General features: G+C 47.1%; 4 long non-coding RNA genes across 7 annotated transcripts; 1 reads left to right on the forward strand and 3 right to left on the reverse strand.

Moving 5' to 3' along the window:
* Nucleotides 1-16,577: 16,577 nt before the first annotated feature.
* LOC143442850 (uncharacterized) lies at nt 16,578-28,470 on the reverse strand. Of its 2 annotated transcripts, XR_013111393.1 has the most exons (4): nt 27,323-28,470; nt 18,587-18,671; nt 16,961-17,058; nt 16,578-16,794 (listed from the first exon to the last, which is right to left on the reverse strand). It is a non-coding gene; the product is annotated as an uncharacterized LOC143442850 (long non-coding RNA). The 2 variants fall into 2 exon arrangements; XR_013111394.1 differs by lacking the exon at nt 18,587-18,671 and having other exon boundaries at nt 27,323-28,462.
* A 5,463-nt stretch (nt 28,471-33,933) lies between these two features.
* On the forward strand, nt 33,934-39,402 carry LOC143442849 (uncharacterized). 3 transcript variants are annotated; one of them, XR_013111390.1, is made up of 4 exons: nt 33,934-34,073; nt 34,839-34,886; nt 36,913-37,107; nt 37,443-39,402. It is a non-coding gene; the product is annotated as an uncharacterized LOC143442849 (long non-coding RNA). The 3 variants fall into 3 exon arrangements; XR_013111391.1 differs by having other exon boundaries at nt 33,937-34,073; nt 34,779-34,886; XR_013111389.1 differs by lacking the exon at nt 33,934-34,073 and having other exon boundaries at nt 34,611-34,886.
* A 4,264-nt stretch (nt 39,403-43,666) lies between these two features.
* LOC143442851 (uncharacterized) lies at nt 43,667-50,318 on the reverse strand. The gene is made up of 3 exons (XR_013111395.1): nt 50,182-50,318; nt 49,176-49,260; nt 43,667-48,757 (listed from the first exon to the last, which is right to left on the reverse strand). It is a non-coding gene; the product is annotated as an uncharacterized LOC143442851 (long non-coding RNA).
* Nucleotides 50,319-56,872: 6,554 nt separating this feature from the next.
* On the reverse strand, nt 56,873-60,614 carry LOC143442852 (uncharacterized). The gene is made up of 3 exons (XR_013111396.1): nt 60,491-60,614; nt 59,009-59,213; nt 56,873-57,067 (listed from the first exon to the last, which is right to left on the reverse strand). It is a non-coding gene; the product is annotated as an uncharacterized LOC143442852 (long non-coding RNA).
* Between the last annotated feature and the right edge of the window lie 334 nt (nt 60,615-60,948).

A 60,948-nucleotide genomic window follows, 5' to 3' on the forward strand; every position in this document is an offset into this window, starting at 1 on the left:
CATAACAAAATCACTATTATGCATAATCACTATGTGCTAATAAAAACATGTCCTAAAAGGTACTTGGCGTCTGTCAGTCTTCAGGAACTGCAGCCTTGGGGTAGAGACAGTGTGTAAGCAGTGTGGTCAGAGGTGCCAGAGGATGTGAGGCTTGGAGAAGGCACATTAGTAAGCTGAGCATTGAGGCTGGGGTGCAGAACCTGGTGTAGGGCTGAAGCCAAGTAATGTCCAGTGTGTCAGGGAGCCGACCTGTGGTTGTAGATCTATGAAGGTCTGCGCGACTCCGACTCCGGTGTGTCTGTTTGAAGGAGACACAGGTTGTGTCCCCAGCATAGCTGAGGATCAAGTTGGAGAAGTGAGCAGGAATCAGGTGACCATGTGTCCTGGTGTCACACTGAGGCATTCGGATCTTATCTTTAGGAAATATAGACACACAGGAGGGTTTTCAGGTATGAGGTGATACAGAGGCTTCAAGCTCTGGAAGGCTCTTCCTAGGCCAAAGTGGAGGATGGGCTGGAGAAAGAGTCACAGGGAGAAAGAGCCAGTTGTAACCTTCAGGCAAACAGAGGAGTGAGCCTGCCTGGGGTGACAGGGTAGAGGGCAGCTAGGAGTCCAGCAGGGTCACAAGAACAGGATGTGGGTGCAGGAGGCTGTCCCAAGAGAAGGTAGACAAGGCAGACTTCATTCTCAGGTTTAATTTGGACTCAGGGGTGTGTGAATTTTGCATTTCTTGGTTTTGCAATCCTCAACCTCACCTGATGGTGGTAGAGAAGAAAAAGCCCCTATTACCGGAGTTCTGATCCCCAGCACCCACAGAAAAAGCCTGGCATAGCAATGCATGCCTGTAATCCCAGCACTGGGGAGTTGGGGATGGGCTGATCCTAGGGGTTCAGGGTCCAACTAGTCCAGCAAGTTGGTGAGCTCTGGGCTTGGTAAGGGATCCTGACCCCCCCCCACACACACACACAGCGGGGAGGTGTGGGTGGAGGTTGCAGCCTAGAGTTTCTGAGCTTTCCAATAGTTGCTATGAAGTGTGAATGGTTAAAACATTCAGTGGACAGTGTTCCCAGTGCACGGGCAGCCTAGTTTAGAGCCCAGTGCTTTTCTTCTGCCCCGCCAACCTCACCCTTAGCTGTAAGCTGTTTGATCCTCTTGCCAGCACATCCGGTCTTGCTTGTAGTCACAAGTCTTCAGGACATAGACAAACGTTTCATCGACATGAACCTTGTGCTTTTCAGGGTTGCCCCCAGTGTATCCCCACTGGCACCTGAGGTGACCTTTAGTTGTCACCTGAGAGAGAAGAGTGGTCTGGCAGTGTTTCAGGAGGATTGAGAAGGAGATGTGACCAAATCCCTCAGGACACATGGTGACCGTGTGTGACCTCCTTCACTTCCTGCCCCTGCGATGTCCCTTCAGCATCCCCTGAAATGGAAAGTAGTCAGGTGTTCCCTGGAATGCTATTGTGAGCCGAAAGCTCTCATCTTTATACAGTGAACACCTGTCCCATCCCATCTTACTCCAGGTAACCTAAGAACAGCCTCCGAGGACAGCAGCTATAGGTGCACAGTTGCTAACGGTAGAATTTCAGGCTCATGCTGCTAGCAGAGTGGGTTTGAGGTGGCAAGGGTAGGAAAATGGATCATCAGGTGACTATTTTTTCCCCTTTTCTTTACCCTGCACATGGGGCGGTTTACAGTTCACACACTGGAAAGTAAGAGAACTGTTCAAGAGAAAAGTCTCTGAAAGCTACCAGGTTCACCTCTGAGTACAGACCGTAAGAAATGGAACCTGCTTGCCTCTCCTCTGCTCCAGAGACCAGATGAGGCCACAAGCAAGCACAGAACCCAGCCCTCTTGTGTCCACGAGTCCCAGTGGCCTGCCCTCACACTGGCTTACCAGGTGGCCACTATATTTAGACTCATTCATTTTCCATTGTGAGGAAGGATTGTGCCCTGCATGCTCTGTGTGCCTCAGGCAGGGGCAGACTCTCAATACCTCCCTGTGAGGCCTGAAGCAGGCAGGAGCAACGATGCCAGCAGAGGCTTCTCCTGGGATCTGCAGAGGGCTTCAGCACCCTGAGCCCGGCCCCCTGTCAGGTACAGCTGGCATGCGAAACAGTTCAATTGGCCCACAGTTTGGTTGAGTTTTAAAACCAGAGATTGTTCTGCAGCAAAGCAAAATAGACCTGACTGACGATGGGTGGGGCTGCATGGTTTATACAACCAGGAAAAAATGGTAGGGCAGCATGACCTCAGATGGAAAGAAGTCAGGATGTACACGCATATACATGTGTGTGAGAACACACATGCATATAGGTAGATATCTACCACATGTATGTCAGCATGTACACCCATATAGATAGATATCTGCCATATGTGTATATAAGCCTATGTATGCACAGTTATCTTCCATATATACGTCAGCATGTATATGTATATATAGATATCTACCATAGGTAGATAGACAGGTAGATGATAGGTAGGTAGGTATGCAGATAGATAGATTACAGAGGACATTTCAATATATAAAATGTATAATCTCTTTCAACATATAACATGTTATACATAATAGCATATAACACATGTGCTATTTATCATATATATAAGTTTTATCAGCTGAGAGGGAGCCAACTGAGGATGGGCTGTGAGATGTAGCCCCAATGAAGTTCCAAGATAAGATGTTACCTGACACTGAAGACCACATGGCTACTCCTTCTGAAGAAGGAATTCTTTCCCATCTGGACAAGGCAGCCATCTTAGAAGTCATTCAGTAAACTATGTCATTTAGGAAAGTATTTACTTGGTGGAGTGTCTTAGTTTACATGGCTGTGACAGACACCAAGAGCAAAAGCAACCTGAGAAAGAAAGGGTTTTTATTTTAGCCTACAACTCTGACCATCACTTAAGGAAGCCAGGGCAGGAATGCAAGGCAGGAGCTAGAGGCAGGAACTGAAGCAGAGACCATGGAGGTGCACTGTTTACCGCTTGCTCCCAGATCCCACTCAGCTACCTTTCTTATATAGCCCAGGCTCACCTGCCGATGGTTCTGCCTACAGTAGGCTTGGCTATCCCACATTGATTGGCAGTACAGTCTGACGAAAGCAATACCTCAATTGAGATTTCCTCTACCTAGGGTATGTCTAGGTTCATGTCAAGTTAACAAAAAACAACCAGCACATGGAATTTTCACGAAGCTCAGGGTGGTCAGGCCTTGAGTGTGGATTCATTAACCAAAGGCCTATGTTTGATTACTTCCAGGAAGCTGGTAAGCTTGAGCAATTTTTGACTCCTTTAAATACTATCTGTCATCTTCAAACATATGTCCTGTTCATGATATGGGAAAGATGAAATGTAGTACTAGATATGTGACGTGGAGTCTGAACTTGGCTGTGGTTAGACCCTCATGTGTTCCTTTTCTCAGTAAAGTTTACGTGAGATTACTTTATTACAAGCCCTATGCTGCACACTGATGATATACTCTGATTCATTCGTTCGGATTTGTTGGCCACCTACTATGCGCTGCTAGACATAGTGTCATGTTCCCACTCAGGCAATGTCCCAGATGGACACTCAAAAACTAAGGAAACGTAGTGTAGACAATCCCTTACCCTCAAGGTTTCTAAGCCATAGGGCTCACCTCGAAAAATTACCAGCTCATTGTAGAGATAAGAACTCAACCCAGAAGCTAAGAACAGTTGAGAGACCTGTGCAGACCCCACAGCTGGCATGCAGCATAGATTCATCTGGAGCACAGGTCAGCTTGACTCCATAGCCTTCATCCTTCCTCACCACACACCTCTGTCAAGGCTGTTCCCGCTACTGGCTGGGCAGGGTTAAAAGAAGACCCTGGGTGCCTAGAGGAAATTATGTCCCTGCCTCCAGAGTCTCCAGTTAGGATACAATTTCCTGTGTACATGGGAAAGATCAGGGGAAGATTCAGTACCCTCTGGTAGTAGGGGGCAGTGGATATGCCTGCTTACTGCTCAGGATGTGTTCCTGTGTGTATGTATCTCCAGGTGTGTCTGCACGTGATGGGGAGGCAGCTTGGTGTCTGTGTATATTTCTATGGATACTTGTGTGTCTCTGTGTCTATAGTCGGTGTGTGTGTGCCAGAGGATTTGCATGTACAGCCACGCATATATAGTCTCCATAGATCTGTATATGTCTGTGTATCTGTGAGTCTGTACCTGTGTTGGGATCATTTGGGTCTGTGTGCATATGTTACCTGTTTTGATTTTCTGTGTGTGTCTTACTGTGCCTGTGTGTCAGCAAATATCCTTGTGTTTACCTCTGTGGGACTGTGTTGTGTCACCTGTTCCCCCTCCCTACACCCAGTTGTTCCTGTGAAGCTGATCTGACGTGTCCTTCAGTGTCAGGGACGTCAGTGGCTTTAGCCTTATCTCTCAGCCTGCCACTTTGTTGGAGAAAATTACATTTTGACTTGGCACAACCCGTTCCTTATGATGTCACCGGCTGTGCCTGGCATGCTCTGCTTACCAAGGTATCTGTGTTTTGATTACTTGATGAATACCTGCCAATTCAGAGATTAAGAGCATAAGTTGATTTTTGAAGGCCCTTATATATAATGTTAGTGCTGTTTGTGTTCTTTGCTGTGGACTTGGGGCCCCTGACAAAAGCGAAAGAGTTTTGATCTTGCAATATAAGACCTTGGCTCAAAGCTCCTTCTGTTCCTTCAAAAGCTGTGTACGATTGGTGAAGACATCAATTGTCAGAGTTTACTCTGTAAGAAAGTGCAAATATAGTAATGGAGATGTTCTCAGAACTCTATGAAGTCTCTTAGTTATATAATGTCATGGCTGGGGGGGGGGAGCAAAAGGAAAAGGCCCTGGGGAGATGCTTAACAGATGAAATTTAGCTCTTTTCTTCCTTCCAGGCATGGTCCTGAGTCAATGCCTGAACCTTCTGAGCTCCAGATTCCCCTAGGATAAGCAACACAGGATCCTCAAGGCATTAAGTGGATCACTGGCCAGCGTGAGGCTCCAGAATGGGAACTGGGAATGTTTATGATATACAACAGAGGTGATGCTGCTCCTGTTAAAACTTCCTATGAGTACAAGCACACTTAAGTTCTGCCTGTGCAGCAGACAGGCAGGTAAGATCAATGGATGGATGGATGGATACATGCATGTATATACATATGTATGTATGTATGTATGTATGTACAGATGGATGGGTGGATGTATGTATGTATGTATGTATGTATGTATGTATGTATGTACAGATGAATGGGTGGGTGGTAGGTGGGTGGATTGATGGATGGAAGGATGGGTGGGTGGATGGATGGATAGGTGAATGAATGGATGGATGTGATGGATGAATGGATGCAATGTGGGCAAGATAGACGGTGCATAGCAAGTCAGGATAGATGGATGAGTGCAGTGTGGGCAAAATGGATAGTGCAGAGTAGGGCCAGACGAATGATGCAGTGCAGGATGGATGGTGCAGAGCAGGATGGATGGTGTAGAGCAGGATGGATAGTGCAGTGCAGGATGGACGGTACAGTGCAGGATGAATGGTGCAATGCAGAATGGATGTTGTGGTGAAGGATGGATGGTGCAATGCAGGATGGATGGTGCAGTGAAGGATAGATGGTGCAGTGCAGGATGGATGGTGCAGTGCAGGATGGATTATGCAATGCAGAGTCCTGCATGGCCTTGGAAGAGATGATATGATATGGTTTCCTGCCCCTGAAACAGAGCCAGCAGGACTTAGGCCTCCAAGAATGGTGATGTTCCTGGACATAGGACCTATTTGTTTAATACTATCTACACACACACACACACACACACACACACACACACACATACATATACATACATAATACACATATGTGTGTGTATATATGTATGCATGAATATATATATTTATGCATATATATATATATATATATATATATATATATATATATTGCTTCTTGTTCCTTTTTCAGGAAATATTCTCCCTGCCAAGGCTAATGACTCTATGATAATTAGAAACAGCAGGAGTCTGGGAGGCAAGGGTGTGTCTATATTTCTTAGTCAAAACACTGTGACCTTCAGGACATTCCTTAAGGCTGTGAGAAAGAACTCTGAAAACATGAATTTAAGAATATATAATTTCTCAACTATGCAAAATATAAGGATACAATATGAACTATATGAGGGCCTTCATGGACCTAAAAGAACAAAGGCAGATGCACTATGAACCAGCTTGTCTGAAAGATATTAAGGAAGGAGATAAAGAAATTTAGGGAGTGGTGTTCACAGGGCAAGATCTCACCCAGCTAAGTTTATTGTTTGCACTTACAAAGGCAGGCAGCTTCCTGAGTTCAAGGTCAGCCTGAGACAGGGCTAGTTTTGGCCTAGGCATGAAAGAAATGGTGATCTCAGCGCTGGATCCCACACAGCTAGCTTATTGTCTGTGCTTACAAAGGCAGGCAGATTTCAAAATTCATTGCCATGTTTAAAAAAATAGACTTGCTATCCTTTTCTAAGAATCAAGGGGCTAAGGTAAAAAGATGTTGATTGGTAGGATAGTCAAAAGGAAACCTGGTGTGGATGATTGAATTGATATGTAAATAAAGCACTGGGCTTTGGTCTGTAAGAGCCTAGCTGTCTCACAAGCAGAACACAAGGCTGTCAGCTTGTACTTCACAACTGACTTCAAATCATTCTTTCTGTTGCTCCCAAACACCCCTTCCTTAGAACCCTTCTCCAAGCCAAGGTTGGTCCTGGGCAATGCCGTGTAGGATGGATGGTGCAGACCAGACAGGATGGATGGTACAGAGAAGGTCAGGATGAATGGCTAACAGGATAAAATAATTGTGCTATCTTTTGGCTTCCCTACTTCAAAATGCAGCATTGGCAGAGTGTTCTTCGCATTACCACATTCTTGGCAAGTACTTTGTCTCACTGAGAACTCAAAGATTGTTCTCCTTGCATAGAAGAGCTAAGAATGGGGTGACCTCCATCTCAGAGTGGCTCAGGCTGCCTGGCTGGTGACAAATTCACCCAGTACCTGACTTAACACTACCAGCTGAATGTTTCTAAGTGACCTTTCCTCCTCCAGTTCCTCATGTCTTTGAAGATACTGGTCCCTCTGTATGAAACACCTTTGGTTACCACTCTGTCCCCTAGATTATCTTAGCTCCCTGAGGCCTGGCCAAGTCAGGTATCCCTGCCTCGTCGTACTCCCAGTGTGCCCCAGACTCCCTTCACCAAGCATGACTCTCATGGTATGACAGTTGATCTTCATGACAACTTGAGATCTAGGATTTCCATGGAAACAAATCTCTTCGTGTCTCTCTGAGGATGTTTCCAGAAAGCTTTAGCTGAGCAGGGCAGATTGACCTCAAAGGTGGGTAGTACCATGGGCTGAGCGCCTGGACTGAATAAAAAGGAGAACACTCTGATTATCAAACCATCTCTTTGGTGTTGGGCCACAGACACAATGTGAGGAACTGTTGGCAGCTGTCTGCTTCTGCCACCATTTCCTTGCTTTCATAGTCTGTACCCACAACCTGCAAGTCAGCACAAACCCTTCCTTACCTTTCTTTTGACTTGTATTATGTCACAACAGCGAGAGACTTAACTGACACACAGGACATTTGGATTTCTGGGCTCTACCCCATGTGACACTCTGCAGAAGGAGAGGGACAAGACTCCCACAAGTCCTTGTTTGACCTGGGCAGAGTAAACACTGGAGAACATTTGTCTCCTCACACTTCTTGTCCGGCCCTCTGTGACCATGTCTTCACAGATATGCCTATTTGCTTTGTGTGACGTGACTCAGACACCTATTTGTGTAACAGAATTTCTGAGAGCCGCAACTCCTTCGGGCTCTTAAGTTTGGTTGAAACTGGATGGGTTTGCCCTCGTGGCACTTGCTTGTTGTCTACTGCAGTGTCATGACCAAGCACAAGTTGCCAGCCCCAGCCTGGGTTTAGGCTAACCTGAGCTTGGTTTGGTGACTATGGCCGTTTTGGATTGTGAACTGTCTGAGTTCCAAACTTCTGAGGCCCGCTAGCCAGGTGACTGTGGGTAAGACAGTGACGAGCTGAGGCTCTTTGGGCAGTGAGGAGACACCATGACGCCTGCTTCCCTCACTGGGTTTTTGTGGAGTTAGGTGAGAACACTTACCTGGTGTTAGGTCTCATGCAGCATTTATAGCCAACAGTAGTGACGGGAAAGGGTGTCCACTCCAGCTGTAGCGGGGCCTGGGCATCTGGATGAGATATTTCTAGTCCATTTTCATGCCTACAGAGAAACACCCAAGAGTAGGTATTTATAGAGTATAGAGGTTCCTTGAGCTTACAATGGTTTGAGAGTATGGACTGGGCTGAGGGAAATGGCTAGGTGGATAAAGTGCTTTGATGCCTGCCTTAGTCAAGGTTTCTATAACTGTAACAAGACACCATGACCAAGAGGCAAGTTGGGGAGGAAAGGGTTAATTTGTCTCATCCAAGAAAGTCAAGATAGGAACTCAAATGGGGCTGGACCAGTAGGCAGGAGCTGATGCAGAGGTCATAGAGGATTGCTGCTTACTAGCTTGTTCCCCTTCTAGCTTGCTCAGCCTGCTTTGTTATAGAACCCAGGACCCCTACGCCAGGGATGGCACCACCCACAATAGGCTGGGCCCTCCCCAATCAATCACTAATTAAGAAAATGCCTCTAAAAGATTGGGCTGCAGACATATCTATAGAGCATGTGTGTATGCGATCCCAGGCACACACACACACACACACACACACACACACACACACACACACACACCATGGTGTAACATCAGCTCAGCTCTAGTGAGTTCCTGGCACCACCATGGCAGGGAAGCTATGTGGCAGTCACAGTTCACAGGACATTGCAGCAGGAAGCCAGAACAAGGATTTTTTTGTAACATGCCTTCTTTCAAGAACTAACTCCTGGTCTCTTGAGATCTACCTTAATTCTTTCTAAGGTATGCCTAATGACCTATGACCTATAACCCCACCTCCTAAAGGTCCCACTACTTCCAAACATCACCACACAGAAGACCAAATTCCCGATACATGATGTCTAGTCTGCCAAGCAGTCCTGGGGCTGGACATGGAACCAGCCTGCATTTCAAATGGAACTTTGCTGACCTGGAGGGGATCCTTCACCAAGAGACGCATGGCCGAACTCTGCCTGGCAAGGTGTGCCTTCTTGGGGATTCTTACCTGGCACACTCAGTTGGTACCTCATAGCTCAGGGATCTGCTGCCCACCCTAGGGCTAAATCTGGCCCACCACCCCATTTTGTTAAAGTTTTATTGAGACATGCTACAATTTAGGCGCTGTCTATGGCTGCATGAGCAAAGAAACCATAGGGCTTGAAAGGCCTAAAATATTTTCTTTCTGTCCCTTTGAAGAGAAGTTTTCTGTTCCCTGGTGTTAGGTGAAAGAGTCGATATCTAATTTAGCTGGGCTAACGGAAACCTGAGCCCCATCTTTCAGTCCTGACACCAGTAGCTTACCCAGACCAGATTACTGTGTCCCATTATATTTCATACCCAAATGCCACTACGATAACCCAATGCCACAGGGGAACCTTGCAAAGCCACTCCCTCTGAGTGGATAAAGCTCCATGGTGCACACTGGTGGGTACCAGGCAAAACAGCCTGACCCTCCTGTTGTACTGTACTGAGATGGAGCTCAGTACAGCTGCTGACTGCAACTATTGATGATGCTGTTTCTTTGTCTCCGATTTCCCTGAATTCAGAAAACCCTCCAATGGAGCTAGAGGGCAACCCTATAGGTCACGCCCCTCACCTGTTCAAACGTCTCTGCATCTCCCTCGCCTGCTCAGCCGCCTCTCTCCTACAACCGGAGGGTCCCTAGAACAAGGCCCTCCATGCTTAGTCATCTTTGGAGGACTGATGTTCTTCCTCAACAAACCAGTCTTCCCTTCCCATTCATCTGTCACACTCCTCCTCACCCTTCAACTCCCTACACGGGCCTCTTCCGAAGTACCTCGTGACTCTTCTTCACAAAGACGTGGCCATTCTCTTTTGCTGTTCACAGAATTGACCTGCAGCCAACGTTGTCTCAGATCTTGGCTACGTCAGGGAAGAGGTAAGGAAACATGGAGTGTCTTGCTCCTTACCAGGTGTGGTGTCGTACAGAATTAAAGGGACAGGCTCTGGAGTCAGGTATGTGGCTTGAAGTCTGGCTCTCTTCCATGTTCAGCAGTATACCACTAATGCTACAGGAGTTATGTTCCCCCTTATCAATGACCTTGGGCAAGTGATCTGGTAGAGATCTGGTAGAGATATGCCTCGGTTTCCTCATCTATAAAACAGTGGCAGTGACTGAACTACTCTCAAAGCTTGTCATAAAGAGCAAATGATGACTACAGTGTACGTATAGCTGATCCAAATTTCTGAACTTGGGAGTGTCCAAAAGTGAAAACCTCCCGTGGAGAATCCCACATCCTGAAACTTGGTTCCATGCACAAAGTTGCTTAATACATTGTGTAAAATAACCTATAGACTACAGGTACATAGTATAAAAGAAATGAATCTGTTGTTAAGACTATGGACCACTCCTAGGTTGTGTGTGTGTGTATTTATGTTTGTTTATTTATCTGTCCATCCCAGTAAACCAAAATCAGAAACACTGTTGTTCCTCAGCATTTCAGAAAAGTATCATTCAAGCTGAACTCAAGCTGATGCATATGCATATAGTTAGTGTCACATGAATGTGCATATACATGTGTGTGGGGGACGTATCTTAGGATGTTGTCTTAAGATGTACCTTAGAACTGGACTCTTTTTTCCCTTTTCTTTTTTTTTCTTTCCTTTCCTTTTCTTTTGAAGGGAGGAGTTAACTTTATTGTACTGTCCGAGTGAATAAAGTCCAAGGACGGTAAGGCATGGCAGCAGGAAGTTGCTGGCCACATCACTTCAGAATTGAGTTTCTTAAACTAGGGGTCGTGATCCCATGTGGAGTCATGTTTTGAATGAGATGCGATGTCACAAAAATATGGCTATAGTAAAGGGTTTCTGGGGAGAAGAATTATTGTGCTGACATAATATGTAATGAAACCAAAGTTTTTGTAGCAGTGCTTGCCACGTGGCATGCCTGGCATGCTCAATTGGCAACTCGGCAGCCCTGGTATTGAAATTAGAGCGCATGCTCTCTGCACTGCGCATGTCTCATGCCGCAAAGAGCTGCTCACTGACCTACACACCTGGGCTCAGACTATCAAATGTAACGAATTACGATGGTTTTTTTTGTACTGTACATACAAAGTTGTCTGCTCGGATAGAAACACAACGGTTTCATTATGGAGAATAAAGACTTTGCTTATTTTTGTACATGTTAGTACCTCTTTGCACTGGATTGTGTCCATGTTTTATTTTATTTTTTAAATTTCTATTTGAGTTAATGGACCTCAAAAAACTTGTTGAATATATTTTAGCTTGGGATGAGGACAGAATTTCCAACATTTTTGGACGTGGCCTTAAACACATTTTTTTGCCATTTTGTGCTTCATATCTATATAAAGAGCCATTCTCGGCACCAATAATCATGAAATAAAAATATTAATGAACTCCCCACCCTTCCACATCTATTCACCCGAGAGCCAATCTTTTATGCACTGATAAACAAGTTCACCTTTCTCATCTGCATGCAAGTTTAATTTTGTTTTTAATAAGCACAAAAATTATATGTATGTAAGAATCACTCTAAATACATTTGACTTGTTATCAGGAAATATTTGGTGTGTGGATCTCCATTGTTTTCCTGTGTGTTCACACTGTGTGAAAGTGTCTTGGGCATGGAAGGGTTGTAAGTGGAGACGTTAAGGAGCTCTGTCTTAGAAGATACTTAGGAGTACCTTAGAAGAGATGTCAGTGTATGTGCGTGTGTGTGTGTGTGTGTGTGTGTGTGTGTGTGTGCACGCGCACATACATTCACACGTGCACATACACATGTGCAACGCTATTGTCATTCATGATGAACACTTTCTGAAAGCCTGTTGCCTGGCTGGAATTCATTCTGACATTTATTAAGTAGTCCTTTGAATATAAGGTGATGTTTTTAATTTCAAGCCTTCGTTTTATCTCCTTTACTAGCCAGGGACCCCCTGGAGGGCAGCAGGAATGCCCATTTATTTCAACAAGCCCAGCACTCAGCAGTGTACTTTGTGGACAGTGCTAAAAGAAATGAGACCCGAGTTCTTAAATCCAGGATCCTCTGCTCTCTTCCTCCTCACATAGATGTAGGTGAGAACGGAGAAACAGCCTTAAAATATCTCGTCTCCACCATGAGATTCTGTGACTTTATCGAGATATTAGAGAGAGAGGGAGGTGGTGTGAAGGACCCTCAAGTGGGAAATGGAGAATCCAAACCGCCTCACCTCTGGAGAATGAGAACTCCAGCTGACCTACAAGAGTTCTGTAATGAGCAAAAACCAATTTAAATGCAAATTGCCTATGGTGTGATTGGGGAAAGGCTTCTTGCTGCAGAGAAAGGCTGGGAAAACACACTGGGGCCACTTCACTATTGGACAGGAGGGTTGCTTTATCCATTTAGGATTAAAGTCCAAACTAGTGACAAAGAGTCACACGCATTATTGGCAGCATTCCGTGGTGTCACATGGTGCTGACTAAGAAGTGGGTGTCCCTAAGGGTTCCAGTCTCCAGCCACTAGTCAGTACCATTTACCGAGGCCCTAGCAGGTGTCAGGTGCCCTGCCAAGAACAAAGGACAAATCCATGTACAGGAGCTGTCCTTAGGGCTTCAAAGCCCAGAGGGTAGGCTGGTGTTAAAGCCTATTCTGGCCACAACACTAATACTTCTTTAACCATTTATTATGTGTCATGGCGAAGATGAGAAGCTATACTCATGTCTGTACGCATACACACAGTATATCTGTGTGTATGCATAGTTAGGAGCCAGACATTGTTATTTCTCAAGTTTTATAGTGAAGGAAAGTTAGGCTCGGTGAGAGTAAGAGATGGCGAGGTTTCTGGCCAGCGCGTTAGACAGTTCCCACTGTACCTCAGTGGCTCACATGCAGGCCAGTACAGGGGAGTGCCTGGAGTTCTGTGCCCAACCCTGAGTTCGTTCTAGATAATGATATCTGTTTACAGGTGTCTTCTGAAGACCAGAGGTGCCTGTAGCCCGGATGTCACAGGACAGGGTTTGTCACTGGCCTTGTCCTGGGTCAGTGAAGAAATAATACTATTCAAAGAATCAAGGTCTCAGATTGTTCCACAGAAGATGCTTGTGCAAACTCAAGCTCACTTGCTCTCTGTCTATATGAAATGGAGAATCCCCCAAGTTACTTATAGCTGTAAAAGACCACTACTGTAGAACTTCAGCTACCTTCAGGAGTAGCCAGTTGAAAAGGCACATCCTTCCTCTCTGGCCAAGCCCTGCCTCTTCCCTCTCATGGCCCATACCTGTTGCAAAAATGGAGCACTTCAGCTTCCTCCTGTTTGTAATTCAAGGACAGTGCCATCTGCCACCATCACTCCGGGCTCTCTGATGGGCTTGGCAAAGTCTTTATTCCATTCATATCAGGGATGGACCAAGAGCTGGCCAAACCCAATGCAGACAGCTTTGGGCTTGCAAACTGCATTCATCCCTAATCTCCGGGTAGTAGTCCAGAGCCCCTTCACTCATCCAGATTGCCTGCCCCAGCAGATCCTGGCAATGACAACACATGGCCTTTGCTAGGCTCCTCAGAGTCTGGCATTTTCTCAAGCCAATGGATTATTTGCTCTGTGCTACAGCCTCTGACAAAAGGACCAGTCTTAGTCTTAACAGCCCCTCTGCAGAGGTGCAGAAACTCAGGCTCAGGAAGCCTATGGTGTTTGCCAACCATCCACAGAGGCTGAGTCTGCTTCATATGAGCATGGCCAGACCAAGGAGGGCAGGGTTTCCTGTGGCTCTATGACCCCTGGCCTCTGAGGAGCTTAACCATTCCCTCATCAACACTAGCTGAGCAGCACCTGTTCACTCTGTTACACACTGTGTGCCAGGGAAGCCTAGCATGAGTAAGGCCCATGTCATAGGTCCCCTCTTCTAGTCCAGGCAGAGGTTCCAAGCAGCTACCAAACAAATGTTGTCATTTGGGGTGACAAGAAAAGGCAGTCAGGGATGTGAGGGAGATATCTGAGTGGATAATTGAGGAAGGCCTCATGGGGAACATGAGGGGTCTAAACGGAGATCGAGGGTTCTCAGTTCAGTACTATGGACATTTAGGGTCTGATCAGGGGCTGTCCTGTGCATGACTGATGTTTAGCAGGGTTCCCCCTGAGAATGGTTGCACTCCCTGCTCTACTGTGACAACCACACATAGCCATCTCCTCACACACTCAGGCTTCTCCTGGAGGGAAAGCTTCTCACATGGAGAGCAGGCCGCACACATGGAGGAGACAGCCGGGTGGCTACGAGACAGCTCAAGAGCACAAGAGCAGGAAGGACTTGGGTCTGGAGGGATCCAACACATGCCCAGGAAGGCAGCTATCTGTGGTAATAGAGTCCTCCAGATGCACGACTAGTGGAGAGGCACTCTGAAGGCAGGGCCCCTGGGGCAGACATGGAGAAGGTCCTGGGTTGCTTTTGAGAGGAAGAGTCCATCTCAGCACCTTTCCCTCTGTTGCTCAGGCACCCATGAGTCATCCTGCTGCCTGATCTTGGTCTCTCTCTCTCTCTCTCTCTCTCTCTCTCTCTCTCTCTCTCTCCCCCTTTCTCCCTCTCTGTATCTCTCCTTCTCCCTCCCCCTCCTCCCCTTCCCCTTCCTCTCCCGCTCCCCTCCTCCTTTCCTGTCCTTCCCTCTTTCGGCTCCCTTCCCCTCCCTCTCTCCCCCTCTCTCTCTCCATTCCTCCTCCTCTTCCTCCTCCTCTTCCTCCTCCTCTTCCTCATTTCTTTAATCCTTTGAGCATTCCATACAGTGCACCTTGGTCATATTTGCTGGTCTTTTCCTTTTAACTCCTCTCAGATCTGCTCCCCTCTCTATCCCAAACTTTGTGTCCTTTTTTTTTTTTTAAATTAATAACCCATCAACTCCAATGTGTGACACCCGTCTACTCCTATGTGGGAGGCCATCTACTGGAGCACGGCCAGCTTCCCAGGAGCTGACTGTTGCTTCTCAACAGCCATCAGCTGTCCATAGCTGTCCATAGCTCAGGCTTGGGGCTCATGAACCCTTCCATGCTGTGCTTGAGTTGAGTGGCTTGATCCGGTTCAGCATTCCTGCGGGAAACCATGGCCGCCATAAGCCCATTGGTTCTGTCATTGCCTAGAAGAGTGTTCTCTGTGCTCCTCCCTCACCTCTGCCTCATAAAATCTTTCCATCCCTTTTCTGAGACACTCAGAAAAGGGTGTGGCACAGATACCTTATTTGTGGCTGAGTGCCCCGCAGTGGCTTAGTCTCCTCGTGTTATCCCGTTGTGTGTTTCTGCATCCCACTATCCACTGAACAGAAACACTTCTCTGAAGACGTGGGAGAGCTGAGCCAATCTACAAGTAGCTTTAGGATTTCTGATGACAAAGGCACCCCTCTAGCCTTGCTAAGGGGCTGGCACAGGACCCAAGTTTTTGTACCAAACTCTTTCTTCCTGTAATAAACATATTAGGTAGGAGCAGGCGTGGCCACATACACCCGTCATCCCAACACCCCAGAGGGAGAGGCAGACACTCAGGGCCATCCTCTTGATACATTTTAGGGCTGAGATTAGCATGGGCTATGGGGCTCTGTTTTAAAAATCTTCAACCAAACCCACACGGAAATTTGGGCAGAGAAACCCAAGGGCATGGAGTGGCAGCAGCCAACGTTTATAAAGAAAACAGAATGAAGCAAGATCTTTGGTCCTGGCCTTGATCTTAACCATCTCCAACTTCCTAAGAAACAAGCATTTTTCTCTCTATCAAGACCTGGTTTTTTAGCTTTTTCTTCTAATGTCCTTCCAATGGACTTTTTTTTTTTTTTTTTTTTTTTTTTAAACCCACCAGGGAGAGCTTCTGGTGCTTGAGATGCCAGTTAAATTTCAAGTGGTGCCACCCAGTTGGGGACAAGAATCTGTTGGCCTCCAGTTCACTGTGCTCATCACTTTGTGATGGACAAGCTCTGTCCCTCTTCATCCAGGCACTGCTCCCTGTGCTGGCTTCTCATCTGGGCTCACTATAGTTAGAATAACTGTATCAATTACTCTCTTATGGCTGAGACGAAATGCCTGACAGAACAGCACTTCAGAGGCGAGGTTTATTGTGGCTCCTGGCTCAGAAGATGAAGTCTATCATGGTGACATTGGGAGCTCACTGTCAACTGGGCAGATTGGAACATAGGAAGAGATGCTGGCATAACAACAGATGCTGGCACTCACCTGGCTTCCTCCTTTCCTTCTTTTTTTTTATTGAGTTCAGTAGCCTGCCTGTGGAGTGGTCCTGCCCTCATTCAGAGTAGGTCCTCCCTCCTCCAGGATGCCCTTATGTAGATATGTAGCACTGCCGGACAAGCCATGCACATCCCCCACATCCGATGGAGATAAACCACAGATGCTACACTGTCTGTGGTTTTAGGGAGCAATGTCAGAAAGGGAAGACTCTACATTTTTAGTAAAAATGTATTTTCTGTTGAACATTTTCGGTCAGATGTTGGTCAAGTCAGTGGATGCAGAGCCCACTAATCCAGAGGGCATGCTGCTAGCTTGCTCGTGGAGTCGTTTGTTACATGTCATCCTCTTCCATGATGTGAAGGACCTATGAAGATGAACATACGGAATCTTCCAGTATGCCACCCGATGATGCCACTTTGCTGAGGCTGAAGCTGAGAAAAATCACAGACCAATCAAGACAGCGCCACTTTGTTAGCGGGCATCACATAGGGAAGACTCAAGCACCATTCATTTTGGCCACTCTAGAAATAAATGTATATATATATATATATATATATATATATATATATATATATATACACATTTGTTGAGTCCTACCTCTTCAGGCCTAGTGAGGATCAGTGACCCGGCCCATCCCTTGGGGCTTTTCTTTGGGTGTGTTATCCCTGCTCTCAGCAAGGTGTGGTGGCATATCCCTGTAACTCAGGAAGGAGAAGCAAAATGTTAGTGAGTTCAAGGTCAGCCTGGACTACAGAGTAAGTTAGAGGCCAACGTGTGCTCCATAGTGAGATCAGAGCTAGCCTTACTACACAGTGAGATCAGAGCTAGCCTTACTACACAGTGAGATCAGGGCTAGCCTTACTCTATAGTGAGATCAGGGCTAGCCTCACTACACAGTGAGATCAGGGCTAGCCTCACTCCATGGTGAGATCAGGGCTAGCTCATCTCAAACACAAACAAACCAAGGGCTGAAGGACATAGCTTCATAGTAGTGTCTGCTCAGTGCTTGCAAGGCTCTGGTTCCATCCACAGCATCGGGAAAGTAAAAGCAAGACCACTTTGTAAGCAGAAAGGAGAACATTTATGCTGAATGTCTCCTTCCCCCCTGAACTAAGGCCTAACTCCTAGGTGATGTTATCAGGGAAGAGAAGGCCGTTGGTTCATGATGTGGAGCCTCAGGAATGGGGTTGATGCCTTTATGAAAGAGACTCAGCATGCTTTGTCCCTTGTGAGGACCTTGCCAAGGAAAGGCATCTATGGACATAGGCCTGGTGGCATAAACTTTAAATCCAAATACTTGGGAGACGGAAGGAAGCAGATCTCTGTGAGTTTAAGGCCAGCCTGCACTACATGGAGAGTTAGAGACCAGTGAAGGCTGTATGGTGAGAACTTGTCTCAAAAATACTCAAAAGGAAAGGCAGAAAGGGTGTGTCTGAACAGCAGAAGTGAGTCCTTTTGACAGCAAGCCTGCCCATACCGCGCTCTTCAGCTCTTGAGCTTTGAGAGAGGAACTCCTGTTGTTGAAACAAGCACTCACTCACACGCAAGGCTCTGCAACAGCAACTCAAAGGGACCTAGGCTATAAAGAACATGTCTTCAGATGAAAGCCCATAGTCACTGAGGGCCTGGAGCTGCTCGGGGAAGAATGCTTCTTAACTGAGCCCTCCCACTTCAAAGCAGGGTACAGGTCTTCCTGAGATGATAAAAAGAGCGAGCAGGGGTTGGCAATCTTCTCCCTAGTTGTTCTCAGTAAAGAACTAGATTGGAGAAAAGAAGTTTCTAAAAAGAAAGAAGACAATGAAGTAAAAAGCTACGGAACTTGTGGTAAGACAGACTTTTCTTGTTTATATTTTCTTTCAATTCTCATTTATCAAGAGGAAATTTTTTTCCTTTGGTTCTGACGCATTTTTAACATTTTTGAAAAACACAGCACCTCTCCAAATTTCTCTCTTAAATGGAAATCAAACAGGTCCAGGCCCTAAGCCCAGAGTCTTTGATGGGCAGCCCTAGTTCTCTGAAATGTAATAGCATTGCTTTAATGTCATGCTATTTCTTTTTATGGGCAGCTTCTATCTACAGTAGGTGGTGCAGGCTTTCTATTCATGGTGGTGAGTAACTTTCCCTTTTGAAGAAATGTATTTTAAGTTTTCGATGTGAGACAAGCCAAAGAAAAATAATAAACCAAGGTCTAGACCATATGGTTTAGAGCCACGGCAAACTCACCTATGGCTTTGAACAAGTTTGGAAACAGGATTGGAAGTCTGAGGGACAACAGCTTAAGCAACATTCACCAGGGCAGATGTCAAGGCTGAACCAAAAAAAAGATGGAGAATTAGGTAAGTCAGAGACAGATGCAGGAGAAGGCTAGGGGACTCCACATGACCTTGGGCAGACAGTAACCTAACATGGTAAAGAACATATCTAGTATTGAACTTGGCAAAGAACCCTGCTCCTGGGTCCAGATGTCTCTTTTCTAAATAAAATGTGGCCTCACTGCATTTGTCTCTGTTTTCTGTGAGCAGTTATTGCAGCTGCAGTGATGCTGGTGATGCTGGTGATGCTGGTGGAAGGATAATGGTGACAGCTGTTGCTCATTGAGTCTCTATGCTGAGTTCCTCACACACTTCTAGGCTTCTCTCTAAACCTCTTCAATAGCCTACACATTCTCAACAGCCCCTATCCACACCACTGTTTCAGGTTTGCTATTTTCATACTCTGCTGAGATAACCTGGTGATGGGATGGAGTCCAAAGATTAAATGTGTGTATATTTGTTCCTATACACTTTGTGCACACAGCCTGTGCTGAATAGTGTTAATCACCAACTTCACAGAGTCTAAGTTATCTGAGAGACAGGCACCAGAAAGTTAGTTAACTAGGCAGTTATCTTGATTGCATCCATTGAAGTGAGAAGACCTGCTCACTATGGGCGGCACCATTCCCTATGATTCTGTAAGTTGAGGAAGGGAGCTGAGCCACTGCATGCATTTGTTGCTCTCTGCTTCTTGATTGTGGATGCCATATGTCCTTCTGCCTGGCCTTCCCCACCCCAATGAAGTGTACCTTGAACTGTGAGTTGATATTTGTCAGAATATTTTACCAAAATAAAAGGAAAAGAAAAAGACATAGCCTTAGGATAATTTTACACAAGTATTTACAGGTACTTTCATGCACAAAACTAAGTTGTGGACACTTCATCATGAGAGGCCAGGCCAGGAATGGAATTTTATCATTTGTTATATCATGATAGTACCCCAAATCTTTAGATTTTGGAGTATTTTGAATTTTAGATTTCAGCCTGAAAAGCCAACACAAGTAATGCCTGATATTTAAGGACCACATATAAGACTTCTTCAAATCACTTCTTCATCCCTTTATTCTTAACAACCATCTCAGGAGACAAGTATCATCACTCCCATTTTATAGATTAGAAAAAAGGAGTGTGTAGGTGTGAAGACTGTTCTTGATTGTTAACTTGACTACATCTGGAATAAACTAAATACCAAGAGGCTGTGAGGGTTTTTTCTTACTTGCAGTATTTGAAGTGGAAGACCTGCCCTAAATCTGGATCTTTTGAGGTGGGAGGATCACCTTGAGTTGGGACCACACCTTTGGATGCCATCCTATATAAAGAACATAGAAGAAGAAAGATCTTGCTGGCAAGACCATTCCTTTACTGGCATTAGAGTCTATTTCTTTGGGATTCTGGTGTATACTGACAAGCAGCTAAGACACCCAGACTTGTGGTTTCAACAACTATTGAGTTCTTGGACTTTCCTTTGGGAAATAGCCATTGTTGGAATAGTAAGACCTTAACCCAGAAGCCACTCTAACAAATCGTGTGTGTGTGTGTGTGTGTGTGTGTGTGTGTGTGTACACATATATGTTAGATTCAACCTATCAGTTCTGTTCCTCCAGAGAAGCTAATACAGTAGACTTCAGCCATAAATGATAGGGTGGATCTCAGAGCTTCCATACTGTCCCCAAATCCAACACTCAGTCAACACATGATATGTAATGATAAGAGCACAGACTCTGACTCTGTCGTACAGAGAACTCACAGCTACTAAACTGTCAGATCAGACAAACCACCTTCCAAGTCACATTCCCCAAAAGCAAATGCCTTTGTCACTTGAGCAGATATGTACTGTGCATCTTCTGGGCCAGGCACACTTCCTTCCTTCAGTCAGCTGCAGCTGGGAGCTACCGACCCAGTCCTGCCCTCCCGCAAGTGGGAAGGTCACCCCACAGCTTTAAGGGTTTCGATTGATCAGGATGGATCTGTAGAACTTCTAGTCTAGACCCTATTTTCATTTAAGCCTCTACCTTATCCAAACTCAGTTGCTTAGCTATGCAGTTGAACACCTCCGGGTCCTGTGGCTGAGCTTATGGGGTTCTAGTAAAGTGTGGAGGAGATGGTGCAGTGAGAAGCGGAACTGATCTGAAGCCCCTTAGAAATGGTACTGCTTTTTATTCTTATTCTGTTTGTTTTCCTTAGACACTGCTGTCTGGTGAGTTTAGTTTAATTTAACTTAAATTGACATAATCTTGTTCCATATTTTATGGTCACAGCATGATACTTAATTACATATATATGAAACTAAAAAGTTTGACACTATCACAGCAGAGGGTAGAGTAGGGGTGTGGTGGTGGCCTCCCCCCCATCCCCAATGCCCAAACAGACAACTGAGAGGAGGAAGCACTCGGGCAGGGGAAGGAGGACTTACTTTATTCATGGTTTTGGTTCACATTGTTGTGGGAAGACACAGTACAACAAAGCAGTTTACATCATGGGTTACGTCATGGAAAAGTGACCTGCCTCCTCCAGCAAGACTCTGCTTCATAAGTTCCCATTCACTCCCCAGGGATCCACCCCGAGTAACAACAGAGCTGGCAATTCCTAATATCTATGTGTATATTTATAATTATGTATACATGTATTTAAAGTAGCAACAATTAAAGAAAAGAGGCTATGAATTCAGATACAAGGGGTGCATGGGAGGGGTTAGATGGATGGGCAGAGGGAAATGATATAATCTCAAGAATTAAAAATTATAATTAAGACATAGAAAAGCAATAAAATAATGGCTTTGGAGCATCGGTCTTAACTTTGTTCTTCTGTCATTCAAGCAGAGAATGGGCCAGGTTCAGTGTTGAAGGAAGTGTTTGTGGGAGAGGAGAATGGCTGTTTTGTTAATATCCTGTGTGTGTGTGTGTGTGTGTGTATGTGTGTGTGTGTAGCCTCAGCAACTAGATTGCTCCCAGGGCCAGCTTCAGACCTCCCTGGGTGCTTTGTCTAATGCTCACTGGAGAAAAAAGATGAATGGTTCCATGTAATGACCACATCAGCCTACCAGGGAAATGTCCTGGTATCCCTAGGCTACTGAGACCTGCAACTCATTGGCTATACTCTGCGCACCAGATCTGTGGGAGCAAGAGGGTTTTCTGCAGGACTTATTTAGTCCCTTATGCTATTTTTACTTTTCTAAGTTTTATTATTTTAAATTATATGTATGTGGAGGAGGTTGTGGGGGACATGCTCATGAGTGGAGGTTTGGGCAGAGGCCAGAGGCTTCAGATGCCCCAGAGCTGGAGTTACAGGTGGTTGTGATCTGCCTGTGGTAGATGCTGAGAACCCATTTAGGCTCTCTGTAAGAGCAGCGCTTGCTCTTAGGGGCGGAGCTGTCTCTCGGGTCCTCCATCATGTTATCTTGAGGAGACAAGGATACTTATCTCTGAAGAAAAACAGAGTCAGGATGTGTAGGAAACAACCCAAGGGTAGAAGTGCAAGAAGAGACGAATGAAGAGCTGGGGTTTGAACAGCTAACATATAAACAGTAATAGTTCTCCTTTGTATAAAATGAGGTGGCTCCACCTTCTCACGAATTCAGTCCAAGCCTTTAAGGGTTGAACTTTACAGCCTTGTGGTCACTAGATCAAGGATTATTAGAGACTCCAACCTCCCAGTGTTATGGCAGAGGAGCAGTTTCTATTTCTGGTGCCCACTGCCATCTCCAGGGAAATGCCTCTCAGCTGCTCCAGAGTCACAATGTTCTTGTTTTCCTCCAGGCCCTGTGACTCAGCAGGCAGCTCCAGATGGCTTCCTGCACTTCTAGCCCCATTGGCTGGCCTGTTAATCACAAGAAAGCGTCAGAGCCCTCCTGGACCAGCTCTCCACTGGACAGCCTTGCGGGCACACCGTTTGCATGGGCTGCTTTCTCCCTTTTCTGACCTCCATGGAGTACAGATGCTCTGCACTCTGAAGGGGAGATGCCGGAATCATACCCCACTCTGGACCAGCGAGATGGGGAAGGGCATTTGTGAAGCCTCACTGATCCCCTGTGGAAACACACGTCACCTACCTCCGAGAATTCCAGAGTTAGGGCTACTGGATGAAACAAACACAGAACACTGTGGTAGTTCTGAGTTTCAGACAAACTGGGCTTTTTTGTTTTGTTTTTATTATAAGTATGTTGCAAATACTGCATTAAAATTTAGTTGGGTGTCCTGTAACTTTATTCATTAAATAAATAACTATTCCAGCATGCTGAAAATGGAGCAAGGAAACCAGTGTGCTTTTTCCTCTACTAAGACCCTATACTTAGTAGTGTCTTTGCCATGAGATGCCCATAATACCTGTGACAAGCACACAGTTGTGCAGTGGGTGTGACAGAGCATGAACCATCTCAGCCAGAGAGTAGGGCACTTGGGCTTTTTGTCTGTTACTTCACCTTTAAGATGCCCCAGTGTTTGCATGCTGCTGGCTGCCTGGCACATGTGTAGACCAAGCCTCCTTGTGATTATTCACTCCTCATGGAGAAATAAGAAGTGTAACTTGTTAGTGGGTTCGAGCTGCACATTTAGCTGTAATGTGTTCCTTGAAGCCTGTTTGACATGAAAAAAAAAAAAAAAAAAAACCCACAGGGGACGGTTGACCTGCTGTGTATGTATGAAATCTGTATGGGGAAGAATATGGGTCTGTTTGGTTCTCTAGCACTCAGAATGGTGCCTGGCCCCCCAAAAGGTGGAACATTGGATTAACTAAAACCAGCCTAATTAACAACATAAGCAAAAATCATGCGTGCCAGGCACAGTGGCTCACATCTCTGATCCCAGCGCTTAGGAATTGGAGGCAGGAAGATCACGATTGTCAGACTCATACGCACATAGTGACTGCAAGTTGGCTTATCAAATGAGACCTTGTCTCAAAACAAACAAACACGCATAAATAAGTATACATTCACAATCTGTATCAAGGGAGACTTTCTGGAGCTAATCAACTTCCCTTCTGTGCTGAGTCACAGTCACAACCCTGCTTTGCTTACAGTAATTTATACCAAACCCAAGAAGGACTTCCATTAGCCACTGTAAGTCACAAATGTTCAGTGACCAGAGCCCAAAGCTGATGTGGCTTTGACTGCTCTCTCCCAGACTCTCCATAGATCAGAGGCTGTGCTTCTTGTCTTTAATACATTTTTAGTGGCTCTGGTATTCATCGGTGTTCTGTTGCTATGATACAATACCCGAGGTTGGGTAAGTTATAAATAAAAAAGCCTAATGACACATCACCAGCTCTGGTGAGCACACGCACCCCACCCCCACCCCTGCTACCTTCTTTACCTTGTGGCACATGGTGTCACAGCTGCAGGAATGCACATGAGGAAAAGCCAGCCATGAAACCAGAGAGGGGCTCTTGTGAATCAACCTGCTCACACAAGACTACTTCAATCCCTTCCAGAATGTTCTGTCCCTAGTGACCTCTCACAGGGTCCCAGCACTCAGCTTATGAACCAAACCCCCAAGTCATGAAGTCCTGGAGGACAAACTCCAGTGGGCCACAAGGCACAGATGACTCCCCAGTCAGTACTCAGTGAGTGTGTGGAGTCTGAGGTAAGGACATCACCAACAGGAATTGCAGGCAGGCTGCTGGAATGTCTTAGCTTTAGAGTCATCCTGGGTTCACCTGGTGGCAGCTTTGAAGGGCCTGGTGTACCATTCTGGCAGCTGTTTTCAGGGCCCACATTCCAGCAGGCCCTTCCTGTAGTTCTGCACTGACTTCTCATTCTTTCATCATCACTGATAATTCTCTAAGCTGCACCCCCTCCCATCTCCATCACTGCCCCTACACAGAGCTTGCATGTACCCTAGTTTGATTTCTGTTTCTGTGATAAAACACTGGCTTGGAGGCAGGGGTGATATTTGACTTTTAGTTTACAGTCTATCTCCAAGGCAGGACCCCATGGCAGGAATCCAGAGGCAGGAATTGAAGCAGAGATTCGGAGCAACCTTATTGGCTTACACCTGTGTACATTTTTTTAGTCACTTTCCTTATACAGCCAGAAACTGCCTGCGTAGGGATGGTACTACCCACAGTGGGCTGAGCCTCTATTGTGGGCACAATGGGCTGTGCCCATGGGCCAATCTGATGAAGGTAATTTCTCAACTGAGGTTCTGTCTTCCCAAGTGGGTTAAGTTGATAACTGTGATGGTTTGAGTGGGAAAGGCCCCGATAGGCCCATATAGCTGAATTCTTGATTCCCAGTTGGTGGAACTGTTTGGGAAGGATGAGAAGGTGTGGTCTTATTGGAGGAGGTGCGTCACTGGGGTGGGCTTTGAGGTTTCAAAAGCCCCCCCCCCCCCCAAGTTCTAGCTAGTTCTCTCTCTCTCTTTGCCTTTTGTCCATCAAGATGTAAGCTATCAGCTACTGGTCCAGTACCATGCAGGATTGCTACCATGCTCTGCCATGATGGCCATGAATTCCAACCTTCTCAGACCACCAGCCTCCTATAAACTCTTTCTTCTATAAGCTGCCTTAGTCGTGGAGTCTTTTCAGAGCAGTTGAAAAGTAAAACGACTGAAGCTCACTGTGACACTGTCTGTCTCAGCATCGCGTTGCTGGCTCTTCCCAATGAATACATTTAATTAATTAATTAATTAAATTTTATTTGTCTCTGGTTTCATGGCTGGCTCTTCCTCATGTGCATTCCTGCAGCTGTGACACCATGTGCCACAAGGTAAGGAAGGTAGCAGGGGTGGGGGTTGTGTGGGCTCACCAGAGCTGGTGATGTGTCATTAGGCTTTTTTATTTATAACTTACCCAACCTCGGGTATTGTATCATAGCAACAGAACACCGATGAATACCAGAGCCACTAAAAATGTATTAATTAATTAATTAATTAATTAAAATTTAATTTAAACATTCTTCTTGTTTCTAGCCTCCTGTCTACAAATCTACCTTCACCACTTTCCCAGAGTGGTTATTAACCAAAGTGCACCTTTAGTTTTGTCTCAAATCTCTCATAATATAGAATTCAGGAAGCCCAATGCTTGCCCTTAAATTGGTCTACCTTTCTTTAATGAGAGGAGGTATCCTTATGTGGTCATTTCTAGCTTTGAATACCCATTACTATGGTACTCATCATTTTGTGTGCCAGTTGATCCCCGAATCATCTGAGATGTGGCTTTAATTCGGTCTACCTCTATGCCAGAATAGCCCAAACTTATAAAGTATAGAAGTTCGGACAGCAAGATAAGAGTGCTCGAGGACCTGACTTTGAAACACTAAAACCTTCACAAAAAGCCGGGCTTGGCTACGTGTCCACCTGTGATGCAAGAGAGGAAACAGTGAGCAGACACAGGAGATGCCTGGAAATGGCTGCCCAGCAGCCTAGTGGTGAGCTCCAGGTTCAGTGAGAGGAATGTCTCAAAAGACGGTAGGGAGGGATGGGGCAGGACAACCAGTGTCTTTGTGTGGCCTTTACATGTGCATACCTGATATCCTACACACACACACACACACACACACACACACACACACACACACACACGCACGCACGCACAAGTGCCCTTCTACCCACACAAAAGCAGAAGGAATTCGATTCACCGTTCTGAAGGCTAGGAAGTCTAGGAGCATGGTGCTAGCCTCTCCCTAGCTTCTGTGAGACCCCCAAGCTGATTGATAATGTTGTAGAAGGCAGCATGGAAAGCATAAGAGGGGAAAACAAACCAACCAACCAACCAACCAACCAACCAACCAACCAACCAACCAACAGCAAAAACATGTGAGGGAAAGATGCAATTTCTAACACACCTCTCCACGGAGAACAAAACCAGTCCACAGCCCTTGGGAGGCAGAGGCAGGGGCAGAGGCAGGAGGCTTTCTGGAGCAACACAAACAAACAGACAGACTCAAAGGAAAGCAAGCAAAGGAACCCTAGAACAACATCGGTTCTGTAGGAACAGTACTGTGACTTAAGCCACTCCCAGTAGGCTCTGGCCCCCACTGTGTCACAGCAGGGACTGAGACTCCCAAATGAATTTTGGAAGACACAGCCAGACCATCACAGCTCTTCTCCCACTTTCCACCCCAGGGAAAGCATTCACAACATCATGTTTGCGAGCATCAGGATACCTAACTCTCCTGGATGGAGAAATCCGTGTGTTAGGAAGGCAGCATCTTGGGGGGGGGGGAGGGGGGCTCGCTAGCGTTCCTGTCCTCGTTTATGAGGCGTTGTGGGATGTTCCCATACACGTTGTAAACAGGGCATCATCCTCTTTGAATAATTAGCCTATCCATCACTTCAAACATTATCATTTGGGATGAGAACATTCAAAACCCTCTCCCTCCACCAGCTATTTTGAAAAACACATTATGCCACTGCTAACTATAGACATGTACTTTTAAAGCAGTATGAAAAGCGCGATTCTTTTTTTTTTTTTATTAGAGGGGCAAGAAGGAGAATAAAAAATGGAGGATCCCGGTTTCTTGACATCAACAGGGATCAACTCCCAGCCCTGGAAGGGGCCGACACTTCTCTGGGGTCCTGTGTAAGACACAGGTAGAGCCTGGCATGCCAGCTTCTGTGAACCAGGCACTGTGCTCCTGGAGCCTGCGCTTATCCAGCCAGCTCTCATCTCGAGGGGCTTCCCCTCCTTCCACCCCTGGGCCCACGCTGCTTACCTGCTCTTGCTTTTTACTTTTAAAAAACTGTCTAAGTCTTCCTCACTAGCTGAAGACAGTATTTTTAATTGCTTACAGGGTAGCCTCTGTTTTCCTGCAGAGAGACAGACGCCAGGGGAGAAAGGAGTCTTCTTAATGTACAGTAAAAGCTTGATTAATATTTGTCAAATAAACAGGCATGTCAAATAAACATCACATGACTTCTCTTGGGGAAGAGAAAGTCCAGACCACTCAGAGGGCACCCCAGGTTATTTCTGGGCCCTGGCTTGTACCCAGCACCCTAGTCAGCACTTCTGCCCATGGTGTCCTCCAATGAGCCTGGCACTGGGCCCTCTCACATGCATTAGGACAAACTCTAAGCCTGACACTCTTGAGGCACGGTGTCCCCCTCTTTCCATGAAGACAATCCTAAGACCCTGCTGGATGGACCTGCAGGTGGTACCAAGGCCGCCCCTGTCAGACCTGCAATGAACTTTACTTTAATAAGAGTTTAGTCACAGCCAATGACGAAGCAGGATCATTGTCACAATGTGCTGCCATGCAGCCTATTTAAAACTTAGCACTTGTTTGTCTCTGGGATTTTTTCATGGATGTAGGAACAGGGTCCTGATGTACAGCAGATGACCTAATAAGACAAATGAGACCCTAGGAGCAGGGCAGAGCACACACAGTCCCTGGCGAGCTGTCACAGTGTGCTCCGGCTTCATGAAAGGGGGGATGGCTTTGAGAGCACCTCATCTCCATTTCTCCATAGCAAACTCTTACCCATCCCTTAAAGCCTAGTTGTAGTGTCACCTCCTCCAGGAAGTAACTTCAGGTCCCTGGGCTGGAGCCAGCCTGATCTCTGGACTCCCAAGTTTCCGTGTGAGGCAAGACTTGGTTTTATTGGTTTGGCTGCTGACCCACCCCTTAGCTGCTCCTGCCCTAACAGCCCTGTCTTCCCTGCATATTCAGTCCCTGCCTTTCCCTCAAATCCCTGCAAGCATTTCTTCATCTTGTTCTGAATTAACCCTTCTGCTTCCAAGGAAAGCCCTTGGGCCAAGAAGCAGTAACTTCCCCTGGCTAACCAGAAACACTTAGATGAAAGCTCATGAAGATTGCTTTTCTGTTCTTTCTTCTCCTTTAAGCCCCATCTTCCCTCCCACTCCTACCTTGCATGTTACTAAGCCATACTCTCTTCCCCACATACATCCCCCCTCCCCACACCCTGCAGCACTGTTCCCCTCTGTCACAGGTGAGGTTCCCACCATCTTGTCCTATAGAAATTGACATGCTCTTTGGAGCCCAGTTACCATGTTTTATCCACCATATGGCCCCCATCCCCAGGCCTTTTTTTCTGCACTTCAATGTAAAGTGGGATGTTTCCATGGTATTCCCCATTTCTCTGGCTATGCAGAGTCCCATGCATCCTGGGGGTACATCAGGGATTCACCAGCACCTGGACAAGGCTGTGCTCAGTCTCTCGGTGTCCTTCTGGCAACTGGGCCTAGGGCACACCATACCAGGAGCCACACAGGGGGCTACTGTCTGGGATGCTGGGGACTCATGTGAGGGCTAGGGCAGCAGGCACCCTTCCTGGAAACAGCATTGTAATTTCCTCTGGGGTATCACTACCTTGCTCCTGCCCATCCATCTAGTTTGAATGGACTAACCAAGACATCAGACAGGTCCACTGGCCCAAGGCAACCTGATTAGATGGCTGTCCTGCCCTAGAGAGGCCCAGCCATGAATAGTGGGTGAGCCTGAGCATCGGGAGTACAGCCGCCATGTTAGCCATGAGCGTGGACAGGAAAGACAAGGAGAAAAACAACGAGACAAAGTCAGACACAGAATGTCCCCATGAAGCCCAGGCTATGTGACACTCGTGCTACCAAGAGGAACCGACACAAGTGAGCCTAGTGGGTGCTAGCTCTCAGAGAAGCCCCAAAAGAGAACCAAAAGTTATGAGGGGCATCTTAGCTCTGTTGTTTACTAACCAAGCTGAAGTCCTTGTCTCCATGACCTTCAGTCTCTTCTTCAGTAACTGTGATTAGCAAGGCCATTGTAAAGGCTACAGATCATACGCACATGGCAGTTAGTCCACTACCGTCTCTGTTTTGTGCTGTTAGGAGCCCTGGTCTGTAAAATACAGCAAGGCAGGTGACATTTCAGGCAGTGGTAAGCCTCAGACAACGGGAAAATACAGAGAGGGAGGGACACTGGCAATATAGGCAAAAATCTTACATTTGGAAATGAGACTCAACTTGAAATGTGTTTAATCAGAGAAGGTATCAGCCCTATAGCTGGAGAGGCCAGAGGCTCATGGCCCTGTCACCCTGCCTGCCTGTGGGGTGGGCTCATCCTCAGATGAGACTGCACACAGCTACCTTGGCCCCAACCACCCAGGCCTAGTGGATTTCTTGTAGGAATGGAAAAAAAAAAGTGTCTTCACCAGCTTTCCTGACAGTCTGGAAACTTATTTCCAGAATGTTCCAGTTCGAGAGGCCATCAAGAGCCCTGTGTAAGCCTAGGTCATGTGACCATCTAACCTGAGAGCCAGGACAGAGGGAAGGAAATGCCCTCCACCTCACCCTAAGCACAAATGGGCTGCAAGTGGGGAAAAGGGCTCTCTAGGGAATATGGGTGTGTCACTCAAACCGAGGGTGGGGTGCAGAGCAAATAAGAACTTCAGGTGTGCCTTGCAAATGATGGGCCTCAATGCAGACGTCTGGGAGGTCAGAGCAGTGAGTGCCGAGCAGGCGCCCCGCGCAGCTGCCCCAGCTGAGATTCCTTATGCTACATGAACGTAACTCAGCAGAAATGCTTAGTTTTGCAACAAGATTCCCTCTGCTTTCCATTGCTCCATGTCCCTGGGGCTGCCCAGCTTCTGCTAAGAAGTACCGCTCGCCCTGGTCTCCCTGGTCTCTGCCAGGCCCCAGAGAGGCTCTCTACTCTGCCTGCAGTCTTTCCTTTGCCTAGGCCTTCTCTGCCCAGGGCAAAATCTGGTGACTGCTGAGAAAACAACAACAAAACAAAGGCCACCTTGCTCTTATGATGAGACTTTCAGTCAGCAGTGTTGCTGTCTTCAACTGTCCCCAGGCAGGCAGAGAAAGACCAGGAAGGCTCCAGAGACCATCAACCCAAGAGGCTGAGTCTAAGGTGTCAGCAGAATCTCCCCCCCCCGACCCCCCACACACACCAGGCTCAACATGTCTAGACACCCACAGAGGCAGCCCAGGAAGGGGGGAGAGCAAGGGTGGTCATCCTTGAAGGCCATGCTGTGAGAGGAGACTCCACCCACAGCAGGCTTCTCCTGGATACATCCGAGCTCAGATGGTCTGAACCGCACACTGGCTGAAGAACGGGAGGAAAGAGAATCCTTTGAGGTGAAAACCAAAGACATCCTGGGGATGAACACAGAAACCAGACAAGCCAAAACTGAGCAGCCTCACTGGGAAGCGCTGACGAAAAAGGGGGAAAGGGCAGTTTTGGCAGAAGCCGCGGTGCAAAAGGGCTAGGTGGAGACTGGGGTGTGGGGAGAGGAAGCTGGGGTAGCCACAAGACCACTGTTCACAAGTTCCAAATAGGAGTGTGTTGAGGCCTCCGTATCACCTCTTCTCTTCCAAAATGGAGTGTACTGAATGGGACACCCCCTTCCTTCTGAGATGGACTCTAGAAGGACTCTGGCCTCCTGGGAGAAGTAAAAACAGCCTGACTTTCTGGGAAAGAATCTTAACGTGAACATATTTCATGACTTTTAAATCAAGGTCTCTTCTGAGAAGGTAAGATGGTGGTAGGTGCTTGGACGGTAACCATAATCAGGCAGACAGGTGCATGGCCTCCACGCTCCCATGCTACGTGGCAAAGTGGTTGAAGTCCGTTCATCAAGGAATGCTAGCTACGATATCAAACATCCCTGCCATGTTCACCCCAAAGATCAAAACACCTTTCTTTTCCTGCTTCACTTGACACTTCAAATTTATCATTGAGAGAAATGTAAAAGCCATTTTTCCCCCAGAGATTCCTAGCTGGGTTTGTCAGAGTTTTTCATTGTCTGACTCAAAAGTTATGTGGCCTGGGGCTGAAGAGATGGCTTAGTGGCTAAGGGCACTTGCTGCTTTTGCAGGGGACCTGGGGCCAGTTCCCAGCACCCAGATAGAGGCTCACAACCATCTGTAACTCCAGTTCCAGGTTATCTGACACCCTCTGCTGGCCTCTGCAGGCACCAGGAACACACATAGACCAGTTGTAGATAGACACACACTAAAAATAAATATATCATTTTTTTTAAAATAAAAGTCTGGTGACCTCAGGTCCAGGGTGACCACAACTGTGTTATGAGATGGCATGCTCACCCTAAAGGATGCTCTGCTAGGCCCACAAGGTCCCCCTCTTTCTGTTGCCTGTGCTGGGGCCATGTGTGGCTCCCAGGAGCAGTGAAAACATAAGCTACAGTGTCAATGACAGCAGCCAATTGTACAATGGAAGATGTCATTTGTCCTAGCTCCTCCACAGAGCCTCCTCAGGACCCAGAGCCTGGGTGGGGCTGCTCAGCTCTCTGGGTGCCACACCAGAAGATAGCTACTTCTTCATTCCCCAGAACCTACACTGGAGCACCGGGAAAGAGCTGGACACCAAACCCTCAGGACAGCTCTGTGCAAACTCCACAGGGCAGCTACCCTTGACCAGGGCCTGCTCCTAGGTCATCTCTTGGCTATGTGGTCTACACTGGGGAAGCCTAGGAGGAAAACTTAGCATCCAAATTGGATCCTTGGAGCCCCAGGGCTTAGAGCTCACACATTGGGCACATCCCTGCATCCCTCCTGGGATGCAGGACCCACCCAAGGGCAAAGCCCCACTGACCCTGGCCAGAAGGTGCTGAATGGTGAATCCAGGGAAAGCAAGCATATTCTTAGTTTCACAATTTCAAATGTAATCTGAAGTAAGCATCCAATCCTTTCTGGGCTTCACATCTGGAAACTACTTTGAAGCTTGGGCACAAGCTGCTGAGTCTGGTCTTGGCCAGTGGGTATCAGCCACTAGCCATGGTTTCCCAGGCCACCCTGTCATAGCGAGCCTCAGAACAGAATATCTGGACTTCTCTAAACAACATGTTTGTGACTGAGAAAGGAACAGTCACCCTCAGCCGAGATTTCTTCCATCTGTGACCTGTGATCATAAACACAAGCAAACCCTGACTAGCCTGCCTGGCAAGACTCACCTGTCTCCCAGGCAGGCCAGGTCTCTCACTGATAGCCTAAAAGAAAAATGAGTAAATTGGGGAAGTTCAGAAGGCAGCAGATTCCTGACTAAGTGCAGAGAAAGCCTGACAGGAAGCTATGAGTCTTGCAGGGCTCAGAGACAGCTCTGGAGAGGACAGACAGCCAGCCCTGGAGAGGACAGACAGCACTGAGGAGGGGAAGGGAAAGGAGGGAGGGTGGGAAGAGAGGGACAGTGTAATTGTAACTCAGTGACTCTCCCAAGCGGACCGGACCTTGATGCTGTCCACACTTTACCTACATTTTCTTAGATCTACAAGGGCTTCCTTTACACTTCTTCCAATGTCCCAATTCAGAAGAGGACAGAAGACCACTTTCTTTGTCATGTCAATGAAAGACATTAAACAAGCAACTAATCTTATTTTTTTTTTTTATTCTATTGATAACTAGTTACTGGGTCCCACTATATCCACCAAGAATGGAAATCCCTCTATGGGTACCAGCATCTGGAGATGGTCATGTCCCTTCTATAAAGTGGCCTTGGGTTTACATAGCACTTGTGAAGTCCCTTCTGTTACACACTGACAGGCACACCCACGTCACTTATCACGGGGATGCAAGGCAAATGCCAGGCAAATAGTTGTAGAAGGTTACCTAGGGAAAGAGAAAAAGTCTGTCTGTGTTAAACGTAGATTCAGCTCTTGGTTTTCACAGCGTTTAAATCTGTGATTGGTTGAACCCACAGTGAAACAAAGGGCAAACTTACACACATATATGGTATATAAAACAGAAACAGGTTCATCCACAACACAGCAATGTAGGACTTGCTCTTGTCTGCTGATTAACTGCCCTGGTTTGTGGCCAATCCAAGCCTCAGAGCCTCGCTGGCCAGTCACAACACACAGGCCAGGGCTGGAATCCCCAAGTCAGGGTTGTGCCTTACCCAGCAGCCCCTCTGCCTTGCTTGGCAGCAGAACTTCCCGCTGCCAGTCCTCCAGCTCCCAGCGCTGACCACGAGAACTGCTTAGCCATCTGGTTTGACCTGATTTCCCTCCTTTTCTTCCTTATACTGCAGGCTTGGGAGTCTGGGCCGGTGGTGCGGACGCAGCTGAGCTGGCAGATCAGTTGGGAGGCAGACTTTGCTCTTTTAGAGGCCAGCAGGCCGTCCCCTGGCATCAGGCCACTGGGGCCTTTGTGAAGGTATTTGTCCTAAAGACCAGCTATGCCAGCAGGCAGGCATGGAGGGCAGGCAGCTTTGCTTCAGGTTGCTCCGGTCAGTGAGCACTTGGGGCCACCTGCCTAGCTTTGTGCTGAGTCCTCTGTCATCTTCTCACCCAGATGAATCCTGTCACGTCGAAGGCTAGGCAAAGAGATCCATTCGCTTACTCACTCTTTCATTTAGACTTTCATTCCATCCAAAGCTGCCGGCACCAAAGCAGGTTCTTACATTCTTATTGTGAAAGGCATTCAGCCTCAGTGTGGTATAGGAAGAATCTTCAGCTGACGTGTTTGGATTGCAGAAGAACAGGAGTAATGGGGAAATTTGAGAGAAGGTGAGAGTTGGGTGGGGCTGAGTAAAGAGAGCTCTGGCCTGGAAGGGTATTTAGGCAGGGGCAGTTTGGCTGAGCAAAGTCTGGGCAGCCATACAAAGTGGGTGTGTTGGGAGCCCAGGGCTGATTCAGACTGACGTCCCCTGCACAACAGAGGAGGAAGTGGCTGTTGAGAGAGAAGTCTCTCCATCTGCTGAGTGGCCTTAGTCTAGTCACTTGCCTTCCTGACTCTCAGATTGCCATCTTGTAAACCACATTTCATAATCTTCATCTGGCCTGTCCTTTGGGGATCTCTGAGAGGACCAGACTGTGGGCTATGGGCATTGGGAGGGGCCTTAGGGAGGGGAGGGCAAAAGGCCCCAGGGGTCAAGACTGCAGCAGTCACAGGATAAGGAGGAGGAATTCCTGTGGCCAGCAGACCGGCTGAGCTAGAAAGAGTGGGCGCAGCCTGCTTGCTCAGGTGGCTGGGTGGGTGGGAAAGGCCAGGAGGCCAGCGCTTCCTGCAGCCTTTGATTCCAGAGTGTTTACAGGGTGAGGTATGTCGTAGGTCTGGAGGAAAGGCCTGGAAAGTAGAAGAGCTAGTGTGTCAAGGGTGACCCTCTGCCCCCAGCAGGCCTCCTGACTCTTTGGGTAGCACACGGGTAGGGAGAAAGCAACCCCACTTCTAGCTCACCTACAGCCCTCGTAGGACACCGTGTTTCTCTAAAGGCCTAAAGTTGCCACTCCAGTTCTGGCATCTAGAATTCTCTTCCTGGTTGTTCTGGACAGATGATCCACCCTCTTGGCTGTCACCTCCACTCTCTCAGCAGCCCCATGGTGAGTCTATGTAGTCTTGTTAGTTTCATAACAGCCTTCCTCTAACCCACCTGATTCTGGAAGCTTCCTTCAGATCCTGGAGGAACGTTACTACCCCACAGCCAATGAGATGAATCCTTTGAAGAATTTAAACCAAAAGACCAGAGCAATTAGACAGCGACAGCCCCTGGTGACAAGTGTGTACAAGCACTTGCTCTTGCTGACTCTTTACTGTCCCATGTGCTTTATTCCAGCCTGACTCATGTCAGTCTGAGCTGTCAGCTCTGATTTATGCTATAATGTAGAGAAAACAGCATTATGAGGACCCACGTCAGATCGTCTCCTGCAGTTGGGTGTGGTACAACTAGGTTCTTCAAGAAAAAGAAAGGAATAAAAATTAGAATATTTTATTACCTATGAGATGGACCCATGTTCACATGAGGTGACTGCAAGCTCCCATAAGGAGACTGTGCTGCATATTGCCGGCAGAGATTCTAACACCATAGGCTCAGAAAGGTTTCCTAGAGCAGACACGCAGGTGAATGTAAGATACAAACGAAGCTAAGGTGGGCTTGGGCTTGGGCCGGGCCTACATCCGTCCATTCATGTCAGTTTGAAGTCTGCAGCCTGGGTGGCTTAGTGATAAGGACATGTACCTACTGAGTGCAGAAGGCAGTGTGTGTGTGTGTGTGTGTGTGTGTGTGTGTGTGTGTGTGTGCATGAGGATGTTCCCTTGGTCAGGGCAGTGACAGGTCCAGTGATGGGATGAGCCTGGTCATTGTCCTTTGCCGTGCTTCCTCCAGGGGAGGTGGTGGAGGGCTGGAGCCCTGAAACACTGGACTCCAGGCTGCCTCCCTGCTGGAGGTGGGGAGGGGGCTGTGTTGTGGTGCAGTCTGCAGAGAGAAGTGAAGAACAATTTGGAGCCCCCAGAATAAGGAGAGCTGCCTTTGTCTTCCCTGAAGCCTGGTACCTTCTTGCCACCTGAGGTGCTTTGCATCCACCTGGCAATTTTAAGCCATTGTAGCAAACATTACATAAAGACCTGAGGTATAAGGCTGACTAAGAAACTCGGTTACAAATTCACCCTACACACTCAACTGTCCCAGAGATGCCATGTTACCTTTACTTCATTTCCTGGAGGTCAAAATAATGTGACCCGAGGTGACATTCCTGCTGCTGTGGGCCAGACATGCCACTCCCTGAGGGAGAGGTAGGGAGGGCCTTCTTCAGGACAATAAAACTGTCCACCATCTACCCCTGAAATGCATCTGCACTCCATCATTTCCCTCAGCCGCACGGTTGAGCGCCTGGTCTCTGGGGTACCTGCTGGTCAATGTCACCCTCAAAGTTAGGCTGGAGCAGCACTGAGTTAGACACATCTCTTGACCACTTCCACTGGACACTGCAGGCCCCCACCCTCTTCCCAGTCCTAGGCAAATCTTCTGTCACATGGCATGGGAAAATATATGGCATTTTTTTCTTTCCTGGAGCCAGGGAGGCAGCCTGTACTTAGAACCTTCTAGAAGGCTAGAATAGTGTTAATGTTGAAGGAAAGAAAGTGCAGGCAGGGGAACACAGCATGGAGGAAGCCCTTGCAGCTCTTATTGACCCCCACAGGTGCTCCTAGTGGCTATACTACCCCCTCCACCTCTTTCCCAAGAGAGACCCTGAAGTTACATCCTCAGGAGTCCTGTGTGTGTCACATGTCCCCAGATAAGGTTACAGTCAGTGTGAGGCTCCAGACTGCTCCCAGTAAAGCTTCTTTCCATACCCTCTCAGAAGGCTACCCAGGCCAGGCCATAGCTAATCCTTCTAGAATTTTCCTTGGTAGCTCTAGGCTTTTGCTTCTTGGATGCACAAAAAGGGCTCACATGGGCTCAGATCTGACCGTCTTGCTTTCTTGGTTAAAACTCATGCTTCTCCACTCAGATTCTCAGGCTCCTTGTGACGGGCTCCCGGATTGTCTTTTCAGCTTTGATCCTCAACCTCCCTCTTTTCCCTATTGGCGTGTGCTTCCAAATCTCACATCCTTCTCTCATTTCTCCAGGGTGTTTGGTCCACTGTGACTGTGCAGCCTCCTTCCTCCTCAGCTATCTCAGGCCTTCTATGGTGCTAGAGTGGAGTCAGATGACCAGAGTCCCTGGGCCCTGAGTCAAGAGTTCTGCTCTGTGCCTGGTGTGCGGCCTTGGGCTCCTCATCTGTAAGCTGGGCACAGCACAGTGAAGAGCCAGCAAGAAGACAGGTATATAATACTGAGAGTAGAAATGATGTCCCGAGAGCTCAGTAAGAAGAGCCATTCCTCCACTCACCATCTCTTCCTTGAACATCCCTCAGCTGATTAAGCAGAGCATAGATTGTTTAGCCAGAGAGGAGCTGGGCAGCCAGACTGTCCATGAGGCTTGTGTGTGATACCATATAGAGGATACAAGTGGCGGCCACAGTCGATGGCATTTACTATCTGCCAGGCACCCTGTGAAATGTATTAATCTGTTTCATCCCCAAATCCATTAATGGGAAGTTTGTATTTTATTTACTTAGCCAAGCCAAACTTATCAAAACCTATGATTTTTTTTTCAGTGTTAAAATGGAGCCAACATGATAGGCACTCCATAAAAATTGTCTTTGACTTGGAATGTTCCTTATGTCCTGGGCTAGTGATGGACCCTAGGAGTCTTCCTGGAGTTGAGGGGTAGCAGTCAGTTGCCACTTGGTGTCAGTTCCGATTCCTGTGGACCAACGATGCAGTGTCCTCTGCCATCGAGTGTGGTGCTTGGTGCTTCCCACTTACTCGGCTGAAGAGTATCCGTCAACAGATTGGCCTGCAACCATGTATGAGAGATACCTTCTTGCTTGTTAATTGATACAGAAGAACTCACCCACCATGGGCAGTACCACCAAGGAGGTGGATCTGGGGTGTGTAAGAAAGCTGAACATAAATCAAAGGGATCGGGGCCAGTGAGAATCGTTCTGCTTCAAGTTCCTGCCTTACAGTCCTGCCCTGCCTTTGTTTGCTGTGTGCTGTGGCCTGAAAATTTAATCCAAGTAAACCCTTTCCCCCATGTTGATTTTGAACAGAGGGGTTAACCTTAACAAGAAAAAACAAATTAGAAGAACACACACACACACACACACACACACACACACACCACACCACACACGCACGAGCACACACATGAGCACCAGAATATCTAGAAAACTTGTTGGAAAGGTAGAAGGAGGGGAGAGACAACCAACTAAGAGGCCAATAGCAACCACTTATCTCCACCACAGAGAGCAGCACAGGGTGCACCTCAGTGTCTGAGCTCTGCTGCTAACCTACTGCACTCATCAGCAGTGTGGACCCAGGGCATGCTGGCGTTTCCTCAGGTCTGGGAGCTGTTTCCTCTCCTTAAGAAGCTTCGCTTCACAGCAGTCCCAGTGGTCAGGCCTGGCAAAGAGCACAGGTTTGTTCTCTCCGGGGCTGAGACCAATCCCTTATCTCAGGTACTCTGACCCCTGATCTGGAAAGCTGCACACAGGTTTTTGGGAAGTCTTTCTGACCTCCCCTCCATCTGGTCTCACTCTCCAGTTCCTGTTGCTTCGTGACTGCATGACTGTGCTGCGTGGTTACCTTTTATTCCCACAGACTGTGGAGCACCTGTTAGTCTGTAAAATTTGCAGTAAATTTGGTAAGGAAAAATATTTAAATCGATGACAGTGAATAATGCCTGTAAGTGTTCTAGGGTTTAAAACATATCCTCGGTTTACAGGTGGTGACAGCTAGGCCTGCTGGCTTGTGCATCCTAGCATGCATTCATCCATTTGAAAAATATTTATTGAGCAACTACAGGAACTGTGCACTGTGAGAATAGTTATGTGCCAAATAGGCATGGTTCCTGTACTGAACCAGACCACAGGGCAGGACTGGAGAGCCAGAGGCCCAGTAGTTAAGAACCCTGCTGCTCTTGCAGAGGACCTGAGCTCTGTTTCCTGCACCTACAAGGTGGCTCAGTACTACCTATAACTCCAGTTCCTGGGGAACCCTACACTCCCTCTGGCCTCAGAGGGTACTGCATGCATGCGATGCACATACATTCACACAGGTTCACACTCATACACATAAATAAGAAAAAAAAATCTAGCCAGGCATGGTAGCTTGTGACTTTAAATCCCAGTACTCAGGAAGCAGAGGTAGGTGGATCTCTGAGTTCCAGGCTGGCCTGGTTTACAGATTGAGTTCCAGGACAGCGGGAGCTACACAAAGAAACCCTGTCTCTAAACAATCAAACAAATAGAAAATAATAAATAAATAAATATCCTTAAAAACATTTTAAGACTACAGGATAGAGGTGGAAAGTGAATTGAAAGCAATAAAAAGCAAAATAACTTTATGTGGCAAAAGTGGCAAAACACAAGGTGCCGAACAACAAATGCTTTAGGCAAGGGAGCCCTGACGGATACTTCCACACAGATGTTCACAGCACCACTACTTACAAGAGCTCAAAGCTAGAAGTGAGCCAGTGTCCATCAACAGTGATAAAATAAAACGTGGAATGACTGCTGTTGTCAATAAGATGTTGTTCGGCCTTGTAAGGGGAAGGTGTTTTGGCCCCACCCACCTGAGCTTTGAGCATGTGATGTTGAGATCAGCCAATCAGTGTACAAAGATAGAACATGTGATGTTGAGATCAGCTAATCAGTGTACAAAGATAGAACATGTGATGTTGAGATCAGCCAATCAGTGTACAGACAAAGGTAGACAAAGATAGTGCTTCTAGTCCAAGCACTTGGAGGGCCGGGACAGGAGAACAGCGAGTTCCAGGACATCTTGGGCTACATAGCAAGTTCCAGGCCAGCCTGGGCTATACGGCAGAACCTCCTCTCCAAAATAAAGACAAAACTGCATTGTTCCACTGAAATGAAGTCCCTAAAATAGTTGCATAAAGACAGAAAACGGGATGGCAACTGCTGCTGAGGTGGGGAAGGGAGTGAGGAGGAGCTACCTGGGGGCTGATGGTGACAAGATGAAGTTCTGCAGGTTGGAGTACAACATGGAGTATGCCAGCACACCCAGCCGCACTTTGAGACAGTCATCATGGCAGACTATGTGTTAGGTGAAGCTATTTTTACCATCCTTTATATAAAAAGAGAGAACAAGAGAAAGTAGGAAAGTGATGAGGGAGGAGAGAGGGAGAGAAGGAATGACAGAAAGAGGGAAGGAAGATCCAGACATCCAGGGAGGAAAGTCTGTGCTATGTCCTGGATCCCCACATGAATGTGAATGAGTCTTCCTGTCTCTTGGGGTGGCTGTTTCGTGTCCTGTAAGGTCCTCATGGGACCCCCCACACCTGCACATGGCACACACAGGATGAAGGTTAACTCGTTATCTTTAGTGCTAACTAAACAGCTGTTGGCATAAGCAGAGCAAGTGGGGCTTTAAAGACCCAGCAGCTCCTGCTCCTAAAGGAAGCCTGTATGCTTGTTCTTGTCCTAAGTCAATTCCCTTTTCTAACACTGAAGTGACTTCCTATTACCTAATGAGCACGCCTCAGCTATCACAACTGACCATTCTTCCCCGAGATGCCACCTTCACCTGTCCCCAGGGACACCACATATTTGAGTTTCTTTTTCTCTTCCAAGTATCAACCTCTTGGCCTCCTCTGTGGGCTTTCCCTTGCCTGCCGTCTGTACTTCAAGGTACAATGGCCTCTTTTTCCATTCATTTTTGAGACCTCAGCCAGTCTTTTGGCATCCCCTACTACAAATGCATCCAGAACTGTCCTGTCTACATCCTGGCCATTCCCTCAGTCTGTACTCAATATTGTCTTTCTACTCCACGCTGGCACAAAGATGTCTAACTCAACAGTCTAATGGATGAGCCTAAGATACACAAAATAAATAGGCTGCACCCAATGGCTTAGTTAGGGTTTCTATTGCTGTGAAGAGACACCGGGACCAAGGCAACGCTTATAAAGGACAACATTTAATTAGTGCTGGCTTTTAGGTTCAGAGGTTCAGTCCATTATTATCATGGGGCGGGGGAGGGGGGGTCATGGCAGCATCCAGGCAGACATGGGGCTGGAGGAGCTGAGAGTTCTGTATCTTGATCCAAAGGCAGACAGAAGACTGGCCCCGACGTGGCTAGGAGGAGTGTCTCAAGGCCCATCTCCACAGTGACACACTTCTTCCAGCAAGGTGACACCCACTTCAACAAAGCCACACTTCCTAATAGTGCCACTCCTTGGGCGAAGCATATTCAAACCACCACACCCAGCAATCAAGATTCCTGTTGCTTCAACAAAAACTTGAGTACAATTTTTATTTTTCTATTCCTCTCACATCTCACAGTCAACGCACCAACAAATCCTGCCTGGTCAGCCTTTACACGATACCCAGCATCTATTCATCCAGTCCTAGGACTGCCATATTGTTTCAAGCCCTGACAGCCAACCTGTGCTATTACTTGTACCAAATGAGGATTTTCCCTGACTTTGGCTTAAACTCACCTCTAAACAATTTATTTCCCAAATAACAACCAATGTGACCCTTCAAAACTGTAAGATCACGTCTCTCTGACCTACACCCATATGGCCTCTCCTTTCGTGTAGGTTAAAGGACAAATGTGTATCATGTATCATGTCTGCCACAGCTATACTACCTAGAGGACAAGAGGGGCACTAAGGATGAGAGAGGAGAGGAAGGAGCCTCTCTCCTTCCCCTGAGCCTGTACCCAGGGGGAGGCAAGCGCACACACGCCTTCCTTTCCATGAATGTTCCTGTTACTCAGAATGGAAATTGTAATTATGTAAATGAGAGCCTTGTCGAGGTTATAAGTGAAGAGGATTCGTTGGTCTATAAGATGAATAACTAAAAACGATTATAGCTAACCTCGCACTCCACCTCAAAGGTTTTGAGTAGGGAAAGTAGTCAAGCTCGTGTTTTGCAAGGACATAGTGGATCTTTTTTTAAAAAGCTGTTTTAAAGTTCCCTGTTGCTCAGAGCCCAAGGAATTTTGCCATTCTGTGAAGAGTTCTTCCTACGCATGGAGCCACCCCAGCAACCGAGCCAGCATCGAGATTTCTCCTCAGCCCACACCCCACCCACACTCGCACACTTGCTTTACGGTCTGGAGCGATGCAGTGGTGAGAGTCTGTCAATTATGCAGAGGCATACTCTCAGTTGATGTACGACTTTGCTATAAATTGAAAGAGGGTCCCAGCAACCATTTACTACAAAAACATTTTGTTTCCTTTTAGATCCGGGGACGTCACAAAAACACAGCATGCCCAGGGCCCTACACAGTGAAGACTTGTCTTTAATATTTCATATCTTTGCCCCAAACATTGAGGTGCAACCCCAGGCCACATATCAGACTGAAGCATCAAGACGAACATCCAGCCTTCTGTAATTCCTAACCTGGGTAGCTAGCTAGCTGTTTCCTTGGGAGATTTCTTTTGTTCCCCAAATTCTCTGTGTCGTCTTTGGGTTCTGCATCTGTTTCCTCATTGCTGTGGTGGTGCTGATGGAGACTGTGATTACTGACTTAGGCTGAGGTTTCTAATTGGGAGTAGAGAAGCTGTGTACAGCCTCCTGAGTGGGCTTGTTGGCTGACCAGTCTCACTACTGGGTTAAAACATGGCGAGCTAGGTTTGTTCTTGTTAGTGTCCCTACTAAGGAGTTGATCAGGCTCCTGCCAGGAGTCTATTCCCCCAGCAGCCAGTAGGGACACTTTTACTCTATAGTTCTGTGAAATACAGCTTTGTATTTTTGTAGCTCCCTCCTATGCAGCATGGTGTCTAGTGCCACTAATTCACCTTCCTTAAGGAAGAGCATCCTTGATCTTATCATGATAGGGGAGGGACATGTGCTTGGAGTCCCTGGCAGGGTGACAGAGTGCTGTCGGAGTGGTTAATGCTGATGGAGGTGATACTGATGGGGTCAGCAGCAATGATGGATTTGGTGACAGTGGTGGTGGTAAGCTGGTAGTAGTGATGGTGGTGGGGTAGTGCTGCTGCTGGTGCTCTTGGGAGTCGAACCTGCAGCCATTTTGGCTGAGCTGGTAGCAGTGGTGGTCAGCGGTGCTGTTGGCTGCGGTGGTGACTGTGATGTACTGTGGGTGCAGGTGCAGGTGCTGATGCTGATGTTGGTGCTGTTGGCTGCGGTGGTGACTGTGATGTACTGTGGGTGCTGCTGCTGGTACCTCCTGCTTGTTCTACCTTCCCTTCCGTCTTCTACTCCTCATGCTACCACACAACCGTTGGTACTCTTAACTCCTGCCAAATTCTGGACAACTCTGGCTTTTCTCTTAGGGATTAGGTGACTGCTTCTTGCAGTCCGCAACATTACTATTCATCTACCTGCTTTCCCCTTTACAGAAGTTACCTGACATAGCTACACCCCCATGCTCTTCGTCTTAATAAATGTATCCCTGCTTCTATCCCATGATAATTTCTGTGGGGTTGGGAAGAAGCAGGTTTTCAATAGACGTTCCCCACTGCCTTCGGAACAAGGCTTTGTGTCTTACAACTTCTTTTCAGATTTCTTCTTTGTGTTTGATTTTCTGTGTAAAGAGTAGGATCCACCCCGTGTGTCCTGAGCAAGCTTGCATCCCGGGACTCTATTTCTCAAGATCTGAAGAGTCTGGGGCTCTTCAAGTTTTGAGAAGTTTTTAAAAGAATAGAGCTTTTATTTTTTTTAAACAAAAACATGCTTAAGCAAAATTTTGGAAAATTAAAACCAATTTCAACCATTTACATTTCCCAAATTCTTGTTTTCAATACTGAAAACAAGACACAAAGCAATATAATTGTGTGCTTTTCACAAGATAATTACAGGATTTATTAAATATATTAATTCATAATCCATAGGCAGAGTAGCACAGTAATGAGATGCTGAACCAGGGTGAACTGAAGTGATGGATATGTTCTTTGCATTTCATTTCAACTCATTTAGACACAGCGTTAGAGTCATGATTTCCATAATGATGGTGGCCCCACACATGCTCCACTTGAGCTCATGTGCCTTGCCTCAGCTGGCTCCAGACAGCATAGCCCAGCTTCCCACAGGCAGTAAGAACTTAAGTTGTTTGCCTGTGAGAGAGACAGTGCCATGTGCAAAGGGCCTGGTCTACAGCATGCTTGCTTTCAGCAGCCGCTTCTTGCAACAGAGACAAGCTTTGCCCATGAACATGTCTTGGGACTGACTATCTTCTTGGGCCCTGACAAGAAGACAGAAAGGGGATTAAATGGCTGTCTTAGTTATGCTTTCATTGCTGTAAAGGGACAACATGACCAAGACAACTCTTATAAAGGAAAAAATTTAATTGGGCTGGCTTACAGGTTCAAAGGTTCAGTCCATTATCACCATGGTGGGGAGCATGGCAGCGTACAGGCAGACATGGCACCAGAGGAGCTGAGAGTTCTACATCCTGGAGGCAGCCAGAAGGAGACTCTGATTCCACACTGGGCAGAGCTTGAGCATAGGAGACCTCAAAGCCCATCCCCACAATGACACACTTCTTCCAACAAGGCCACACCTGCTCAAGCAAGGCCACACCTCCTAATAGTACCACTCCTTATGGCTAAGCAGTCAAACACATGAGTCTATGGGGGCCATACCTATTCAAACCACCACAATGACTAAGATGGCTTCCCTTCCTTTAAGATACTTAGTGCTACTGGGAATCCCACAAAGCTTTGGAACCTGGCTGGAGGTCTCTCTTTGCAGCATACTCTAACACTTAAAGAAATACAAAAGGGAAAAATCCACCTGCCTGCTCAAGAGAAAAATATCAGGTTTTGTTTTGCCACATTTTCTCCTTCTCAGTATTGTCACAGGTGTGCAAGTAACCCATGCACTCACGCACACAGAGTCTGGGGTGGGGTGGGGAGAACGTGTGAGAGAGCTTGAAATAAAGCAATTCGATCTGATCAGACTTGGATTCACATCTCCTCTCTTCCCTTTAACAAGTGCATGAACTTAGACCGACTTAAACTTCTGACAGATCCTCTGAGCTCCAGCTTTCATGAATAAAACCAGAATAACAATGGTATCAATTGCATATATTATTTCAGGATAAAATAATGCAAAATAATACATGCAGAATTATGCTGGTCACAAATGCAGCTGTCTAGTGGGTGTTCAGTGAACAGTAGCTGAACAAACTTCTGCCCTTGACTCCTGAATTTAGCAAGTCTTTATTAAGTGCCAGGCAGCAGAGAACAGACGTGGAGAGAGCCAGATGTGGACATGTTCCCCACTGAGGGCAGTGTACTAAGGACTCCATCTCACAAGACCAGCAACTGCGAGGCCTGAATGAACCTGGATTATGAGGGCAGATGGATGGGATCTGGCTGACAGAAGTCAAGGGGGGGAGAGGGGTGAGAACTTGTAGAAAGAAGAGTTGGTACTCTCCGCTTTGTAACTGAACATCACAGTCCAAGCACCCCTGATGCTCTAATTTTCTCATCACTCCTAATGAGCTGCATGACATCATTCGGCTTCCAGGTATTGTGATCTCCCTCACTCTTCCCTGTCATTTGATTTCTCAGCTATCAGTTTGGAGCAATCACAGGCATCACTACAACAAACATACACCTGATGTTTCTTCCTCTCGGGAATTACTTCCGGTCATCCAGCCTGGGTCAAGGGCTATGAGCACTTTTGGCAGCTCCCTGCCAAGTTCTTGTCAATGGGTTCACACACCAGGTGTTATAACTTGATGAGGTTTGTCAGGATGGGCCAAAGTACAACTTCATCGTTGTTCAATTTTGACTTATTTTGATGTGTTGTCTGATGGGGAGAGTGCCCAGTCACCAGGCAGGAGGGGAAAAGGAAGCTTACCTCCCGGGAAATGGTGAAGGGGTGGCCTGAAGTACCAAGCCTACAAGCAGACACCAAGTGTGGCTATGGTGCTGTTTGTACCTTGCCCACAGCTAACTGCACAGGTAGTGAACAGAGTGATAATCACACTGCTGAACGTGCACAGGGGAATCATCATTCCTTACCATGGCTGATTTCTCTTTTCAAAAGGATGGCAACTGTGAAGCAGGGATCCTTTACCAACATCATAATATTATTTGTTGGTCTTCCATTTCAGAGTGGCCTGGTTGGGTTCGTTGATTTGTTGTTATTTGGCTATAATCTATTGTCTTAGTGCATTTCTTGTTGATGTGAGAAAATCCCTGAGACTGGGTGATTTATAAAGAAAAAAAGTTTGTTTGGCTCATGCTTCTGGGGGTTGCAAGTCTAGGAGCCTGCCACCAGCACCTGCTTAACATGTAGGGAGCTCTCCCTCCTGGTGCAGTACCAGAAATCAGACAGGTATCCCAACCCAGGTGTGTCTTCCTGCACTTGCCATCATGGGTCCACCCTCATGACCTCATCTAATCCCAGTCATTTCACAGGTGACACCTCCAGACCCCATGAGTGTGTGTGTTGCACATCACATTTCCACCACATGACTGCGGGGCAGGGCAGGGTGGGGTGGGGGAACACATTCAAACCACAGCATTCAATGGAAGCTCACCCTATGAGAGAGAGACACACACAGAGAAAGACAGAGAGACAGAGAGACAGAGAGACACACAGAGAGACAGAGAGACACAGAGAGACAGGGAGATAGAGAGAACCTGGGGGAAGTCCTGAGCTAGGGGAGGGGAGGGAAAAGGCTCTGTTCTTCTTGTGTGTCCCAACCCCCCACTTCATGGCTGTTGTTCAAAGAAGATGGTGGCAAGATGACAAGGCCAACCAGACACACAGGATCTGGCTTTTCCAGCTCTAGGGGTGGAGACTCTGGAAGAGGGTATGACAGAAGCATCAGGGAGGGGCTGAGAACATGGCTCTGGCAGGGCAGAAAGCTGGTGTCAGCTGCCCAAGACCACGGCACAGGGATTACAGCACAGAGTTTGCAGGAGGAAGAAGCCAATGAGGGCACTGGTGTACGGCGTGAGAGAGCTGCAGCTCTTGGGCTCCAGCGTGGGATGCCTAGTGGCTGAGAAAGGCTGGTGGTGTGAGTGGATTTGAAAACTGTGGATTTCAGCAATGGGTGGACACACCAAGCACCAAAGCTAGATGACATCAACCACCCTTGGGCAGACCCAGCCTGGGTACCAGACTAGACCAGGCAGTCCAAAACATGAAGAATGTGACAGAATTATGACCTCAGTTTCCGTCCATCTTAAACACCAGCTGCTACTGTATGCTGCCCACGTCCATTTACCACTATGACGAGGAAATAATGGAATCTGGGTACTTTATGAAGAAGAGAGGTTCATTTAGTTCACAGTGTAGAGGCTGAAAGTCTGAACGACATGGCTCTGACAACAGCCTCTCTGGCTATGTCCTATCATTGTGACAGCTATGAGACCCACATGACAGACAGAAGGACAGCACTCTGGGACAAGTCACTCTCACAAGAACTATCAAAATACCACAAAACTCCCCTGCTTCCTTCTGACAACTCCCCAGCCCCTACCTCTTAATGTCCTCATGCTGGGGACCATGCTTTTAATACAAGGATCTTTAGGGTACAGTCTGATCACACCTAAACCATAGCAATGTTTGCATTACAGAGGGAAAAGAATATAAAATCCCTGGGGACTTGGGAAGGAGGGAGAAAGCAACAGAGATGGGAATGGGATGACTTAAGAGGAAGCAAGCCAGTGGGTGGGCGTCTACAGGGAAGTGGTTCCTCTTCCTCTACTCCCCTAACCCCCACATTGTCAGTTGAGGCCACTCTGCTCATGAACATGCTTTGTGGAAAATAAAGCCCAGATCCAGTCCCGAGCTGCTGTGGGGGTAGACTTGGGGTGACTACATGACAGCTGGGAACCCTGAGGTAGTATCCTATAGAACCCACCAAGGGTTGTGTCACAAGGTTGCTTGGGACATGCCCATCCCTCTGAGTTAGTGTCCTGAAGCAGTCATGGCAGGGCTCCAGCAGTATACAGCCTCCGTCCTCCTCTCTCTTTGCCCACGTTGGAGCCAGTGTTATTAAGAAAGCCATTTGATTTCACAACCTTCTTCCTGTGGTCAGAGTAGCACAGAATAGCTAGGCCACTGAGTACCTGGGACCATTCTGTCATGTGGACAAGGAAATAGCAGCATCCTGCACAGGTGTGGGCTAGCTGGTGACAACACTAGAGGTGGTGCTGGTGGGTGTGATGTCCAGAGTTGGCTTTCGGCTGTTGCCACAGCTACTGTTCCCTAGCAACAGCAGCAGGCCCAGCTTTGCTGGTGGATCTGTGAGTTGGAGGTAATTACCTGCCACCGATATTTCCTCTAGCAGTCCCTTAAGGTGATGTGATAGAGCTTTGACCAGTGGGGCTTAAGTGAGAGTTCTGTGAGAGCTTCCGGGGAAGTTTTGGTTTACCTCATTTTAAAAACTAACTGGTCCCACTCTGGTAACACGCCCACCTTCAACCTGCCTGGAACTGGTGCTCTGAGGGCACCGAAGGTTTCGGTGTTTGCCAGGAACCTTACAAACCCAGGCAGCATCCTACCCACAAGCCTCATGCCCAGCCTGGCATTTCTTGCTTTTTATTCCGAGACAGGGTCTCACTCATCTGCTCTGGCTAGTCTTGCACTATAGCCCAGGCTGACCTTGAACATGCTATTCCCCAGCCTCACCCTCCTGAGTAGCAATGGTTACTCATGCCACCAGGCAGCCCTGGCTGGTATCATGTGACTCTGAGGGATAGATATGAGGAAAGAGGCCAAGGGAATCTGAGTCACTGGCCTGGCATTTGTAAGCCTCTGAAGCAAGGCTACCAGCTACCTGAGTTAGACTCTGGCTGTAAATGAAGTTATGTGTCAGCTACCTGCAGCCAAAGACGTTCCTAACAGATCCAACGCTGAGCTGCTCATGGAGTGAGAGGCCCAAGTAGACACGGAGGCTCCACAGCTAGCAGGCCCTGCAAAATCATATGCTATACATTTTGGTTCCCCCAAAGCATCCTGACAACATCATCCCTCAGAGATGACTCAGGGAATCACACCCCTGTGCCTCTCAGAGCTCAGCTGACTCGAAGGAAGTGAGACCACAGTAGTATTCGAACAAGTCTCGAGAATGTGGTTTCCATGGAAACCGACAATGGCGAAATAGCAATGGAGGAAAGGAGGCAGTTGAACCACAATGCTGCAACCTTGAAAAATCCCAGCACACCTCTGTCTACTAAGGCAGTTCACTCCCACCTGGTTCCCAAGGATCCCAAGGGCCTCTGCTCACCTAATCTAGTCTTGCTGCCTAATCCTGTCTCGCTGCATCTTTCCCTGAGGCCCAAGATGACTGTTGCATGAGCTTCCCGCAAGTGACAAGCAATTCTTAGTTACCGTGTTAGTCCCAATGCCCAGCTGAGCCTGGCATGGGCTAGGAGCCCAATCTGGAATGGGAGGATACAGGAAATGGATGCAGCTCCTGAAAGCAAGAACAGAGCTGTGGGTTTTCAAGACTGAGCTGTTAACCTTCAGTAGAGGAAAAGATGAGACGGAAGTGCTCGGGTGAGCAGCTGCCACTTGGGTTCTAGAACCCTACGATGGCCTTGAGTAGTTTTGAGACAGCCTTCCAGCTCTGGCTGGCTGGTCCCACTTGGGTTCCTCTTCCACAGTGTGGGGTTAACTCTGCTGCTTTCACTGGACAGATCCATTGTCATCAGTGGGGGCTGCTTCTTGTATGGCAGAGGAATGGGGATTGCAATACTCCTGCTTTTGTGTCTGGAGACCACAGTCTTCTCTCTCTCTCCACCAAGGCTTGTCACACACTGCTGGCCTCACTCCAGCATCTGACCCAGTTAACCTGAGATTCGGCCAGGGAGACATTTCTAGCAGGCAGTGACTGAGCAGGGGATGCACAGGACAGATTGTACTTTGTAAAGGTGTTGAGGAGGAAAAGAAAGGCAAAGAGAATCACAACAAAATCCCCAACAAAATCCAACTTCTTAGAGGTTCTTCAAAGCATACTAAGGCTTGTGCCACAGGTGGAGAAACAGGTCCAGAACGCCCCCTTGTTTTCCAGCCGCTCTGTGAAGACAGCTGAACACGCTGTGCGCTGAACAGGACATTTATCTAGCTTTAGCTTCAGAAAATAAGATTAAACTTTGCAACAAAATTGCCTTGATGAGGTTTCTGAATGCCTACTCCTTAAGGCATTCAAACTTAAGGAAGTTTGTAGGAGATGGAAAACTGGGTATCTGTTCTGTTATTCCCCAACTCCAGCCAGCTTAGCTATTTACCCCAAGAGAGCATATGAATATTCCCACTTTCTACTTTTGCTGGGGCCCAGCAGCCTTATTATTTCTTTTTAAATTACTACTATTATTTGGGTTTTTGAGATACTTACGGTGTAGCTCTGGCTAGCTTTGAACCCAGAGATCTTCCTGCCTCTGCCTCTGAGTGCTGAGGCCGAGTGCTCAGCCTTGACAGCCTTGTTGTAAAGCTGCAGTGGCCAACACTGTATTCAGAAAAGTGTCTAGACAAATGGAGCTAGCCCGTGAGTATGAAAACACCACTGAGACACGTGGGGGTTGGGGGAGTTTCTATCAGCCAGGCTCAAGAGCCAGGCTAACTCAGCAGCAAGGCTGCGCTTCCCACCCTGGTTAACAAACAAACAAACCTCTGAGCAGGTCACATGGGTAGCCAGGGAGACGGTTTTTGAGCATTTTCCATTCGTGAACTTGGTTATGCCTGCAACAGTACATGTGTCCCTCAAAGTCTACGTTAAGTCCCTGACCTTGGGTGTTCCACCTCTGTTCTCCCAAGGAAGGGCAGAGGGTGAAGCCCTACGTGGCAGGTGAATTTGGCAGGTGGCTGCTCCATTTCCACAGCTCGGTTTGCATGAGATGTTTTAATGACAGGAGACTTAGCCAAAGAACCACTGTGGTTACCATGGCACCGTGCCATCCAACACAGCTGTGGAGCCACCCAGATTTGGAAGGGGTGTTCTGGGGGCCTGGGGAGTCGGTCCCAGCGCTCAGATAGGTGTCGACAGAGGTCAGCTGGCTCATCATGCTGGGCGTGGCTTGGCATCTGCTGAGCAAACAGGCATAGCATCTTCCTGGGAGGCCACCTTGACACACTTTGGCCTAACCTGTTCTCCCGAAGCTGAGGTTTTGTAAGAGGCCAAATTCCAGGCTGGGGCAGAGTAAACAAGAGGGCATGGCTAATGATTGGTGAGTTTGCCTGGAGCACAACTGACCGCACATTTCAGAGGAGACTTTGGGACCGCACCTGGCCCCAAGCCAACTGTTTATAGTGAGGCTATGAACAACCAGGGGCTTCTAGGTCCCCATGGTGTCTGCTGGTGATTTTTCTCTGTCCTTTGAAGAGTAACAGAGACATAACTGTTATAAATTTGGAGTTCTCTGGCCTAATCTGCTTAACAAGTAAATAATATCTTTCTGCTTAAAACCTTACACCCATCTATCACTTCACGGTCTTCAAAAAGATTCCAAGTTTTACCCTGGTTTCAGTTTTGGAAGAGCGGGATTGGCAGTCTAAGCTCAGAGAAGGGAGTGACTTGACCAAGTACACACAGCCAGGAGATGTCTGGGTCAGAAGTTGAAATTTTTCTACAAGCAAGTCAGGCAAAAACAGTGCTTATATTTGGTCTTCTGGCCCAAGAGATAAACTTCCCCTCTGGGGAGAGAGACTTGGCCTAGAGTTGGAGGGTACCAATGTATTTCCACCTTGGAACTAGCTCAGAATATTGCCTCCATCTTTTGTTTAAATGTAGCCACAGCCTTCCCAATTGCAGTATCTATTTGCCCTCTTTTGGGGGGTGCTGGGGACCTCATACTTCTTAAGCAAGCACACACCAGTGAGCTCCATGCCTAGCCCCACTGAGAAGTCAGAGAAAGCAGAGAAACCGATGGGCTAGACAGTTGTTTCTGGCCTGCTACCATCCTGCCATCTAGATCCAGGCTTTCTAACCACTTACAGTTTTGCACTTGAGAGACTTCAAAACACACACACACACACACGTACGCACACACAAGTGCACAGACACACACACGTGTGTATACATAAACGCACACACATATTTTAGATTTGTTGTTTTATTTTATGAGTGTTTTGTACGCATGTATGCATACTGTGTGAATGCCTGGTGCTCTCAGAAGCCAGCAGGCGTCAAAGCTCCTGACACTGGACTTATGAACAGTTTTGAGTTATCCTGGTGTGCTGGGAAATGAACCTGGGTCCTCTGAAAGAACAGCAAGTGATCTTAACCACTGGGCCTTCAACCCTGTGCTTGAAAAACTCTAGGTATATAAATTAGGTTAAAAAAATCAAGCATTTACTGATAGTAAATTATAAATAAATTTATTTTAAAATAATTCTTACCAGTTATACACAAATAATTTTAGTGTTGCTTAAAGATATGCTTATGTATTCTTCCACAGAAAATCACTTCTCTGCTGGTGTGCTGATGTCAAGGTATGCAGAGAAACTTTAGGATTTCTCAGAGTTGGTCAATATTTTGATTTTATAATGGTAAATGTTGAGAACACCAACCTACATAAGTTGGTAATAAAACAAGGCAGAAGAGTGTTTAGGGCCATTTCAGAGCTTGCTGGGAATTTTGTCCTAACCCCAAGGCAAGATTCATTGAGTAATTAAAAAAAAAAAAAAAAAAAGACACTCAAATGTAATGTTAATGTAACTCAAACAGCAAACTTTATAATCAAACTCTGTATTACAGCATAAGCCAGAGCTGTTCTGATTGGCTGTGTGCATGCCAGAGCTGTTCTGATTGGCTGTGTGCATGCCAGAGCTGTTCTGATTGGCTGTGTGCATGCCAGAGCTGTTCTGATTGGCTGTGTGCATGCCAGAGTTGTTCTGATTGGCTGTGTGCATGCCAGAGCTGTTCAGATTGGCTACGTGCATGCTGAGAAGAGGCAGGAGGATACATCTGAAGCCTTTGGTTGTTGTACTTAAGCCATTCTGCTCCTGTGAGAGAAGAAAGCTTTGTCTGCACAGTACGAACATGGAAACTGAGAACACGGCAGTCTCGGACCTGAGCCGAGGTGTTTCTGGCATCAGTCAGCGCCATTGTGCTGAGTGAACTCAGGAGCCGTACAAAGTGCTCAGAACCAAGTGTGCAGTGAGGTCAACATGCCAGAAACATGGCAGGCCCATTACTCCTTTGGTTTGAGCTAATTCGGGTCTTTGTGTGCTTTACCGTCTTTACCATTGTCAACTTTACTGTGACCCACATTTAGTTATGTGACTCTAAATGGGGTGTCCAGTCTTAGTTTTGAAGTAGGATCTAGGTGATAGTGACTCTATCACTTACCACAGCAAGTGGGTTAGATTAGTTTTCTAATCTAAAAAAAAAAAAAAAAGTGGAGATCCTCAGGGCGCCCACAGCATCCACCCATGCTTTTGAAACTACTGATTGTAAACTTCTAGTTCTCTGATTGCTACTCAGCTGCTGAGGACCCATAGGCCAGCTTATGTATGCCCCTTCCGGGTACCCCATGGCCTTGCCCTGTTGGCCCGTCATGGGTCTCCCCAGGCCTCTGGTGGGTTCCCCAGCATCCCTGTCTAGTGCAATTAGCTGCCTCACTGGCCCTGTCCCCTGCAGGCTCCTGGGGAGACCAGTGCCCGGTAAACAGGCTCTCCTAGCTGCTTCTCCACACCTCTCAGGTTGTGTATTGTTTCTCCTGATTAATTCCCAGTTAGTGCTGGGAAGCCCAGTTTAAGTTGGATTCTGCAAGTTCCCCAGAGCCAGGTCCTATCTACTTTTAGCGATTCTTGTGTGTGTGTGTGTGTATCTTTCAGGAGTCCACATATTGCTATCCTCCTGGCAACACCATATGACACTGGTCTTGGTTTAGTTTTCCTCACTCAGAAACTGAGGTTGCATGAGGCACGCCCAGCTAGTGAGGGATGGGTGAGGATAAAGGTGCCTCTCCGATGTGTGGTAGTCAGTAAGGTCATGGCCTCCATTTTCTCCCCCACTCACCCTTAACTCACAGCCTTGCCCCTGTAGAACTGGAGTCACGTAGGAACAACAAGGCCACAAATATACTCCAGGCTTTGCCTTCCCAGTTGGAAATCCAGATTCTATGGTATTCTAGCAATGTCCAAGTCAGGCCAGCAGCAGTCTTCTGGTCATGTTAGCCCAAAGCCAATTGGGTTTGAATAACTCAGTGAGCAAGCAGTGTGACTTTAAAGACCCAGATGGCCTGGAATGCATTTCTAAACAGGAATTAGCTGACACAGGCAGCATCAGCTGGAAAAACAAGGTCTGGGTTGGGTGGCCCAGAGGTTCCCACTGACTTCACCAGCTGGATAGCACAGGACTGTTGTCACTGCCCCCCTTGGTGGCTGTGCCATTAGAAACCATGCAGTTGACAGGGGTCAGCAGTGGCTTGTTCAGTCCTTAGGGCTCCTGTTGACATTTTAGGAAGAAAATTACAGGTCTATCTCTCTCTTAAACCTGTACAGTAATAATTAGCCAGGCCCCCGTGAGAGGCGGATTACCCTAGACCTTGGCTGCTGGACAGGGAAGTGACCCACGGGAGTCTATGCACATCCTTTAACCCTGACCAGCACGGGGGCTGATCTGGGAGGTATTTAATAGAGAAGGGTTACCATGCATATTAGTTCAGTTCTCAATTTTCCAAGCTTCAGGTGACCTTGGTGTCAAGAGCAAAGAACTCTCAGGTAAGGATCAACAAACCAGGACCTACCATGCAGATGTTTTAACCCCACCTATGTTTTAACCACAGTACACCCAGGCCTTCTTATCTACACCCTGTCTGGGGCTATTTGCCTATAGCAAGTAGCTATAGCTTCCAACTCTAAATATTCACTCCTAGACCTTTATAGACCCAAGTCAATGGACTCTACCCTACTTCACAAAAGCCAAGTTTAAATTACCTAGCTCTCATTTTTTGACCTTTGTACTTGGATAGGTATGGCTCTGTGACTTGCCATACCTATATCCAAGATACCTTGGATCTAGGACGTATGCAGGGAGTGTATGAGTCACTTCCAGACAGAACTTGTGTTCCTAGATGTGTGTCTAATTTAGCTCACAGGTGTCCATCCACAAAGGGCTGTGTGTCAAGCCTTGGTTCCCAGCTTGGTAATATTGGGAGCTGTGAGACCATGCTAGGAGTCCTTAGGTCACAGGTGGTGGTCCCCCAAAAGCTGCTGTCTCTCCTTCATCGCCAGCCAAAGAGTGGGTGGGTTTCCTCTGACAGATGCTCCCACCATGGTGCGTTGCCTTGCTGCAGCCCCAAAGCAAGTGTCCCCAATCCTCCAAAACCTTGAGACAAAACAAACTTTTCTCTTTGTAAATTGATTAGCTCACCTGGAGGAGAGTATCAATAACATATGCCATGAGGCTGAAGTGAGACAGTGGGTACAGGAGCTCAAATGTAATTCCAGCACCCAGGAGGCAGGGGGATAGAAAACTCTAGGTCATCCTGGGCTACAGAGATACCGTATTTCTAAAACTAATAAAACAAAAAAAGAGGAGGGGGGAGGAGGATGAAGAGGAGGAAGAGGAGAAAGAAGAGGAGGAAGAGGAAGAGGAGGAGGAGGAGGAAGAGGAGGAAGAGAAGAAGGAGGAAGAAAAGGGAGAGGAGGAGACAGTGCTACCAGGCTGCTATAATTTAAAGACTATGGTTGATGTATGTAGTTTAAAGATTCAGGTATGGGAACAGATCCTGAGAATGATGAATCCCAGAGTACGGCCTGATGGGAAGTTAAAAGGAATGAAAAGGAATTAGTGTAGCTCTCATGGGACTCTTGTTAGTTCTCCTTCCCAGCTAGATATCATCCACTATGAACCCATAGGCCATGATGTTACTAAGGGGGATGTCTCCCTCTCTAGAGACAGAACAAACAGGGCCATCTCACTGAACTTCTAGCCCACAAAACTGTGACCTAAATAAAAAGTCATTTACAAGGTACCTAGCCTCTGGTACTTCATCCCAGCAAGGAAAATGGACTAAGAGTAGCCGAGGATTGATAAATGCTGTTATTATAATTCAGGATGCTGATGCTACTCTAGCACATGGTGTCTGCAACATCCACATCTCAGAGGCTCTACCAGCCATTCTATTCTTAACTGATAACATCTACCCTGCCATCTCCACCATCCTCCTACCTAACAGCTACATGCTTGCCCCTCCCCATCCCCAGAGCTCAGAACCCAGCCTTCAGTCTCCTGTAAGTCCTGATTCAGTCATCCTTGTAGTCTCCAATGTCTCTGTTGACCCAGCTCCAATTTCCATGTTGTCCCAGTGCCCTGTGACCCACCCTCAGCTTTCTTAAGTGCAAGTGGCAATGAGGGAGATATGTATTCTGGCCAGAATGAGCCTTGTATTTTTGTGTATTTTCACCTTCATGCTTCACCTGCTGTTGTCCCTGACTTATGGATCAGTTAAGATGCAAGACTGTCATCCTTTCTTGTGACACCTCCTCACACAGCTCGTACCTGGCCAGACATGGGTTTTGTGAGGAAGCTCCATGAGAGAAGCTGCTGTCAGTTTCCTCTTGGCTTTTCTTACTGTTCTGTGAGCTACTCAAGGACAAAAGTCCAATCCTTTCTTCCATGATGATGATGGTGATGGTGATGGTGGTGGTGATGGTGGTGGTGGTGGTGGTGGTGGTGGTGGTGGTGGTGTGTGTGTCTTCACATGGAGAATTGTGAACTATCTGGCTGGTTGTTATTTCCCACAGTACTTTAGTAGTTCATACTGCACTAGCAGAAAGCCAGGTTGCCAGCTAAGTTCCTTATTGGGAATGACTTGTACTATGTTGGCAGTCATCCTGGGCAATGGATGCTTTTAAAAAATCATTATTTGACAGAAACAGAGACTGCAGCTCGGAGAATAACAACTTATGTCATAGGCAAGATGTGACCCCTGCCCATTTGACTCCCACACTGTGTTTTTTGGTGCTTTCCAACGACCCTGAGTGAAAGAGACCTTGTTAAAATGCACTTGCCGATTCTGGTTTTGGACGAACTTAACATTTCTAAAACAAAACAAAAAACAAAGCTCCCATGCACTAAATCACATTGATCTAAATTATACTATGGCTCCTCCTGAGCTGTATACCTTGGATATTCAGTACAATTCTTTCTTGGGAGAATTCTTGGAACAGAATCATGGGAGAGATTTGAGACTTCGAGTCCTGGGTCTTAGCAGTTAGCTGCTCATCAACACGACTGTGGCAAACTTCTCCTCTCAGAGACTCAGTAATGTCGTCTGCAGGACAAGAACAATGGTACCACCAATGAACGACTACGAAGGGACAGATGTCCCTATGCCTGGAAAGGGCACTCCACACACACCAAAAGCCACACAACACGAACAGTGGCTGGAAGCTGCATCAAGTTAGATGGAGCATTGATGGATCATGTGTTACTGACATCCAGCTCCTTGTCCTTCACTTCCTTCACTTCTAAAAGCCATTTCTCTAAGTAGAAAGGTTTGTTTTGTTTTTAAATGGGAACACACCACAATTTGTCTTGCCCTATTAGAGATCCTTATTACCTCAGACCTGGAACCTTTTAGAAGACTCCTCCGAGTATTTTATACTCACAAAGTGATTCTCCCAAGCCCTTCCCATCTGAAGCAAATAGATGATCTAGGAGGGAAGCTTGGATCACCCCTCCCTCACACACACACACGCACACGCACACGCACACGCACACGCACACGCACACGCACACGCACACGCACACACGACATTACAAAGCAGACAGCAATGCTCAGCAGAGCCAGTGCCCACCACAAAATCCTCAGCCATGATGGTCCAGCACAGGGAAGGACAGATAGCTACAGTAGAGACTACTATCTCTGTCAAGTTGAGGTATTCCCATCAGCTTCTTTGACTTGCCCTCCGTAACACACTAAGCACATGGGCTATGAGCTATTTCCCCCTCTTCCCAGTGAACAGCAAATCCTTCCTCACCTGGCCTAAGCTGCCCTTGGTTTTCACAACAGAGTGTGTCAAAGTGACAGCCTTAAAAAGATGGACAGCCTCTGCTTTCTCCCACTTGAAAGGCAATTTTGGGGAAGGATCTTGAAGGCGGGCAGCCATCTTGGTCAATGTAGCTTTAGGCAGTTCTAGAAAACATTGTCCACACAAGTACTCTCAACCCCACCATGTGGAGTGATGAGAACCATCCCTCTAAGCCCAGCCAGTCTACCCAACAGTCATACAAAGCAGTGGTTATTTTAGGGCCGCAAGGCCTAAATTATAGAATGGCTTATTACCCAGCAGCTGAGAAACAAACCAGTAGACATTTCTTCAATCTATTCTTTCCTAATCATCCTTTCCATTGTACACCCACCAGGCATTTCCCATGTCAGCCAGTGACTCCCATCAGGTGTCTTACCAGCAGCACAAACATCGAAGGGAAACCTGACAGAATGCAAATGTTCAGCTCCACTACAGTGCAATGGAAGCAGGCCTTCACGGGTCAGGCCAGCAGTAGGTCTGAAGGAACCTGGACGAGTCTAAGCTAGAGTCTGACTAACAAGTTAGGCTATGGTCATCTCCACTACTGAATGTGTTAATCACCCTTCCTTTGAAGACACACATTGCTTGAGCCTACCCTGTCCCTGTTGGATCAGACCAGGCCCTGGCATCTGTGATATCAAGGGCATCTTATGCTAACTTTGTTGAACAGCCATGGAAGAATTGAAGATGGTCTTCGTGATGTTTGGGTCCTCTCAGAAAGTGCTTACATCACAGAGAAAGGGCCCATACTTGGGGATCTGGTCAGACTGCAGGTTTTGATTCTGTGAATTTGGGGTAGGCTTGGCATTAGGCATTTGTGGTCACCCCAGGGGGACTGGCTCCAGAAGACCCAGGAATGCCCAGATCTGCAGATGTTCTAGTCCTCGTAAAACAGTGTGGTGTGGGCATATAGCATGCACATCTGCTGTGTACCCTTTACCATCTCTAGATTACTCACGACACCCGGGACAGCACAGAATGTCATAAAATGGTTGTTGTCCCATAGAGTCTAGAGAATAATGACAAAAAAAGCAAAGTCTGCACATCTTCAATATGGACACAATTTTTTTCCCTGAATAACATCAATCTTGTAGTAGTTTGAGTTGGCAAAGCTGGAGATGCTGAAGGTTGAGTGTGCACTCCTAGGTGATGTTGAGTGTGTGCTCTTGGGTGGTGCTCACCTTGTAAACCTCAGCGTGAGTACCACAGCTTTGGAGAGTCACAGTCTTCTCTGGAATGTCCAAGAAAGCAGCTGTAAATGGCACATCCATGCTATAAATGCTTTGACCAGTGGCAGCTACATAAAGTTCTACTGAGGTGGTCTCAGTGTCCCTTTTATAGTCTTCAAGGGAGAGTCCCTATGAAAGATGCCATTTGAACTTTGCCCTAAAAGATGGAAAAATTTTTTGTTCGATACACACAGGGAATGTTGCAAAGAGACAGGCATTAGGAAACCCACCAAAAGCCACTCTGGGGGCCTGGGGTCTAGCTGGGGTGGAATAAGGAAAAGGAAGGGAGTGGGAATTGTGGCCAGAGTGGGAACAGGCCTGAACATCAGATAAAACATCCAGGTTTCCTCCAAGGGTCATAAGAGACATGGTAGCTTCTTGAAAGGACACAGCTTGGGTTCCACATGAGCACAGTGGGCGGCACCACTGCCCTCCTTTTCGTGACAAGATTTATATCACAAGACAGAGGGATGCCAGGACAACTTGGGGGACTGGAATTAAATATGACACACCCATATGTTGAAACTGACCGCTCCTCTTCCTTGCACGAGGAGGTCCTCTGGTCCCTTTGAGGAACTGTCCCAAGAAGGAGGAGGAATGACAAGATTTCTACTTATAGAGAGCCCAGCTCAGCTCACGTGACCCCGTGCCACACTGAAAACAAAGTGTGTGTGTGTTGGAATTAAAAAGTTCTACCACCTGGCTACCCGTGGGCAGCCATGGGAAGCCACGGGCAGTCGTGGGCAGCCTGGGCTACCACATTTGTGGTAACAATACCAGCACTGTGCTGACATTCAGAATTTGGTCTTTTAATATGTCACTGCATGAGCAGGTGAACAAATGCCCCCCAAAGCAAAAGAACACGCCCACCTTTGTCAGGCCGACTGTCCTCGTTAATAACCCACAAGGTCCTGATCAGTTAGCACGAGAATGAAACAGCAACCATGAAACCGGTCAATAAAAGTCTGCTTGAGTTATGTGGGGTGGGGGGGGCACCCTCGCACTAAATTAATTAAGCTCTTTATATGTCCCTGTGCTCTTCCTGACGTTTTTCCGGCTCACTCTGCTTGAATGCTTGTAGGAGGATTACTGCCAAGCTCTCAGAGGACTAATTCTAAACAAAGCGGAGTTCCAGAGAATTCCTGACCCACCAGCAAACTGAGAGCCAGCGACTTTGGGTTGGTCAGCACACTTCACTTGGGATCACACCCTGCCTCCCAGAGAAGAAGAAGAAAAAAAAAAAAAAAAACAACCAACAACAACAACAACAACAAAAAAAAAAAACAACAACAACAAAAAAAAAAAAAACAACAGGGAGCCACTGTTTGAATTCCGGGTGAACTAGGAAGTAGCACCGTCTTCACTATGACTTCTATGTGTCCCCGCCATCCCCAAATCAGACTGTTTTAGATAAAGGCACCGACAGTGACTTGCCATTTTCTAGGCCTCTTCTCCTCCATCTCATGATAATTTATGTCTTTCCCGCTCACACTAGGTATTCCCGGAAGCCCCTGGCAGCTTCCTGAGCCATCTTTAAAGGCACATGGTCTATTTTTGGTCTGGAAGGGACTAGACAATGATTAATTGATAGGAACTTTGGTTTTCTGGCAAGAGAAGCTTCAGTTAAGGCTGGAAAGGCCTTTGGCTATTGATCAGGCGCTCATCAAAGTCAGTGTGAAACACACACACACACACACACACACACACACACACACACACGTGTGCAGCCCTCACATGCATGCCTTGTGTATGAGTATGAATACCACAGCCTTATACTCTTTTAAACTAATGTTTCTGTCCCTTTGGAGTTTCAAGGAACTGTTCCACTTTGCAGCTCTGTAACACGGATGAGGCTGTTCTTTACATTTCAAAGAACTGTGGAGCGCAGATAA

This window comes from Arvicanthis niloticus, chromosome 6 (genome assembly GCF_011762505.2).
Source record: "Arvicanthis niloticus isolate mArvNil1 chromosome 6, mArvNil1.pat.X, whole genome shotgun sequence".
Lineage (NCBI taxonomy): Eukaryota > Metazoa > Chordata > Mammalia > Rodentia > Muridae > Arvicanthis > Arvicanthis niloticus.